The sequence below is a fragment of the Puccinia triticina genome, chromosome 1A, assembly GCF_026914185.1.
Source record: "Puccinia triticina chromosome 1A, complete sequence".
NCBI classification, from domain to species: Eukaryota; Fungi; Basidiomycota; class Pucciniomycetes; order Pucciniales; family Pucciniaceae; genus Puccinia; species Puccinia triticina.
Genome location: NC_070558.1, coordinates 2,254,170 through 2,323,291, shown reverse-complemented (window position 1 = coordinate 2,323,291; position 69,122 = coordinate 2,254,170). Strand labels below are relative to the sequence as shown.

The 69,122-nt window shown below is 45.6% G+C and overlaps 2 protein-coding genes across 2 annotated transcripts; both read right to left on the bottom strand.

The window, feature by feature from the left end:
* Positions 1-36,652: 36,652 nt before the first annotated feature.
* PtA15_1A291 (uncharacterized protein) lies at positions 36,653-38,227 on the bottom strand (the record flags this gene model as incomplete). The annotated part of the gene is made up of 6 exons (XM_053165303.1): positions 36,653-36,812; positions 36,894-37,183; positions 37,266-37,465; positions 37,546-37,855; positions 37,929-37,997; positions 38,069-38,227. 6 exons carry the CDS (start codon positions 38,225-38,227, stop codon positions 36,653-36,655), a joined length of 1,188 nt encoding a protein of 395 aa, XP_053016508.1.
* Positions 38,228-66,199: 27,972 nt separating this feature from the next.
* Positions 66,200-66,554, bottom strand: PtA15_1A290 (uncharacterized protein; the record flags this gene model as incomplete). Its single annotated transcript, XM_053165302.1, has 3 exons — positions 66,200-66,261; positions 66,350-66,372; positions 66,457-66,554. 3 exons carry the CDS (start codon positions 66,552-66,554, stop codon positions 66,200-66,202), a joined length of 183 nt encoding a protein of 60 aa, XP_053016507.1.
* Positions 66,555-69,122: the final 2,568 nt, after the last annotated feature.

Genomic DNA, 69,122 nt, shown 5'->3' with positions numbered 1-69,122 from the left:
CCGCCACTATCAAAAGTGCGTCTGCCACTATCGAAAGTGTGTCTGTCACTATCAAAAGTGTGTCCGCCACTATCAAAAGTGCGTCTGTCACTATTAATGGTTTAACATCAAGCGGACCGACGCTCACACCAAAAAAAAAAAGGCAGCATTCCGCCCCCCCCACTTTGCAATAAACTACAGGTCACGATTGTCCTGGATCGCTTGGCTCCTTTAGCAATTGGTGCCGAGCAGGAGCCAAGCAATGACCTTAAATTGTCTACAAGCCATGCTTTTTTATACTGTGGCCCAAATCCTCATCTCATCAATGCTTTTTTATTTTTCCCTCCTATTTCCGGTTGTGAAGCCTCCGGATCAGGAAGTTGCTCCTTGCCTTCTGCTTAAGGTCAGACCCTCGGCCTGATCTCTTCCTCTCACCGCTATTGGTCCTTGCTTCATTCGTTGTTATGCCGACTTTGGCACCTTGTGTAATCATATGCCGCTCTTGGCCATATCGCTGTTTGCTGCAAATGACTAATTCCCTCATATATCACCAATTCCAGGATACTGAGACCGGGTCCCGGTATATCAAGTTCCTTCGTGTATCGCCATTTTGAGGACGGTTGCGAAAACCGGGAAGATGAGACTGTGTGCGTGGTCCCTTAATCATGAGGAGTGTAATAATCTACTCCCTACATTTTTTCCTTTTCCCCCTTTTGCCAGCGGCCCACATTGACTTTGTCTTTTATGGGACTGTTGAGCTATTCATTGCCCACAGCAAACCACTCCCCACGGCCAAATATTATTTCTCAAACATCCATAAAACACCCGATACTCATGCCACAACGTATTCTCTTCATCCACGTTGACCAGATGGCTTTCCCAACAGTCAGCGCTTCCATACCGCTTTCCCAACTACGACACATCCCTACCCAAGATGAATTCATTACCTATATCTATTCCCCAGCAGGACCTATATCTTCAACGCCGTCTTCACACATATGTGATCCTCTCTACAAAATTCTCCTTCACCGATCCACCAAGAATCCTATTTTTGGGAGCTCCTGGATTTCTTTCAATGGCACCCTCAACCTAACATCTATTACCAAAACTTCAATTTTTGTCGAAATAATTGCGGAGTTTGATTGCTGGGCTATTACTCCTGATGCCCTCTACTCAACCTATGTCCGCCCAAGCATTGCTGGTTGCTTGTGCATTGACAATATAGGAAACAAGATCGGAGCTTTTTTGCCGGCTACTGGCCCTGTGAGACAACAAAATAATTACCTACAGGCGTAATCTTATTTGCTGATACTCTTTCCACGATGCAGCATGGCCCTCACTTCATATTACACTTTGGGCCCCGTGTCAACGCCGGCATTAAGAGTGGCCTACTCATTAGGAATGTGGTCCTTTTTTATGGATACATCGCTGGGGAAATCGGACGCTCCATACACATTGTTGTGAGATATTTCTAAGCCTTGGACTCCTTGCCAGAAGAAAGTCTGAATAAACTGGATTTCCCTGCCTTTCCTGAACACCGCTTATCCTTAGCAATTGGAATGCCTGTAATGTTGTCACGGAACTTGAATATTCCGCAAGGCTTGTGCAACGGCACTCGAATGATGGTGACGCACTTAACAAAGTGGACGATGGGCGCGAAGATTTTGACGGGGTCTCACAGAGGAAAAGAAGTTACATTAAAAAAGATAACACTACGATACGAGGGGGAGGCCCAGGCTAAGATCTCTGTCTACCGCAATCAGTTCCCCGTAGTAGCATGTTTCTCAATGACTATTAATAAGAGACAGGGCCAAACATTGAATAATGTAGTACTTTTATTGAAGTCTCAGGTTTTTGCTCATGGTCAATTGTATGTAGCCTTGTCACGAGTGACTTTTCCAGAAATGTTGGCTATTTTCCAAATTGGAACATCAAAAGATCTCCTCAATGTAGTTAATAGATATGTCTTAAATTAGACCTTTATTGTGGAATATTAAATTTTTCTCTCAATTGTATGCTGGGAATTTGGAATTGAGGTACCATCAACCTTTTTAGTGTGGTATTACTTAGTAGTGGACTCGGCTTCACCAAGGGTCATGAACCCGCGACTTGCTTCAACTTTTGTAGAACTGTTCCCGTAATGATATGCGATTCCGTTGGAACTTTTTACATAATGTGTGCAGTTGACATGGCAGTAATGGTCACGGGGCGGCGGAGCCGCCCTTAAACCCTAGTCAAAAGTGTGTACGGCACTCTGAGTAGTGCGTCCGCCATTATGAGATATGCCTCTGGCAGTATTGTAAGTGTCTTTGGCACCATGATATTTTTGACAGATGACCTCCTCAAAAATTTATGGCTCAGAAATGGGCCAAAAGAAGTCAAAAACACAAAAAATGTAATTTTTTGGTGTTTTTAATGTATTTTGGAAGTTTTTCCGTTGAATATCTCCAAATACTCAAATATTTGACAAATCAGTATTTGAAGGTCCCAAAAAACACTTTGAATACCACTGTGCTAGTCTTTGACTGAAGGTCTCAACATTCCAGTAACAGTCAGCCAACATCCTGCCACCGTTCCTCATGCAAGTGCCTGGTTGGGGACATTCCTCAACCCTTTCATGAGAGTGTTCCCCAAAAATTGTGGTGGTAGAATCTAGCGCGGGGCACCAAAGCGTCCAACGGAGTTTCCAAGAGCGCAGTGCTGCCGGGCACGCGGGCTCTGCAGGCAGCTGCAGGACCTTTGGTGAGTTGGATATAGGGGTGTAAACGGGTCGGGTTTGGGTCGGAAAATGGTGCCCAAACCCAACCCAACGTGAAACCCGGGTTGGGTTGGGTCGGAAAATGGTGCCCAAACCCGACCCAACGTGAAACCCGGGTTGGGTTGGGTCGGGACAAAAGTGCAGATACGCTGCCCAAACCCGACCCAATTTACAAGGTGTTGGGTCCGGGTTGGGTCCGGCTCAGGTCTTGGGTCAACCCGACATTTTTTGCTCAGCAGATCCCAGGAATGAGTGCCCAGTTTAAAAGCACAAGAAAAGAAAAGAAAAGCTTTGTGTATTGCTTTAAAATAGACAAAAAAGAAAAACATGGAAATCCTTAATCTATGAGTTCATCTGTTTCCAAAGGGTCCGGGTATAGGCCTTTGTGGCTGCGGACCCAGTCTTGCCCACATATGAGAGCCTCGAGTGTTTCTGGCTTCATCCTGGTTCGGTAGTCACTGAGCACTCTCCCGCTGGTTGAGAAGGCAGATTCCGAAGCAATCGAGGTCATCGGAACCATCAGTACAGTTTTTGCCAGCTTGGAAAGGTTCGGAAATCTTCCCTGGTGGGTGCTCCACCAGGCAAGAACTGAAAACTTTTGAGATTGAGTCGCGACCGGTGGTTCTTGAAGGTACAGATCAAGCTTGGCAGTGGTTGATACAGCGTGGATGGCTGTGATGTATTTCTTGAAGCGCACGTCAACATCGGAAGTGTGGACTCTGGATTGTGGAGCAACCTGGAGCAATAGCCTCAGGTACATAGCTTTCCTAATCGGGTCTTAGTCGGGTTCATGGGCCGACCCAAATGGAAAAAGCCCTGCCCAAACCCAACCCGGTTTTCTAATTGGGTCTCAACGGGTCGGGTCGGTTTCTCAAAGGGAGGCCAAAAGGCTGCCCAAACCCGACCCAGAACCCATTGGGTCACGGGTCTTTGCGGGTCGACCCGACCCATTTACACCCCTAGTTGGATACCACGACTGTGGCAAGTTACAGAGTGTGTAGCCCTCTGGGCTACAACACTGGGCAGGAGCAAATCATTCCTCAGACCAAACTTAAACCAAGTCCCTTACTGCTTCATGTGTGGGTCTGGAAAGCAAGCCCCTGACAGCCCTTGGCAGGATGGACTTGCAATCCCATCACCCCTTTTTGTGGGGGCTAAATTCTAAATTTAGGGGGCAGAAATTTTCAAACCTCTATAATTCCTTGCTTCCTTAACTTTATTTGCAAAAGAATTGCTTAGGTTGAAGACTAGCTTGTACCTGTCCAACCTAGAGAATTTGGTTAACTTCACAAAATTCCTTCCAGTCCAAAAAAAACCCTTTAAAAACACTCAAAATAAGTATTTTGCACAGTGAGGGTCTGTTCTCAACAACTCAGCTTCCACAGTTTGCTCTCCACCAGAACATAGAGGAGCTCATGGGAGATACAAGAATTTGTATGCTCTTCTGCAGCACATTCCAATGACATTGAGATAATCACATAGGAGCGGATTTGGTAGGTGAACTGTAGAAAAAATAAAGAAACTAACTTGAGAATTCATTCTTGGTGCGCAAGTTTGGGGAGCTAAGTGGCAAGTCCCTCCCAAACTTTAACCAACCTAGATAGAGTGGCATGGAAAAGATGAGAGAAAAGGCTTTCATCTTGCCTTTCTGATCACCAATTTTGGGGACCATCCTTCTGCACCTTCCTTCCAAAATGAGTGTCCCAAGTGCATCATTGTCAATTTTTTCTGGTTGCACGGGCCCACAAAATGCATGCATTTGTATGGGAAAAAACAAGACTCCAATTCCTTGGGTTGTTTGGTGGCAACAGGTTGCTTAAAAAATTGCAGAATGTAGCTGAGCTTCTTGGCTACTCATTTAAGTCCCTCCTTTGGAGGCAGGCACTTTGGACCCGCAAGATACTTCGTTAAATGTTTTTCAATTTTTCAATTTTTCAATTTTTCAATTTTTCAATTTTTCACTGTCAAATTCAAAAAACTTGTCAGGCCACACACATTCCTAAGTCCCTCCTTCAGAGGCGGGTTTGCACCCAGAAGGGACTTTGCTAATTAGTTCAAGTCCCTCCTGAGGGAGGCTTGCTTCGCGTGTTCACCCCCAAAGTCCAATTGTCCCACAACAGTCCCGCTCCCCATTGTCAGGATGTTGAGATGGGCTGTGGTGTACATACCCAATACCGGGAGAAGGAAACAAGAGCCCGGGGATCACCCAGGGCTATGCGAGCAATGTACAGTGGGTCATCTAATGTTTTTGGCACCACATTTTTGAATGCAGAAGCTCAGGCCACAGCCTTCAAGTCATGAGATTGGCTACAGGGGTGGAAAATAGGTTCCTAAGAATGATTATGAAATAAAAAAAAGTAAAAATAAAAAAATGAAAAATGTGGAATTTTTTTAATTTCTTGCAAATTTCTCAGAATGTTCATTACTGTTCAAACTAAGGAGGGAAAATTTGAGAGCACAGTATGGCATGCAACAAGAATGATAAAAAATGAAAATTTTTGAAACCATTGCCAATGATTTTTCTTGGATAAAATAAATTGAGTCAAATTAGTGGTGATTTGGGCTACAGTCCCTGAGTTCAAATGAAATTGGTTGGTAACCCATCCACCCAAAAAATCATTGAAAATGGTTTCAAAATTTTTCATTTTTTATCATTCTTGTTGCATGCCATACTTTGCTCTCAAATTTTCCCTCCTTGGTTTGAACAGTAATGAACATTCTGAGAAATTTGCAAGAAATTAAAAAAACGGACCTACTTTGCGCAGCAGCAAAAAACTCTTCGCGCACAGAATCGACCATCCCCGACGTTGATCCCGCTTTGCGCGCAAGCGGAGAAATACTTCGCGCACAGTGACTTCCCCCAAAAGAAGGAGGGGATTTTTCCCAAATTTTTTTCGATGGATCAAAAGAGGGGGTCTTAACTGCCCTCTCCAAAAAATATTAGATTTGTTGGAGGTGTCCTTGTCATGTAAAAAAAAAATCATAATATCAATCCAAAAAAAGGCACCCGCTACCCCGATAGCCCACCCCGGGGACTTTTCACCGCTAGGACTTCAGCGGTCGGGTACCCAGCCCCTTAAAAAGAAAGTTCGAGGGGCAGCAGCTCCGGGCCCGGCTATCCCCCAGCCGCCGTGCCGATGGCTAGCACAGGCCATCGAGCGGAGTTACACACTCCCCTGATGACCGGCCAGCACCTGTGTGCATGTGGCACAAATTGCCAGTCATCGAGGGGGTGTTCACTTGGACCCAGTCATTGAGGGAAGTATGTACTCCTCTCGATGACCGGCACGGACCCGGTCATCGACAGGAGTGAACACCCCCTCGATGACCGGAACGGACCCGGTCATTGAGAGGAGTACATACTTCCCTTGGTGACCGGGTCCGTTCCGGTTCACCTTGATCGAGAGGAGTGAACACCCCCTCGATGACCGGGCCCGTTCCGGTCATCGAGGGGAGTGTTCACTCCTCTCAACAACCGGAGCAACCAGGTCACCAAGAGGAGTACGTACTCCTCCGAGAATGCCCGGGACGTTCCGGTCATCGAGAGGAGTACACCCTTGATGACCCAATTGCTCCGGTCGTTGAGAGGAGTGAACATTCCCCTCAATGACCGGAACGGGCCCGGTCATCGAGAGGATTACATACTCCCCTCGATGACCCAATTGCTCCGGTCATCAAGAGGAGTGAACACTTCCCTCGATGACCGGAACGGACCCGGTCATCGAGGGAAGTATGTACTCCTCTCGATGACTGGCACGGACCCGGTCATGTAGCCGTGCGTCCTAGGGATTACGTTATAACCCCCGGACTTACTATTACAAGGCTTCTCATGTAGATGTATCGAAGACTATTCTTCTCCTTTAGTATTATGTATTTCACTTATATTAAATATGATCATGCCTATTATGTATCTCACTGCAGCATAAATATCTCATCCTATTTCATGCTGCTTATGCTATTTCACTCGTAGTTATCATTGGTTGTACATAAAAGTCCTGTTGCTTTGATCTGGTATCTCTTTCTCATCAAATACGATACTCAGATCTTTGTCACTACCTTTTTGCGTTCATCACCGCGCTCTGTCCAATCACCTGTAAGAGCCCCGTTACAGTGGTAGCGAGAGCTATTTTTTTACGATTAGATACTTGAAAGAGGCCTTATGCTCTTGTCTGCTTGAGATAAACCTCGTTCTGATACTTGTGTTTGATTTATTGGTGGTTTTCTTTGGTTAGAAGAAAAAACGCTTTCCGAAGTCATCCGTTGGCAATTCGAGAAGTACAAATTGAACACTTTCCAGTAAAACATACAAATGTAAGCTATATCTTCGTGAAGAATTTTCCGGTTGCTATTGGAATACTTTGTGTACCAAGTCTAGTAGCTCCTCTGGGGCGGGCAGAGTGTTTTGGGTGTTGAAAGCTGTGTGCTAATGTTGTGATTTTTTTTGATTATCTGTAGTATCCATCAACATTTCGTGTTTCGTTGGTGCGCTTTTTTTTTCGGTCCTGTTATTTTTGAAACGCTAAGTTTTTTGTAAGCTGGCTACTCTTTTGTGTTATCTGTGAACTTGATCTCAGTACTGACTGCGTGTTGCAAATAGAAAATATGTACTCCGGTCACTCTAATGTCATGGGACGCTCAGGTCGTCGTCAATCTCGAGCTATCCCTGGAGCTCCTCCGCCTGCTAATGGGGAGACGTATACAGATGATGAGATAGCGTTGTTTACGCCTGATCAGACTGCTTGGGTCATAAACAACCCCACCTATTGGAACGCTAATCTCTATGGAGGGACGGACGACGAGGGAGATGAGCGTGAACCGGCAACATCGGCCACCTTGGATTCCAATCCTTTTGGTGATCCTACCATTGTCCAACCTGAGTCGTCGGAAGAGACTCGGCCTGCGCAGTCGGATCCTGGGATGCAACGTCCTGATGCGACTCGTGGGGAAGCTGTGAACTCCACTCCGATTGCAAATCAACAACCTGTGGTCGATAAGAGTCCTGTTGACACTAAGGTCAAGATTACCGGCTTTGTGCCTCGTGTAACCAATCCAGCGATGGCGTCTGGTCCGATGGATTGTGATGATGCCGACACTGTGAAGGCATCTAGTGAGCATGTTGGTGGTCGGGCTCGAGAGGAGTATCCTTGAGTATCTCTTTTGGCGAATGGCACTCGTGGTTTTTCGACCCCTGCTCCTCAATCGGTTCCGGCTCCGAACATTGTCATGCCGGATGTGGCGTCCTATGGCCCTCTTCCTCAACAACCTTACATCACTGATACGACGAAGGCTATGAAGAATTGGAATCTTCAGAAGGTTCCCGAGTTTACGGGTACCGACGCTCAAGAAGCAAGAAATTGGCTAGACAAGTTAGCCTCTGAAATGATCCTCCGCTCCGTGCACGCCGGGATTTGGCACCGAATCGGATTTCTTTGTTTGAATGGAAAGGCTCGGGATGATTTGAATGTCGCTATGAGAGCGAGGACTGAACCAAAAAGTTGGGAGACCTTTGTGGAATGGTTGTGTCGCTTGAACCCGGACTTCTCCAATCGTACGGCGGTGGCTGCTGATTTTGCAGCATTGCGTCAAGGAGCAAATGAGACCGCGGCTTCTTTCTTCAGTCGTTTCAGGGATTGGCAAACCCAAGCATCAATTTATGGGTTTTTGTACGACGAACGTATTGGTTTCGTGGAGCGCTTGAGACCGGGCTTGCGTCGCATTGTTGAAGCTGAAATTGCTCGTCAAGAATTGCGCTCCTTCGAACAGTTGAATTTTGCGACCATTGCGATGATGGCAATGGATGAAGATCGGCGATACAGAAGACACACTGCGGACAACCTGGCCAGTACATCGACTTCTCGCCCCAATCACAACTCCGGTACCGGTTCCAGACGTGGCGCCGATTCTCAAGGAGGCTCTGCCGGGGGAAGAAAGCCGGATTCGGGCAAGAGGACCTGTTACAATTGTGGTGAACCAGGTCATGTCAGTGCTAAATGTGATCAGCCTAAATCTGAGAAGCAAAAAGATTATGAGGCCTCTGTGGCGAATGGTACTACCAAAGGAAAAGGCAAGGCCAAGGAAAAAAATGTGTAGTCGATGGTGCATTGTCTTGCCCATCGACGTCTGCTGATAATTGTAACCGTAGTCTTTCGTTTGAAATAAATCCTACCGTTCCTTTATCTTGTGAGCAAACTGTGAGTACACTCGGTGAGTTGATTGCCCCGAGTCTTGTTGAATTGGTTGGCTGTCCAAAAGTGGAAGCAACGTTAAGTCCTTTAGAGAAAGGGTTGAGGGTGAGTAAGATGAAGGTAAGTTCGGCGGGGGTGTCTGACTCTTTATTGGATGGACTTGGGAGTTACAAACCTGAGTCTTTGCTTACCGTTTGTGCAGAGAATGATTCTCTTATTGTTGATTTTTTTGCGCCCATCAGCGGCCGGATGTGTCAAGTCTTGTTTAATACCGGGGCTAGTTGTTCGTATGTGTCAGAAGCTTTGGTGACTGACAGGGGATTGTCGCGACTCCCTAGTGCGAATTTCGGCGTGAGCGGCGCTTTTGGCCAAACTGTGACTAGAAATGAATGTAGTGTCATTCACATTGAGTTAGCGTTAGTCCCTATGGATGCGAAATGTAAAGTTATTCCTTTGTCATCTTATGATTTGATTTTGGGACGCGATTGGATATCGGCCTTTGTCCTTTCTACAGATTGGACGAAGAATGAATGGGTACTGAGACACCCGAATGGTAAATCAGTAAATTTTTGTCCGACTTCTACTTGTTTAAATGTTATTGAGAAACATACGTTGAATACGCTTGAGACGATTGACATTGGTCAATGCTCAAGACACCAGTTTAAGTCTGAGATGAAAAAACAACATAATGAATTGTTTGTTTGTGTCCCTGTTCCAGTAGTACCTTTGGGTACAAGGGAGGAAGTTGCATCTACGTTTCCTGTCAATTTTCCGGGGAACGGTTTGTTTGCAGATCGGCTCAGAAAAAAGGTAAATGAATTTGCTGATTTGTTCAATCCTATTGAAGAGGCATCAAGGAAAAAACGTGTAATAGAGCATCTCGTTGATACGGGAGATGCAAAGCCGGTCTCTCAGCCGGTACGTCAATTATCGCCGTTACTATTGAAAGAATTGAAAGAGCGATTGGAAAAACTGCAAAGTCAGGGTTTTATTCAACCGTCCATCTTGTCTTGGTCTTCTCCAATCCTCTTTGCTAAAAACTCAAATGGTGCTTTGAGGTTTTGTGTGGATTATTGAGCATTGAACAGCGTGACTCGGAAGGATCGGCATCCGTTGCCACTGATCCAAGAATGTTTTGATTCCTTATTGGGTGCGAAGTATTTCACTAAAATCGACTTACAGCAAGGGTTTCACCAAATGCGAATTAGCCCGGCAGACGTTCCGAAGACAGCGTTTGGGACGAAGTACGGGCACTTCGAATGGCTTGTGATGCCGTTCGGTCTGGTGAATGCCCTGAGTACTTTTCAGAGGATGATGACTCAAATCCTCCGACCGTTCATTGATCACTTTGTGCAAGTTTATCTGGATGATATTCTTATTTATTCAAAAAATGAGGATGAACATCTGAAACACATTGATAAAGTGTTACAGGTACTACAAGATGAGGAATTAAAGTGTAGTGGGCATAAGTGTTTCTTTGGTCATAAAGAACTACAGTATGTGGGACATATCATTTTGCATAACCATGTTCGCCCAATGGAAGACAAGTTAGAGGCGATAAAAGACTGGCCTTGACCTTTGAATGTCTACGACGTACGTGCGTTTTTGGGATTGTGCGGTTACTATCGTAGGTACATCCAAAATTTCGCAAAAATTGCGGCTCCTCTAAATGATCTAACGGGAGGTAATGTTACAAAGAAACAAAAAGTTTTGTGGCTACCTGTACATCAGTTAGCTTTTGAGGTTTTGAAAAACGCGATGATTACAGCACCTGTTTTGTTGATGCCTGATACCTCAAAGCCGTTTATTGCTGAGACTGATGCATTGTATTTTGTGGTTGGAGCTGTACTTCTGCAAACGGACAAGGAAGAAAAATGGCATCCTGTTGCCTATGAATCGAAAAAATTGAATTCAGCACAATGTAATTATCCCGCTCAGGAGAGAGAATTATTTGCTATTATCCATGCCTGGAGGAAGTGGCACGTGTACTTGGATGGAGCTATGTGCACCACCATTTTTTATACTGACCACGCTTCTCTCCAATATTTGAAGTCGCAGAGTTTACCATCCAGACGCCTGACGAGATGGGTGGAAGAATTCGCGGAAATGGATATTGACGTGAGATATAAGAAAGGCGTTGAGAATGTTGTTCCTGATGCTCTTTCCCGGCGAAGTGACCTGATGGTCTTTAAACTGGTCAATGAGGATCTGCGCGATTAGGACTGGCCACTTATCATACCGACGTATTTGAAGTTGAGTAGGACTTTTCCAAAGACTGTACCAGACGGTTTAGTCAGAAGAGCGGTCGATATGTTAGAACGATTTGAAGTGGATGAAGAGGAAGAGACTTTAATTTACCTGGGCCGCCCGGGAAATGAGGAAAGGTCACCTTTTATTATATCTACTTACAGATATCATTTGTTGCGAAAAGTGCATGACGACGCGGGACATCGAGGTCGTGATGCCACCCTTAACTTATTGAGAGGTCGAGGGTGGTGGCCGACGCGTTATCATGATGTTCGAAGCTATGTGCAAACCTGTGAATCTTGTCAAATTAATGAACGGGCAAGACAATCGCAAGAAACTGGACAACAGATACCGTTACCTGTTGTGGGTCCCTTTGAACGATGGTCTGCGGATTTTATTTCGATGCCTGAGTCATCAAAAAACCAGTATAAATGGATTTTGACGGTGATTGATCACTGTACCGGATGGCCGATAGCGGTACCAATGAAGGAGGCGACGTCGACGAAAGTAGCTGAAGTAATATTGAACGAAGTTATCACGCCTTTCGGTTTACCTAAAGAATTTCTTACAGATAGAGGCTCGAATTTTCTGTCTGGAGGATTGTTGCGGTTCCTTTCGGCAGGAAATATCAAGAAGCTAAACACTTCGGGTTACCATCCTCGGACGAATGGCAAGAACGAGCGGTACAATGGGATTTTGGAGGCGACATTGTTCAGGCTGAATACGACGGGGGATCCGGCGCGTTGGGATGACGTTTTCCCAGCGGCACTGTACTCTACTCGGATTCACATCAATGACTCCAGTAAATTCTCCCCTTTTGAATTGGTGTATGGAGTGCGACCCCGATTACCTTCCGATAATATCAAGATGGTCGCAAAACACCCAGTAACCGCTTCTGAAAAACAACTGCAAACTAGAATTACCCAGTTAAATCAGAATAGAATCAAAGCGTTAGAAGGTCAAAACAAGAAAGCTTCGAAAAATAAACAGTTATTCGACAAAAAGCTTGGAAAGGACTCACTCTGGATTCATGAACCTGGCGATTATGTGAAACTTCGAAACGAATCTCATACAAAGGGAAAACCTTGTTGGTTCGGCCCTTTTGCTATCAAAGCGGTCCTGGAAGGCAATGTTTACATTTTATCAGATCATAATGGAAACGATTATCACCGCCCAGTAAATGGAAATGACTTACGACCGGTATCAACACAATCAGTCATTCCAAACAAAATGTGGGCGACTCCCCCGGCCATTGCAAAGGCCGATGATTGACGCAAGGTGGCGGCGCAGAAGGACTTGGTTTCGGCGGCAAAAGCGGTGGCAAAGGTTCCGGTTGGCGGCACATGATTGTTGGTTTCCTCGAATTATGGATTTATCAGCTCCGGGTCGGCGCCTATGATTAAGGGGGGGATAGTTGTAGCTGTGTGTCCTAGGGATTACGTAACCCCCGGACTTACTATTACAAGGCTTCTCATGTAGATGTATCGAAGACTATTCTTCTCCTTTAGTATTATGTATTTCACTTATATTAAATATGATCATGCCTATTATGTATCTCACTGCAGCATAAATATCTCATCCTATTTCATGCTGCTTATGCTATTTCACTCGTAGTTATCATTGGTTGTACATAAAAGGCCTGTTGCTTTGATCTGGTATCTCTTTCTCATCGAATACGATACTCAGATCTTTGTCACTACCTTTTTGCGTTCATCACCGCGCTCTGTCCAATCACCTGTAAGAGCCCCGTTACAGTCATCGAGAGGAGTGAGCACCCCCCTCGATGACCGGAACGGACTCAGTCATTGGGGGAAGGATTTATTCCTCTTGATGACCGGAATGTTCCGGTCATCAAGGGAGGAGTATGTATGTACGTACTCCCCTTGACGGCCCAATTGCTCTGGTTGTCGAGAGGAGTGAACACTCCCCTCGTGACCGGAACGTCATCGAGGGAAGTTTGTACTCGTGTCGATGACCAAAACAGAGTGGCCATCGAGAGGAGTACATGATCCCCTCAATGACCGGTAGTCTGTGCTGGCCGGTCATTGGGGAGCGTGTAACTCCGCTTGATGGCCTGTGCCGGCCATCGGCACGGCACGGCGGCTCAGAGTTAGCCGGAGCTGCTGCCCCTCGAACTTTCTTTTTGAGGGGCTGCACACCCGACCGCTTGAGTTTTGGCAGGTCAAAATTCCCCGGGGTGGGTTATCGGGGCAGGGGGAGCTTATTTTTTGGATTAATATTATAAAAAAATTTACATGATGGAGGACACCTCCAAAAAATCCAAGATTTTTTGGAGGGGGCAAGCAAGACCCCCTCTTTTGATCCATCAAAAAAAAAATCCAGAAAAACTCCCTCCTTCTTTTGGGGGAAGTTGCTGTGCGCGAAGTATTTTTTGGCTTGCGCGCACAGCGGGCTTGACAATGTGGTAGACGGAAAAGTGAAAAATCAAAAGTTTTTTTTCTATACTACATAATTACTCACAATACGCCTCAAGATACCATCAAATAGACCTCAGAAATGGATTCTACGGCCAATTTAACCCTTAGTCACCACTGGAAGCGTCACTGGAACCCCGCTGGATTGAAAGTTACACCCTCTTGGACCCTCATGGACACGGCCAGCCCCAGTCATTAACCTGTCACACCCCTCAAGTCACCTTTCCCAGGTATACGCATACTCAGCCCCAGCCAAACACATACTCTTTTCTATCCCTCTTATCTCCACTGCATATGCAGGGGACCAACCCCATTTCTTCTGTATTTGACATGTCCCCGCTTCATTTATGCACCCCTTGCAGCTGCATGCAGTCTTCTGACCCCATTTCTGCACTCCTTGCATTAGTCTGACACCACTCATGCATCCCTTGCATGAAGTACCTCTGTATTTGACATTTCCCCGCTTTTTTTATGCACTCCTTGCATAGTATGACCTCATCTTTCATTTCTCACCCCACTTTTTGTCTGTATTTAGTATCTTCTGACACCACTTGTATGCAGCCCACCAGCTAAAATCCCTCATCCAGGGTCCCCCTTGTAGCTAAAATCCCTCACATTTGTCTATATAAGGAGCTCTCTCCCCCCCAGTTGTTTTTCCCTCAGCTCAGTATTCCCCAGTTATTTACATACCACCCTTCACACTTACCATCACCTTCACCCATCACTACAACCCTTATATTTGCAAATAACTACTGAACTCACTCTCAAATCTCACATACCTGTCATCGAACAACTTCATCTGGAACTAGACCAGACCTATCACTTGATTAAAACTTGCCAAGCTTAGCTTGGTGGGTCTTGTTATCTGATAGTATAGAAGGGCAGAGTTTTGCACCTCCATCATCCCCTTCTCCATTCAGCAAAAGGGTTTCACAACCACTTTTGAGTCTTACAACGTCGGGGGACGGTCCATTCTGTGCGCAAAGAGTTTTTTGCTGCTGCGCGAAGTAGGTCCGGAAAAAAAATCCACATTTTTCATTTTTTTATTTTTACTTTTTTATTATTTCATAATCATTCTTAGGAACCTATTTTCCACCCCTGTAGCCAATCTCATGACTTGAAGGCTGTGGCCTGAGCTTCTGCATTCAAAAATGTGGTGCCAAAAACATTAGATGACCCACTGTACAAAAATAAATATGGGTTATGTATTTACATAGTACAAAGCCCATACAGGCATGCGTGCGGAGCACGAAACTGGCGTGGAGCGGGAGCCTGAGGGCTCCTGAGGGCCGTATGCTGCCGTTGTGGTTTTCTATATGCGTGACAATGCCAAAAGCACACTGCAGAAGTATTATAGTATAGGGAGTGTGTAATAAAGTGCGGGGGAAGAAGGGAAGAAGGAGCAAGATGGGAGGAGAGGCCTTGACCCCCAACATTGGGGATGGAACAGGTTAGACAGTGGATGCAGAGTGTGTGGAAGAGGATGGAAGGTGGCTTGGTTGCATAGCAACACATGACATCATGCAGCGCAGTACATGCATGAAAGTGCTGTGTAGCTCAAGCGCCTCATGCAGCATATATCCCTCATTGTTTGTACACATAGTACAGCATATGCAGGTAGATAAGCTGTACAGGAAGTGTCTCCCGCAGCATGAATCCCTCATTGTTTGTACATGTAGCACAGCATATGCAGGCAGATAAGCTGTACAGGAAGTGTCTCCTGCAGCATAAATCCCTCATTGTTTGTAAGGCAGTGCAGCACACGCATGCAGATGCTGTGTAGCTGAGTGTCTCCTGCAGCATAAACCCCTTGTTGTTTGTGCATGCACCGCAGTACATGCATGAGAGGCTGTGTAGTCGAGATCCCCTGCAGCAATAATCCCTCATGAGGAGCTTCCCTGGAGCAAAAATTCCTCACCCTTCAATATATAAGGAGGCCGTTTCTCCCCTCATCAGACTTTTCCCCATCAGCCTAGAGAGGTTTGGTCACAAGTGGTTAGTTAGTTTAGTTATCATCAGCCTACAGAGGTTGGGTCACATATGGTAGTTTAGTCAGCAGTGCGGTTATTAGCGGTATTAGTGGTTAGTACAAGTAGCGTAAAAGTTTAGTAGCAGTATTAGTGTTTTGGCAGTAGTAGAACCAAGCATAACACAACAACAAGTTCGAGTTAAACAGCATATTAGTAACATGTAGTACAAGTATAACAAAGTAAGTATATTGCCTGCGAGCAAAGAAGTTATAACAGATTTGCTAGCCTGTTGAATCAAGTGATCTAGGTCTGATAGAGATCACTATATGAAAGTAAGATCTATCTTGGAATCAGCCATATCTTTATAAATATTGATTACAAGACTCTTAGATATTTGCATACTATTATTAGAGGGGCAGGTCTTTCAAACCACCCGCAAGTTGTAATAGACTTTCAACCTATTAAGCAATTTATTTCCCCCTCAGCGGATATTTCACCAAATTATATTTAGTGTCCCACACAAGTCCTACACCGTATGCCTCCGTATGCCCAATTGCCGTATGTATGCCTCCGTAGGCCCAAATTTTGTTGTAGATTGGTAAATCCATGCCCATCTACGCCAATCCTCACTGTGGAATCTATGTACTTGGATTCCCGGTGGGGCCCATGTGGGTGTAGCTCAGTTGGGAAGACTGAGGCTCTAGGTGAGCACCTTTCATTTCTCTCTCTTTCTCTTTCCTTTCTCCTTCAGTTGACTGTTGTGTGTAGTAGCAGAGTACTGAGTACTTCCACTGAGCTAGATTCATTGCAATACTGAGAGTGGTTCTAGAAATTTCCCTTCAAGGCAACTAGCACTTCAACCACTACCAGATATCCTGAGTGGGATATCCAGTAAGAAATCCAGGATACCCTTTATCCCAAAGCACACACTGTAATAGATAGGAGTGTGCCAAAGCACACTCCGTAATAGATAGGAGTGTGCCAAAGCACACTCCGTAATAGATAGGAGTGTGCCAAAGCACACACCGTAATAGATAGGAGTGTGCCAAAGCACACTCCGTAATAGATAGGAGTGTGCCAAAGCACACACCGTAATAGATAGGAGTGTGCCAAAGCACACTCCGTAATAGATAGGAGTGTGCCAAAGCACACACCGTAATAGATAGGAGTGTGCCAAAGCACACTCCGTAATAGATAGGAGTGTGCCAAAGCACACTCCGTAATAAGAGTGTGCCAAAGCACACTCCGTAATAAGAGCATGCCAAAGCACACTCTGTAATAGGAGTTTGCCAAAGCACACTGCGTTATAGGAGTGTGCCAAAGCACACTCCATAATAGGAGTTTGCCAAAGCACACTGCGTTATAGGAGTGTGCCAAAGCACACTCCATAATAGGAGTATGCCAAAGCACACTCTGTAATAGGAGTGTGCCAAAGCACACTGCGTTATAGGAGTGTGCCAAAGCACACTGCGTTATAGGAGTGTGCCAAAGCACACTGCGTTATAGGAGTGTGCCAAAGCACACTCCGTTATAGGAGTGTGCCAAAGCACACTCCGTTATAGGAGTGTGCCAAAGCACACTCCGTTATAGGAGTGTGCCAAAGCACACTCCGTTATAGGAGTGTGCCAAAGCACACTCCGTTATAGGAGTGTGCCAAAGCACACTCCGTTATAGGAGTGTGCCAAAGCACACTCCGTTATAGGAGTGTGCCAAAGCACACTCCGTTATAGGAGTGTGCCAAAGCACACTCCGTTATAGGAGTGTGCCAAAGCACACTCCGTTATAGGAGTGTGCCAAAGCACACTCCGTTATAGGAGTGTGCCAAAGCACACTCCGTTATAGGAGTGTGCCAAAGCACACTCCGTTATAGGAGTGTGCCAAAGCACACTCCGTTATAGGAGTGTGCCAAAGCACACTCCGTTATAGGAGTGTGCCAAAGCACACTCCGTTATAGGAGTGTGCCAAAGCACACTCCGTTATAGGAGTGTGCCAAAGCACACTCCGTTATAGGAGTGTGCCAAAGCACACTCCGTTATAGGAGTGTGCCAAAGCACACTCCGTTATAGGAGTTTTCCAAAGCACACTCCGTTATAGGAGTGTGCCAAAGCACACTACGTAATAGGAGTGTGCTTTGGGATACAAGGTATCCTGTATTTCTTACTGGATATCCCACTCAGGATATCTGGTGGTGGTTGAAGTGAAGCCCAGTTTGAACCCATAACTAATGCACAATTCTAGGCCGGGGGGAGGCCTCTAGCCTAGCTCACGTGTGGGCAGGGGCTAGGCTATAAGACCCACTTCACAATCTCCTCGGGTGCACAGACCTGCACATCCGGTAACAGAGCATGACTGTGACCCCCAAGCCCCATAAGGGATTGGGATTTGTTTTCCCCCCTTGAGCCCGACTTCATCAAAAAAAGTCTTCACGCTACCCATTTCAATATTTTCTTCTTTCACTAATCACACAGAAGACCTCCTTGGGACTCAAGCAATGAGGCTGTGCCCCAAAAGAGAGGTTAGGGTCATGTCCCAGGGCCCGGGGAATTGGGATGGGCCTTAAAAATGCCCTGAACCCTGGGGCATATAGTGTTATTTTGCGGAAGGAGGATTTCTTTGGGGGTGGTGTCTTTTTTTTTTTGGATTTTGTGTTGTTTTTGTCGGTACAATGGCCATATGTAGTATGTATAGGTTTATTTTAATGAAACAAGTTGAGAAGCACAAGCAAGAACCCCAAGGAAACGGGTGTAGGCACTGATAAAAGATGAAAGGATTTTACAAGGGGCCATTGAAAGCCTGGTACCATCCCTTGAGACACAACAGGTGCTCAATGTTCCTTGGTTTGAGGGCGGATCGCTGCCAGGAGACAATTCGTCGGCCTTTGGAGAATACACGCTGTAAGACTCAAAGGTGATTGTGAAACCCTTTTGCTGAATGGAGAATGTTGCGACAAACTGGAGCAGCAAAGACGAGCGGAGTGAGTGTGTTGGAAGGATATATTTCAACATAGGAATGAAGTGAGAAAACAAATGAGAAAGAGAGGAGAATCTGACCTGGAGCAGCAAAGACAAGCGGGGTGAGTGTGTTGTAAGTATGGGGAAAAGACTTTGACCAACACTGCTGCTCCAGGTTATATAGTGTTCGGAGAGAAGAGGAAAACAGATTTCACAGAGTGTGATATGTACATGACATGAAATATTGAAGCATACTACAAGATGAGCCACCTCAACACCCCCCCTTGCTGAAAACCTGAGATGGAATGGAAAGACAAACAAAGAGAGAGATATGAGAGAGTATTAGGATTTAAACTATGCCGAACATGGTCCTGTGTTTTTCGAGTAAGACGCGCGGGAGCGGCTTTGTGAGCATATTGGCAAGCATGTCGTGTGTGGAGACGTGAAAGATTCCAATTTTGCGATCTTTGACACATTCCCGAACAAAATGATAACGGGCGTCAATGTGCTTGGTCCGTGAGTGATGTTCCGGATTGTTCGCAAGTGCTTCCGCCCCTTTGTTATCGACATGTAGAGGGAGTCCAGCGTGAGGACGGAGATGAATTTCTGTGAGAATGTTACGCAGCCACAGTCCTTCTTTGCACGAATCTGAGAGCGCTTTGTATTCTGATTCAGTGCTTGATAGCGACACGGTTGCCTGTTTCCTTGATTTCCACGAGATTGCCCCGTCACCCACCCAGTAGGTGTAAGCCAACGTTGAGCGCCTGTCTTCGCGATCTTCTTCCCAGTCGGCATCTGAGAAACCACTGCATGTTAACGTACCGCCGAGACGAAGACGGAGATTTTTGGTTGTGTTCAAGTAGTTTAGGATGCGGATCGCGGCGAACCAGTGAGCTGCCAAGGGATTCTTGAGAAATTTTGAAAGCTTGTTGACAGCAAACGAAACATCTGGCCGAGTTCATTGGGCTACCCACAACAGAGAGCCGATGATTTGGTTGTACGGTCCGGGAGAGGGGGCGTCGTCCGCTTGCCGGCGGCGGAGATCTTTGAAGAAGGTGTCCGTTGGAGTCAGAGTAGAAATCGAGGGGGGTGTCAGAAAGCGGTCCACAACATCTTCTATGTAGTGAGTTTGCAACATGTATAGAAGAAGATTCTCGATGTCCCGTGCGATTTTGATGGAGAGAAAATGGTGGAGATTCTTGTCTGCGCCGATTTTGAAACGTGTGCCGAGAGATGAGATAAGTTCAGACACATAGGAGTTTTCGCCAACAATAGCAAGGTCATCAACATGGACTGTAACAGCGCAGATAAGGTCCTTTTGTTTGAGCCAAAAGTACAAGGTGGGATCATACTTGGATTGTTGTAGACCGAGGTCAAGGAGACCGCCGTGCAGTTCGTGGTTCCATTGCCGGGGTGATTGTTTCAGCCCGTATAGGGAGCGTGTAACCTCGCAGACATAGTCTGGGTGAGATGAATCCTCGAAACCGGCAGGCTGTTCCATGTAGATGGGAGATTTGAGTTGACCGTTGAGGATTAAGGCGGTTTTGAAATCGACCTGTCGACCTGTCCACTTCCTGATGGCGAGAAGACTGCAGATTAGACGCAGAGTTTCCATGCACAAGGTGGGGGAAAAAACTTCATCATAGTCTTCACCGCGGATTTGAGAATACCCCATCGCAACAAGTCGAGCTTTAAGTTTCTGAATGGTCTTGTTGGGTCGGTGTTTAACCTTAAAAACCCACTTCGACTTGATTATTTTCCGTTTCTCTGGCCGAGGAACAAGACGCCAAGTGTCCATGCCAATGAGGGAGGAAAATTTGTCTGCCGCAGCCTTGAGCCAGCGGTCTTTGTCCGGGGAGCGTTGGAGTTGTTTCCAAGTTTTAGGAGTGTCGACTTCGGGAATGGCGGCGGATTTTGACCATTGGCCGTAGCGATCAGGGGCTTTACGCGATCTGTTTGAGCGTCGAGCCGGAGGTGGGGTAGGAATCTGAGGTGGGGAAGGTGGTCGGGGGACAGACGGAGGAAGGGAATCACCAGTAGATACGGGAGCGACGGGAGTCGGATCCATGATGTCAGCGGGAGCCTCAGCGGGAGGAGGAGACACTGGGATGGGTAGAAGAGAAGGGGGAGAGGATGGTCGCATAAAGGGCGACGGGAGAGACATTGGAGATGGCGCTGACTTACCCTCTGAGGGGAGGTTTTCAGGAGAGCTGGGAAGCGAGATGGTTGACAGATGTCGGAGCTGGTTGAGAGGGGCATGCATCAAAGCAGTCAGCTTTCTGTTGAAACAATTCTGAAGTGGAATATCGAGGGGAGGGGAATCCAGAATTGAGGGACAAGAATCGACGGCAGGGGCGGAGGGAGATGTGGAGGAAACAGGAGCAGGGGAAGAAGATGGCAAGGAACAAGAACAAGGCCAGGGAAGCTCAACAATGATTTCTGGTGGCGGACCGACAACGCGATGATCGTACGGGAAAACTGTGTCGTGAAAAAGTACGTCACGTGTCTTGAGAACACGTTTGCTTTGAAGATCCCAAACGCGGTAGCCATTACTGTCCGAGAGGTACGATAGGAAAAGGGATGCTCGGCGTTTGGGATTGAGTTTCTTCCGGTCAGCTTCCGGAACCTTGTACCACGCTAGGCAGCCGAAAGGGTGGAGGTCTTGGAGGGGAACGGAATCAATTCCAAGGATTGAATTAGGAGAGTGGAAACCAGAGGGAGTGGAGAGAGGAAATGAATTGTATGAAAATAGGATGTGGCGGAGAGCGTTGGCCCAGAATGATTTGGGGAGTTTTGCGTTAAGGAGAACGCAGCGAATAAGGTTTCCAAATGTCCTGTTTGCACGTTCGGCTATGCCGTTTAGTTCCGGGGAGTGAGGAGGCCCGGGTTCGTGGTGAATTCCTGAATCCAGGAGGAATGTTTCAAATGCTTTAGAAAGATACTCGCCACCGTTGTCCGAGCGAAGAGAGATTATTTTGTGACGGCCGTCTTTCTCAAAAGACGATTTGAAGAGTTTGAAACAACGGAAAACTTCGCTTTTGCATTTCAAAGGCATGATGGAAACAGCTTTGGAGCAGTCGTCAATAAAAGTAACAAAATACTTGTAGCCTTCTCTAGACAGAACCTCGAAAGAGCCTACATCTGAATGAATGAGGGCGCCTGGGGAAGAGGATTGATAAGAGGAACGGGAGAAGAAAGGAGAACGGTGCATTTTCAACTGGATACAAATTGGACATTGTTGAACCTGCAATTTGTTCATGAGAGACGGTTTGACGCCGTTGAGATGGAGGAGCCTTTTTAGGGCTTTAAGACCTAAATGTGATAGCCGGATATGGTAACCAAGTAGGGAATTGTCAGCCTGGTGAGAGTTGTCCAGAGAAGCAGACCGGGACGTCACCTTGGCAGACGGTAGATAGAATAGGTTTCCCTTGCGATATCCTTGGCTGACGAGAGAACCGGAGATTTCGAAGTCCTTAGCGTCGTAGATGTCACACGACGTCGGAGTAATAACAATGCGGAGGGAAGAGTCGCACATAGCAGCCACCGAGAGGAGGGGCTCATGGAGATCTGGAACGACAAGGGTTTTGACTGTTTTGGAAACAGCAAGTGTAAGAGAGGAATCGCCTTTGTGTGTGGCGTGAACCACGGAGTGATCTGCCAGGCGAATGGGGACCAACGATGGTTTGATACGAATGACCTGATTGGAATCCGGAGTCATGCTCATTGAGCATCTGGAGTCAATGTTGAAATCGGTGGAGACCTTTGACGCTATGTGTTTGTCAGATTGGGTGAAGACGTTACCGGCATATTCGGAGCCGGAGTAGTCAGATTCGTCTGCTGAGCTTCCACCGAGCTCCACAACCGTGGTGAGACCCGCCTTGGCTGGGGGTTGAGATGATTGACGGTTATGGCTGGGAGCTTGACGACTGGAACCCTCGCGTTGGTTCGAGTCTTTTTCAGAGTCCAAGCGACGATGAGCCTTGTTGTCCTGTCGTCGTGACTGTTGATGCTCTTTAAGAACACGAGCCGCGGTGTTGCATGCGGATAGTTCGTGTCCCTTGACTCGACAGAAGGAGCATTACAGGGATTTGTTGAAAGGGAGGCGGCTTCTGCCACCGGTCGACATCTTAGCTTTTGAGGAGGAAACTGAGACTTCTTCTTCCGTGCGGGATTTTCGACGGAGAGATTTGGCCTTGAGGGCTGAGACGATGCGTGACGAAGTAACGGAATCTTCATTCATCATTGATGACACACAGTGAAGCCAGTCGCTTGGAAGGGACCCCAGGAGGGTGGCGGCATGTATATCGTCGACGGTGAGGGGTTTGGCAGCAGTGATGAGTGAGTTGAGACGTTCCGCGCACGTAGCCATTTCCTTGATGTGGCCATCAACATCGTCATTGGTGAGACGGAGGAGAACCAGCTTTCGAAGCCAATAGATGCGGCCTCCTCCAGTGGAGTTGAGGTGAGCCTCTTGTAAGGCATCCCACATTCCCTTTGCGTCGGTGGGGAAGGAGCGGATGAGACAAAAGTTGTCTTGATGGACGGTTCGAACAATGAAGGAACAGACGTCAGAGTTGTCCTTAGCCCATGGCGCGGTTCAGTCCTCGGGTTTCACTTCCTCAAGAAGATATCCGAGGCTGATGGATGTGAGATGAACAAGGACGGCGAATTTCCAGTTAAGGTAGTTGGAATTCGGTGCCGGAGCTTGGAGTTGTGGGATACCGGTGACTTTAAGTGAGGTCGGTTCCGAGGGGGCAGCAAGATCTGCCATGATGTGAAATTGACGAGCTGTTTTGATTTGAAGACAAAGGCGGGTCGAAGTTGATCCTATTGGTTTTGAACACACGTGAAGTTGGTGCTTTGTTTGTCAGAGGGTTGCGCTGGTTAAGTGCAACTGGGACTCATAACCTGTTGCGACAAACTGGAGCAGCAAAGACAAGCGGAGTGAGTGTGTTGGAAGGATGGGGAAAAGACTTTGACCAACACTGCTGCTCCAGGTTATATAGTGTTCGGAGAGAAGAGGAAAACAGATTTCACAGAGTGTGATATGTACCTGACATGAAAGATTGAAGCATACTACAAGATGAGCCACCTCAACAGAGAAGGGGATGATGGAGGTGCAAACTCTGCCCTTCTATACTATCAGATAACAAGAACCACCAAGCTAAGCTTGGCAAGTTTTAATCAAGTGATAGGTCTGGTCTAGTTCCAGATAAAGTTGTTCAATGACAGGTATGTGAGATTTGAGAGTGAGTTCAGTAGTTATTCGGAAATATAAGGGTTGTAGTGATGGGTGAAGGTGATGGTAAGTGTGAAGGGTGGTATGTAAATAACTGGGGAATACTGAGCTGCGGGAAAAACAACTGGGGGAGAGAGCTCCTTATATAGACAAATGTGAGTGATTTTAGCTACAAGGGGGACCCTGGATGAGGGATTTTAGCTGGTGGGCTGCATACAAGTGGTGTCAGAAGATACTAAATACAGACAAAAAGTGGGGTGAGAAATGAAAGATGAGGTCATACTATGCAAGGAGTGCATAAACAAAGTGGAGAAATGTCAAATACAGAGGTACTTCATGCAAGGGGTGCATGAGTGGTGTCAGACTAATGCAAGGAGTGCAGAAATGGGGTCAGAAGACTGCATGCAGCTGCAAGGGGTGCATAAATGAAGTGGGGACATGTCAAATACAGAAGAAATGGGGTTGGTCCCCTGCATATGCAGTGGAGATAAGAGGGATAGAAAAGAGTATGTGTTTGGCTGGGGCTGAGTATGCGTATACCTGGGAAAGGTGACTTGAGGGGTGTGACAGGTTAATGACTGAGGCTGGCCGTGTCCATGAGGGTCCAAGAGGGTGTAACATCCAATCCTGCGGGGTTCCAGTGGTGACTAGGGGTAAAATTGGCCGTAGAATCCATTTATGAGGTCTATTTGGTGGTATCTTGAGGCCTAGGGTGAGTAAATATATGTATGAGAAAAAACTTTTGATTTTTCACTTTTCCGTCTACCACAACACTTGGAAGCCATGCTTGTTGCCCGGATTGACAGGTATTTACAAGCCATTTTCAACAGGATAGGATAAGTCTTGTTTCGACCGGCCCAATAGGCGAGGATCGTAGTGCCTTGCGGTTTGGGATCCTCCTTCAAGTAGCAACTGATTTCAGAATCAATCCCCTCAATCAGTGCGGGTTGATCATAAAAGGCAGTTGCAAAGAAGTTGGAGCCTGATCCGGAGGCTGTGCATTTTGTTTGGGTTGCTAGCAGACTTGGCCTTCCCGTCTTGTTGATGCTCCCACTAATTTTCAACTTAGAATGTTATCTTTCAGCGGCGTTGCAGCTATGGGTGATAAGTCCAATACAAATATCTGCAGGATATTCACCACGAGCTTGCTTAGAGAGTAACACTTTCAGAATCAAACCATGGGGATAGTGAAAAAGGCTAGGATTTATATTGGAACTGTTCTCCCGATGGTTGAGTTTGGTCGGATAATCGGGAAGATAGAAGGAAAGTTTTTTTTTTCTTTTGTTATATTTAGTTGATTGATTTTGTTTCTTTATGTTGGAGGTTCAGTGGAGCTATAGCAAGAAATTCTATTTGTTGATTGGTTGTGTACGGCTTTCAGGGTTTCCAGGAAAAGGAAAGGAGTATGTAAGTCTGAGAAGAGCTTGCCGGCTGACTACTATGTTTGATGGTTTGGTATTATTTGTCAAAGGTTACTCGTCTGAATGCCGGCTTCTGATAACTGAGGAATGTGGAGATGTTATTGGCTCGCCGGTTGACTACTGGGGTTAACGGTGTCGGAAGAGAATATTCGTCAAGGCCAGCTACGGGTGTATGATAAAGATTTTTAGAACAATTCAACCTGCTCTAGCGAGAGGCTTATAACCTGTTGGAGGTAGAGCTCAAGGAATTGATGATTTCATTACATACACATGGAATGACTCTAAATAGTATCTACAAGAGTATGTGACAGGCCACGTAGTCAAGGTCACTGTACATGTCATCTAGATGTACCAACAAGGCTGAGCTCCTTTTTGCAGGCACATCAGTGGTATTGAGTGGCTGCGACTTGTTTGATGTCTCCCCCGGTGGAGGCCTCTTCTTTTGTGGTATACCCCTTTGTCACCTGCAAGCAACGGTGGGCTGCTACGCTACACTACGCTACAGGGCCACTTAGCGTTAGCGTAGCGGCAAAAAGCGCCCGCCCATTTTGATTAGCGTTAGCGCGCTGTTAGCGCCGCTACGCTGCGCTACGTTTCAGCGGCGCTAACAGCGCGCCAATTTTTTGTTAGTGTTAGCGCGCCGCTACAGTCACTTATACGCTACGCTACGCTGCGCTACAGCGCTTTTAGCGGAAAAAAAGGCCTTTTTTTCAGCTAAAAGCACTGTGGCGCACCGTAGCGCGCGCTCTTTTGCGCCCTGCGTGTGTAGCGTTAGTGCAATTGCGCGCATCTGCGCTAACGCTACGCTAACAGCTAAATTAGCTGCGCACCCTTTGCGCGTAGCGTTAGCGCAGAGAAGGCGCAATTCCGCTAACGCTACGCTAAAATTTAGCGGAATTCCGCTACACTACGCCACGCTAACGCTACGGTTAGCGTAGCTGGCCCACCGTTGCTGCGAGGAGGTAACTGAGGTGCTAAGTAGACTGGCAAAGAAGAAGTCCTCAGGGCCTGATTGCATTCCCAATGAAATCCTCTCCATATGCACGGCAGAGCTGGCTGACACTCTTGCTACCCTTTTCAACAGATGCATACGCAAGGACCAGTTTCCCGCTGCCTGGTGCATTGCCACCACAGTCATTATCAGGAAGTTTGCAAAACCGGATTACACAAACCCAGGGGCGTACCGGCCAATAGCCCTGCTCAACACAATCAGCAAAGTCTTTGAGTCAACCCTTGCTGACCGACTTAATTTCTGGGCAGAATCGCAGAACATTTTCCCCGACGGACACTCAGGAGGATGCCAAGGTAAAGGGTGCAAAGACGCTCTGCTGGCGCTAACTATGTGGGTAAATCGGAAATGAAGGAAGGTAAAGACAGTCATGGCTCTGTTCTTAGATGGGAAGTCGGCCTACCCGTTGGTCAACCCCTGCCGCCTGGTTCATTCCCTCCATCGGAAGGGATGCCCCACCTATTTGTGGAAGATCATAGGCCGTTTCCTGGAAGGTTGACACACAAGACTTTGCCTCGCGGATTACAAATCAGCTGAGTTTGAAGTTGATAAGGGGCTCCCGCAGGGCTCACCCTTATCAGTCATCCTGTACATCATCTACAACTCTGATCTGTTGCTAAGGCAATTTGACTTTGATAGGGATGAGGTGTCTTTAGGCTTCATCAATGATGTTGTTGACCTCTTGGCGGGAAGGACCGTAGAAGAGGCCAGGGTGCAATTGAATCAGACAGGGGAGGAGTCGCTCTTGTGGGGCAGGAGCCATGGGGCTATCTTCGATAGCCAGAAGGCACAATTTGTGATCTTCACACATTCAAAAGCGGCTAAGTCCCCTTTCCTCTTTAATGACCAGGAATTGGCCCCGCAGCGGGACGTCAAATGTCTGGGCCTTTGGCTCAATGAGAAACTGACGTTTGGGAAGCAACACGCACAGGTTAGGAAAAAGGCCGATGACACTCTAGGCCAGCTCCTTAGGATTGGCAGCTTGGCCTGGGGAATACGGAAGCAGGAGCGCGGGCTTCTGATCTCGGCCGTTCTTGTGCCCAGGGTTCTTTATGGGGGCAGGTCTGGTTCACCTCCCTGAACAGGCAGAAAGTTTCAAACATGATCTCATAGAATGCTCGGCAGCGCGTTTTGCGTTAGGGGCTCTGAAGTCCATGCCGGTCAAATACCTCAACAAGTATCGGCCCTTCAGATGCATCAAAACAACCGCTATAAACCGGATTACAAAATTTTACCTGACTAAGCTGACTAGGGTGACTCACAGGGCTACGGCAATAGAGCAGCAGATTCAAACTGAACTGTTGTGGACGGCCAGGACTTTCCCTAGCCCGGTCCACGCCTCCCTCAACCGGGAGGTACTGGCTGGCCTCGCGGAGAAAAGGCTTGAGGTGTTGAATTTTGTCAACGTTAGCAGGCCCCCATGGCGACCCAAAAGACATATGGAGCTTGTCGTTGACAGGGCCAGCAAGCAGGAGGCAAAACAATCAGTGGTATCATTCCTCGGAACAGTAAGCCCCACTTCTGACCTGGTTATCTTCACTGACGGCTCTGCTCACCCAGAGGAAGGGCTAGGAGCGGCAGCGGTCTCAATAGATGGAAGTCTGTCTGAACTTGCATTCTTAGGTCCGCCGGGCACGGCCTCCAACTTTGAGTGCGAATTGGGAGGCATCTGGCTTGGACTGGAGATAGGCAGCACGGCAAAGCTCCTAGTAACCGGGGCCTGAATAATCATCTTGACAGACAGCCAAGCGGCCATTGACAGGTTGAGGAACCCAAGGGCTCCAAAATCAGGCCAATACATTCTTTCTCAAATCCAGGATACAGCTGACTCTATCCCAATCTCAACACAGATTATGGTCTGATGGTGCCCGGGCCACATTGTGATCAAGGGCAAAGAGCTGGCCAACAGAAAAGCGGCGGAGGCTAGAGGAGCTTCCCTCCTTGACGAGTTGATCAGGGCAGCATGTCAGCTGAGAAGACCAATTTGCTCCGGAAGGAGAAACTATGGAAAGGGTCCCCGCCAATGACCTTTCCTGTCCAGGCGGCATTCCATCAACTTTGCTCAGGGCACGTCCATTTGAATGCTTTCCAATTCAAGTGCAGTCGAGCTCCATACCCAATTTGCTTGGAGTGTGGGGTCCCCAAAACAGTGGATCACTACCTTGTCTCTTGTTCCAGGTACACCGGGGCTAGGGCAGTAGCCAGGACAATCCTCCGCAACAAGAGGATCAACACGGTCACAACCAGAACTCTCCTCCACAACCCCTTGGCCTTTCTGGCCACAAAAATCCTTCATCAAAATCTCGGCCAGACTCCCTCAATTCCAATGGGAAAGCAAATTTGGGGATACCCTTTCATGAGATCCCCCTTCCAGCTCTTTGGACCCAACTTCTCCCCACGGGTTCTTCCCTTTTTCACCCATCTTTTTCCTCCTTTTTCTTTCTTCTCTTCCAAATAAATAAATAGCAAAAAAAAATCTCAAAAGCAAACTCCCAGAAAGCCCGTTAAAGTTCTCCCCTCTATTTTCAATTATAAGGCTGTGTGGTTCTGCTACATAGTTAAATTTGTAAGCTAGTTGAATATGCATAGTGCGCAATGTTAAATCAAATCTGCACTTAAATAATAATAATAAAAAAAGAAGCCCCTTAACCCGTTCAAGGCCTGTTGTTATTTCATTTATTTTCATTGTCTGGGTGCAAGTTGCACGTACAACTGGGGGTTTTATGGTAGTTTCACAATCCGAGATGCGGGCGAGAAAGGGCCCGATGGATGCAAGAGAGTTTGCAGCTTTGCATCCATGATCTGAGATGTGTGCGAGACAGGGCCCGATGGGCGTGAGAGTGGGGAGCCCAATTCGAGAATCCAACCAGATATTCCGGGTATTTACCGGATATCACGTGACTGCTACCGGATATTCCGCGCTGGAAATCCAACAATGTTTGAAGTGTAGGATTCATTTGTATGGGACTGGTCTCAACTAGGAATGAACTCAGGTATGCTGCATGTCAACTGACAGAACTTTCTTGAGTTTTTTTCATAGTGTTGGAGAGTTGCGGGGTTTCAAAAGCAGCATAGCATGAGCTGAGACAATTTCCGTGAAGTCTCTGTGCTTTCTCTGGAAGGTCACAAAGTCATAAAGAGTCAATTTACTTTTTAGGTTAATCTTGAGTAAAAGTGGACTTGACTTACTGAGCTCTTGCTCATCGGAAAGCCCTCTAACCTTTCCGTTCTGAGTGCTTGCTGGATTTTTGGAGTCATTGACATGCTCATTTCCATCAGAATTGTCGGGAACGTCAACTATTGTGCGGCTTTGTTTTTTTCCAGAAGGTTCAGAAGGTTCTTGATTTCTGGCCGGGATTGAGATAGAAGAAGATGTGGATCTGGTTGACTTGTGGCACTTCCTGCTTCTTCCCATGGTGGAGGCTGATGGTGATTTGGTGAAGAGGGGACTGACGGTGACGGATCTCTATTCTCCGGCGACCGGGTTGAGTAAGGTACACAGGTGGGTTTGGGCTGGGCCCAGACCCAGGAAAGGGTTATCAATATGCTTGTATCTATAAGCATGTGTCCAGATATATGTATACATATCTTGACCGGCAAAATTGGGCCGGTGCTGGCAAGTACTTGGTCCAAGTACTTGCCAAATTTTCCCCTCAAAAGTAGACACCCGCACCCGGAACCTGTTTGTGGGTACCTGTTTTCAAAGACAGGTACCCGCAAACAGGTGCCGGGTACCCGCATACAAGTACCCGCTAACATCTCTAATGCAACCTAATTGGTGGGGAGTCAAATTCTCACATCTACTATTTATAACTGGTCTGACTGGTCATCAAGAGGTGGTGAGTCCCCTTGATGACCGGTCTAACCACTCATCAAAAGGAGATGTCAGTCCCCTTGATGACCGGGACAGGCCGGTCATTGAGAGCAGTGATTCCTCCCCGGTCATTGAGAGGCGTTGAGTTCCCTCAATGACCGGTCAGACCGGTCATTGAGAGGGGGTGTGAGTCCCCTCGATGACCGGCACAGACCGGTCACTGTGAGTCTCCAGAATGACCGGCACAAACCAGTTGTTGAGAGCTGTGAGTCCTCTCAATGACCGGTCTGACTAGTCATTGCAAGGTGGTGAGTTCCAGATGTGGGTCCCCTTGATGACCGGCAAAGAACGGTCATTGAGAGATGTGAGTCCCCTTGATGACTGGCAAAGACCAGTCATTGAGAGAAGATGTGAGTTCCCTCAATGACCGGCAAAGACCAGTCATTGAGAGAAGATGTGACTTCCCTCAATGACTGGCAAAGACTGGTCATTGAGAGGAGATGTGAGTCCCCTCAATGACCGGTACAGACCAGTCACCAACAGCTGTTAGTCCTCCCAATCACCAGTCTTTGCCAGTCATCAAGAGGTGGTGAGTCCCCTCGATGACCGGTCTGACCGGTCATCAAGAACAGATGTGAGTCCCAATGACTGGTCCAGATATGTAGGTCATAGACATACTGATTCCCCTCTTTAGGCGCTTGAGCTGACCTGTAACCACTCGGACAAGTGTATACAGGCCAGCATTGTGTGTGCCCAGGCGCAGCGCCCTGGGAACCAAAGTGGAGGTGTTCAGGGTGCAAAGCATGAGGACCCAGGCTGTGTGCAGCTGGGTTGTATACTTAAAGGGTGTGGGGGAAGATGTTTGTCCCCCCAGGGGATCTGGTTTTGTCCCACCCCCTCCCTGGAGCCCACTAATCACTTGATTACATTTTTGACCAACCTTTTTTTGCCTGTTGCTCCGGCACGGGCTGGAGGGTCAATCTGAGGTGCCCTCCGGGGTGTTTGGGGATTAATTTAAACTTTTGTGGGATTTTTGCTAATGAGCAGAGGCAAAAAATTTGATCTTGCCTTCCGTGTTTCTGTGATTTTAATAAACCTGGATCATTTCATTACAGGTTGTGATTAATTTATCCTTAGAAAATTAAATGGTTCTATAAAACATTGCACAAGTTCCTGTGACAATTCCACATCACTTCTGACACACTTCCCATTGATAGAGATGGCCAAACAAACCCGCGGGCGGGTACCTGCTATCTGCTGGCGGGTACCCGCGTGGGCCGTCGGGTACCCGCCAACGGGTGCGGATGTGGATGCGGATATCTAGGATTCCAAGGGAAATGTGGCAGGTACCCGGGTATTTACAGCCACACCCGCCCACACCCGCCCATGGGTGTATGTCTTGTTGGCCCGCGGCCGCGCAGCACAGTATCTCCGGCCCCGACCGGGCCCCCTGTCTCCCTTTTCATGTCCGTCGAGGCCCTCCCCTCTGCTGTACTGTCTCCCCCATCCCGTACCGACTACGCAACAATGACACGAACCCGTCAAAGGCACCAAAGTTGGCAAGAATCTGAAGAACACACTGATTGCCCCCTTGTGGATTCAAACAACGAACAGGAAGATGTTGACTCAGCGACCCCCAGTAACACACATTCGGGAACTGAAACAACTGACGAGCAGCGTCTAGGTACTTTGTTTTGGTATTTTTTCTTTTGGTTTACTTTGCTGATCAAACTTGATATTTTGAATCTGTAGAGCACGCAAAGAAACTCGCATCCAACCAAGTTAGTTCTGCGTATGCATCCTACGAGTCACCCACCCTGTCCGATCAGCTTGATAAATTCCAATGTTGGATGATTGCATGGAAGTGTAAAACGTGGGTATAATTTTTCCATTAGTTTCAAGAAATAGAGTCACGGGATGCTAATCCTATTCCAAATGTTTCTAGATGTGCTAAAGATATTAATCGCCCAGCATATGACTCGTTGTGCAGTAATCTTCTTACGCACGCAGGCCGATGCCTGAGGAAGCATCAGAAACCCTCAAATAACCAGACTCTTGCATCAGTTGGTATATCGGGAACAGGCAAGATTGACCGGCAGGAGGCGAGTCACCCCATTCATTACATTATCTGTGTTTTTTAAGACTCATCTGACTCTCTGGAATTGCCTACTCCCTCCAGGTCTTACAGCGGTGTGCTCTTTGGTGTGCCGAGGGAGCAAATCCGTTCTCGGCTTTGGAAGAACCCAGCTTCAAGAGGCTTATTCATCTGACAATCCTGAAACATCTTCCAACTCAAAAGAAGGTCTCGAAAGCAATTCATATTCTCTACTCGTGTGTGCAGGAGAACCTTCGTGAGGAATTGCGAGTGAGTTAGCTTTTTTTTTACTTCTATCTTTTTTGACTTGCAGCACGTCAAACCCCTGACTTCCATTCAGGTCCATGAGGGGGCCCTTTACTTGGGGGTTGATGCTTGGCAGACCTCAAATGGATTTGACATCGTTGGAGCAGTGGTCTACCAACTTTTGGACAACGGCGCGGGCACAGTTGAGTTGGATGCAATGCCTCTGGACTTTGTCCAGCTTCAAGAAAGGCATACTGGAGAATACTTGGCGCGTATGGTTGAGTACATAGTTGAGAAGTTTGAATTGAAAAACCGGGTACAGTCATATTCCTGCCTGTCTCTTTTCTGGTTGCATCTTGAACTAATCAATTTCATCAATCTATTCCTCTCTCCAGATCTGTGGTATTGTTTCCGACAACGCGGCAAACAATGGGACGATGATTGCCGAGTTAGAAAAGCTTGATTTGAAGCGGTTCAAAGGCAAGCCGCAGTGAATACGGTGCTTTGCACATATCCTCAATCTCATTGTCAAGGCGGTTCTTTGGCCATTTGCACGTAACAAAAAAGGCACCCCTGGAGATACTGAGGATGAGGGTTATGATGAGGAGGAAGACCTTAAGGATCTCATTGAAGGGTGAGCAATTTCACAATCTTACTTGCTCAGATGTCAAAACATCCGGTTAAAGCTTGTATACATATTTCTACAGGTTTGATGACGAGGAAGAGCAAAGCGAATCTGAAGATGAAGAGGTGCCCACCAATCTTCCTGAGGCATGCGATGTCGAACTAGCAGTAGAGGACGAGCTCACTCTGGCCGATATTGAAGATCTTGAAGACGAAAAAGATGATGATGTTTATACTTCTGACTCATGTCGTCGTTTGCTTGCAAAGGTCGGTTTTTTCCCCTGTGCCTTTGATCCTTTCCTTTAACCCTCAACATTCATATTTATTTTCATTCAGTTTCGTGCAATCGCCACCAAATTGAGGAAATCCCCGAACTCAAAAGCAAAATTTACTGAGCATTGTCAGGGAAACCAGTGCAAGAAGCCTCATAACGTCAAACAAGATGTCCCGACTCGTTGGAACTCGACATACTTGCAGCTTTTGAGCATTGTCAGATGCAAGAAGGCCATGTAAGTCTCTTTGCATATCAATGGATTGCGCGAGGGATGAAAAAAACTAATATGTATCTATATTTTGCAGTATTATGTGGCAGCGTGATAAAAGGTTTGGCACCGCCCGCAACTTCCATGTGAACCAGGAAGAATTTGACTTGGCTGCAGACCTGGTGCAGGTTCTGAAACCGTTTTACGACATCACTCTTCAAATATCAACACAAGGCTCTCCTCGAGTTGCCGAAGTCGTCATTATGATCGACCAAATCACCGCAAACCTTTTGGCCGTGATTACAAACAAGGATCATTCATACCCTGCTGCATTACAAAATGCATGCCGTGCTGGGCTTCAAATTACAAACAAGTACTACGCACTTACAGACTGCTCACCCATATACAGAATAGCAATGGGTGAGTTTTGACTTATTCTAATCAAATTAAATGTAAAGTAAATATTAATTTTTTGATACTTCCAGTGCTCCATCCGTCGTTCAAGGATGAATATTTTAAGCTGGCCAAATGGCCTAAGGAATGGATCAACGAGGCGATTGCTCTTACTCGCGAGATGTACAAGAAGTGGTATAAGCCTAGGGACTTGGATTCAGCCCCCAGACCACCAAGGAAAGGAACGCTGAAGGTAATCTTTTTACAAATATTTCTCACTCTGACCAATTGAAATAATCACAGCATCCTCCAGCCGCAAACTGGGGTTCTGGCAGGGCTTGGTGCAGCTGCTGTAGCAAGATCCACTGAGTCTCTGTCAGATCCGATTGACATATGGCTATCAGGCGGCCTCCATTTGGAAGACGGCGAGCCAATCAATGCCCTTAAGTGGTGGGCCAAGGAGAAACAGAGCGGTAATAATCACAATGGCCTCTTACAGATGGCCCTTGACATCATGAGCTGCCCAGTTAAGATCAGATTCTTATTTCATCTTTGTCGCAACACAAAAATAACTAAAACTTTTATTTTCATACAGCAACTACAGTCAATGTGGAACAGACTTTCAGCTTTGGCCGCGACTATGTCGCCACCAGGAGACACAACCTCCATGCAAAATCGGTAAGTAGAGGAATGGCATTGGCGTTCTATTCAAAAAGTGGTAAGATTTCGCCTCTGGCGCTCCACAACTACATGGAAAAGAAAAAAAGTAAGGCTATGACTGGCGCGAAGGAAATTGGTGCCTCTGAAGGCGATGTGTTGATGGTTGAGTGAAATTATATCACCCTGCCATCACCCTATTTGTATATAGTATGCAAATATAAGTTATCTTGCTGTCTCAGTGCTTTGTGAGTGGCGGGTACCCGGCGGGTACCCACCCATGGCCGCAGGTACCCGCCAGCGGGTTCGGTTACGGATGCGGATGTCAAGATTGGGTTGAAATAGGCCGCAGGTACCCGCACCCGCCACAGGTACCCGGGTTTAAAGTGCCATCTTTGCCCATTGACTTCTGAAGAAATTAAAAATCATGTGCTAATCCACATCTGACTCACATCCAACCCAGAACAACATAAAATTAGACTCTGGTACTCTCTAGAGAGTGTGCCAAAGTCTCCCCTCACCATGAAAAAGCTGAGGGGAGTAGGTGGTAGGTGACGTGAAGCTAACTCCATCCTGAACTCCAACCATAAAATTATGTAAAAGTGGTAGAACCCCCTGATGATGAAAAAGGGGCCAGTGTTATTCAAGGGGAGTAGTGTTGGAGTGCCGCTGGAATTTCAGCATATTTTACTGAATGTCACCTGACACCTATTCACATCAATTTTTTCATGGTGCCTGGTGCAAGGACCATTAGGGAATTATATTCCTTCATGAATAAGCAAACAGCCTTGCCCAAGCAATGACATATTCTTGAAAAATGTTTAAAGACAGGGACCCTCCTGGAAGGACGGATCCCCAGATTATTACAAGCCAACATGTAGTCTCAAGATCTCTACTGGGTCCAAGCAATCACAACACAGTGATTGGGGCTTTCTATTCTCTCTTAGATTCTTTCTCTTTTCCCTTTATCATTGTTTCCCTTAGCTTTATCTCTCCTCAAGTATCCTATACTCACCTATTCTCACTTGATGTCCTTCTATAATCAGCTCAAGTTTCTTATTCACTGGTGCGTCACTTCAGAGAGCTCTGCTGACAATTATGCACTTATGCAGTATGTACTGATGGAAATCAGACACAGAGGAACACAAAGATGATGGAATTGCATGCATATATTGAAAAAGAACTAATATGGTCTTTTGAATAATGCTTGGATGTTTTCTCATTTTTCTGGCTTAGTTAACTTCATTTTAAACTTCACAGCAATCTGTAGAAACCACATTTTAAGATAGTATGCTTATATTTCTCACTCAATATGCTTCAAAAGTAACACAGTCAATCTTGTATATATCTTATACTAGATTGCTATTGGAGTTTCTCTTCCTTAGTGAACTCAAACAATTTCTTTTCTCACTCATCAGTGTAAAAAGACTCAGTCTGTGAACTTCAGGTATTTCACCCTGTGTACCAATCAACAAAATCAAAGCCTTTTCCCCTCATTCTCAATATAAACCTTTCTGGAATACTCAAGCTCCCACCTCCCTCAAGAATCAAGGCCAGGACAACTCACACTCACATCCAGGACCCCATTTGCACTCTTGCCCCTTTTTCCCCCCAGTGAGAATTTATGTTTTTTGTTTTGGATTTTTGTCATTTTTTTGCAAAATTGGGCCTCTGACTCCCAAATTATTCTTTGGAATTTGGCTGCCAACTCCCAAGCAATCCCTGGACCAGTTTTTGGTCCTGAGGACCAGAGCCAGACATCAAAATCCAGTCCTCCCAACATCCACTACTTTTGGGAGTCAGAATTATAATTTTTGGGAGTTGATTGATTTTAAATGATGTACCCTTTCCATTCCTCAGACTCAGAGGAGGAAATATGCAGATCCAGACACTAATTACAATGAGGACACCAAAGGGTAAAACAATATATTTTGATACTTAAGTCTTGTTCATCATTTTTAATATTTCATTGACAACTGTTTCACCACGTGGCACTGGACATCCACTAGTCAAAATGGTATTTTTTCACGCAAGCAAATTTGGATTGAAATGAAATAATGAATAGAATTTGACATTTGAGAAAATGAATACAAGTTGCAAAATTCTGCTCTAGACTAAGCATACAACATCAGAAATGTGGAAAGTATTCAATTCATCTTCGGAATCAGTTGCGTCATGGCATTCGGGGAGCTACAAAACGTTTGGTCAGAGCTGGTCTTCGAGGATCTAATATTCTCAAACATGGATGTGTGCGGTGGAGGCGATACACTAGTTTTTCTCGCAATGGGAACTGTTGTAGATGACTGTCTGTTTTTCTCCAACGTTCATGATGAGGAAAAAACTCGTAAGTGACCTATCGGAACAAATCAGATGAATTCCAAAACATACCTTGATTCAGCCTTTGCTTGCATTTCCATCATCTCGGTATCGTAATCCACATCGACATGAATTTGGGTATGCTTTCCAAAACCTCTATTTTCAGCTTCCTCGGGAATGTGCTTTGTTTTGAATGGGTTTTTGAATAAGAAATTGAAGGTTTTCCACAAACATTGCTTGTATACGTTTCTTAGTTCGGCGGAGAAAGTGAAAAACACGATGTAAATTCCGCTGCCCATCAATGGCATAGCATCATAAAAAGTAGGCTTGAGCTTGTCAGCTTCGTATTCAATTCCGGTGGACTGGCGACCAGGGCAAAAAATGTAATTTATGAGCCAAGGTGTTCTATGCTGGAACTAGGGTAATTGGTAAAATTTGGCTTACGTTGGCTCTGATTTTTTTAACAGAAAAATGCGAATAGTTTCCGCGGACAATGGTGTCGATCATGTAATATATTGACAGTGGGACTGCCGCAGTTGTGTAAGTGATGCACAACCATGCCAGTCTTAAAACAGGAAGCTTTGTAGAATTCTTTGGTGAAGCGTTCCTACACTTCCATTGGAAAAGCTTGTAGCCGACATAGGCTATCAGATGAATACCGATCCGTTCAATTATGGTCTCAGTCTAGCGCCTACATAGAGAATGAAAATTATGAGGCACTGACCTGTATATCCGCAGGCGATAGTTCCAAATATAGGGGACCAGATGATGAAAAAGAAGAAGGTTGGCCACGACAAAACGTATGAGGCTTCACATCCCATCGTTCGAACAAGACCAAACCGAGTAGGCGAGTAGAGAAAATGAAAAGGTATCATGGCGATGGGGAACCCAAGGCTGAAAACGTAGTTCCGAATGTTGATCCGTCGACGATCCTCATGACTAATATTCCTAGAGGATGGAGACAACGCAAAAGCCAAGAATTTGGCAATGCATAGACACGAACATATGGAGCCTGTAGAATATATGAGGATAATCTGTGGTATAATTCGAAATGTTAGGAAATCGGAGCCAGACAAGGCCGAAATTGGAAGTTCTGATAAAACTTACCTGTGAGCTAATATCGCACCAAATGGGTGAGCGATCAATGGCGTCCTTCCTCCACACTGTGGAGTTAATCTAATAGAAATTGCAACTGTTAAAAACGATGATATTCAAATAATTGTCTCTATTCGTGACAATCAGCTTACAGCATGTACCAAGTCGGCTACAGTTACCCAAACACCCAACGAAGCAGCGGCAGACTGGCCATGAAATATGAACCACACAGTGGGAATGATGGCAAGGCCTGCCGAGAGATAGCATGAAGTGAAGAACAGGGTAGTACCCCAGTAAGTAGAATCGTACATTGTGATGCGATTGGAAGACGATTTAGCTCGGTTTGTTTCAAATCGTATCGGGGCGAAGAAAGCACATTCAAGGGCTTCTAATAAGCTCTTCACTCGTTGGACTGAGGAACTGGCGCTGGGACGAGGCAATCCCAGGGTGGTACACCCTGGAAAGTTTGGAATTTCCTCAACTTAAGTCCATATTGCAAAATGCACTAGACTGAGGTGCAGGAAGCTTGGTCTGAGGTGCACAGACTCAGTCCTGAGGCAAATGCTCAGCTGCCCCCGACTCATCCAAAGTCCCTCACATTGGAGGTCACGGGTACATGCTTGACCTCCCCACCCCTCCGGGTCAACAAGAGTAAGCGCCCTTGTTGACAAAGAGGAATCCTACCCGGTCAAAAGCTATATACAACGACTTCGACCGGGAGGAATCCCTCCCGGTCGATAACATTGCCGTGAGGAGTCCCTCCCGGTCGACTGCCATACACAGTAGTCCATCGGGAGGAGTCCCTCCCGGTCGACTGCCATACACAGCAGTCCACCGGGAGGAGTCCCTCCCGGTCGACTGCCATACACAGTAGTCCATCGGGAGGAGTCCCTCCCGGTCGACTGCCATACACAGCAGTCCACCGGGAGGAGTCCCTCCCGGTCGACTGCCATACACAGCAGTCCATCGGGAGGAGTCCCTCCCGGTCGTCCCTCCCGGTCGACTGCCATACACAGCAGTCGACCGGGAGGGACTCCTCCCAGTCGACTGCTCGATATGGCAGTCGACCGGGAGGGACTCCTCCCGGTGGACTGCTGTGTATGGCAGTCGACCGGGAGGGACTCCTCCCGGTGGACTGCTGTGTATGGCAGTCGACCGGGAGGGACTCCTCCCGGTGGACTGCTGTGTATGGCAGTCGACCGGGAGGAGTCCCGGTGGACTGCTGTGTATGGCAGTCGACCGGGAGGGACTCCTCCCGGTGGACTGCTGTGTATGGCAGTCGACCGGGAGGGACTCCTCCCGATGGACTACTGTGTATGGCAGTCGACCGGGAGGGACTCCTCCCGATGGACTGCTGTGTATGGCAGTCGACCGGGAGGGACTCCTCCCGGTGGACTGCTGTGTATGGCAGTCGACCGGGAGGAACTTCTCCCAGTAATGTTATTGAACAGCCTCCCGGTCAAAGTCGTTGTATAGCAGTAGACTGCGAGGAATTACTCCCAGTCGACTGTTGTATCATGTTATGGACTGGTCTCCCTCCCAGTCAACATGGGCCCCAAGTATGCCCTTGTTGACCACAAGGCATTCCTCCTAGTTGACATGGGCACTTATTCTTGTTGATGGGGAGGAATGGAGGACTTCCCGCCAATCTGGAAACCCAGATTTTCCCAGATTTTGCAGGGAAATCTAGGCAGATCTAGGATTTGGGACAATTGAGCCCAGATTTCCCCGCAAAATCTAGAAAAATCTGAGTTCCCAGATTGACAGGAAGTCCTCCAATTCTTCCCAAGGCTGGTCAACAAGGAGTAAACACCCTTGTTGATGATCAATGAGCACCAGTACTGTGCAGGTGTTGAGGCAGATGGCTCAGGGACCCTAGGCAGATGCAAAGATTGATGGTGACCAGACCCGCAGGGGTAGGTCGCCCAGGTCCAAGCACACAAATGAGGGAGCCCAGGCCTGGCCAAGAGGACTCAAGCGTGACTACAAGCTATTAGGCTTGAGACTAGGCTTGTGCTCACATTGCATAAACCCTCCCGGGGTATAAGCTGCTCAACGGTTCCTCTTGTCCCACGGTACTGTTCATCCCGCTCACTCTCTTCACAGTCTCTCCACGGCTCACCACCGCAAGCTATTTTCAGATTTTCAATTTCACTTTGTCACAAACAGTCAATAAATCACGAACAGCCAATAATCAATCAACATAGCAGAACTCATTCTCATATCACATTTCATCACCAGCACCTGGAACAGCATACTCGGACAAAGCATAACAGAAGTATTTGAACAACAAAGATAGAAGGCCATGGTAGAAGAGATGGTTAAAAGAGAAAATAAGAGGCTTAACAAAGCACCGGATAATCAGACCGCAATCCAAGTCCAAGGCCTGTATGCACTAGACGCGGAAGATCGTGCAGTAGTCGAAGGACCTGTGATCCAGGAGAACTTAAGTAGTTAGTTCTCCTATTTGAATAATTAGCAACCAAAGTAGCTGGTTAGCTGATAACTTGCTTCATTTAAGACCTTCAACAAGATCAAGTTGGCATTAGCAATAAAAATAAGGATACGAATCACAATTCGGATAGTGAAGATAGTTTCAAAGGTTAGCATACGCTCTCAAAGTTGCTGAGAAGCAAAATTGAATCAGATTATTCACTCAATGTTGATTGTATATTGTTTGTGGCAATGCAGAGATACCTACTCCTTTGAAGGATGCTCAAGAAGATGTAGCATCTGAATATAAGGCTATCTTGTCGAACGTGCCGGTCATAATTGAACCAGGTCAAGTCAACGTTACCAAAGCATCTGGCAAAGCCAACGACCCACCGCCCGTAACTAATGACCCGCCACCCATAATGGCAGCCCAAGTGGTTAAAACCCTTCAACAAGAAGTCTGGGATAAAGCAACTGAAGCTTTTGAAAAAGGAGATAAGAACGGGGCGGATTTCTTTTTGAAGATTTACGGACAGATGGGCTCTACTCTGAACGCTCCAGATAAGCCGGACATTCTCAGAGCTAGTTCAAGCAATGCGGTTAATCCAGCTTTGAACATTGCAAAACGATCCAACAATAAGATGTCAATAGTTTTCATTAAGGGCTCCCTTCCCAAACACTTTGATGTCGGATTTACCCCATATTTTGACCGTAACATACAAGAATTCAGAGGTCCAATTCCCTTAACTATTTTTGACAAGAACTGGCAATGGGATGCCATTCAATGGTATACAAACAGGAGATCTAAAGGGGATGAAAAGGATGGAAACTACATCGGATACAAATACCCTAACGAGTGGTCTCAGTTGTTTAGCAAATGGACGACGAATCATTGGAACTTCTACATTACCTTCAGAGACTTGTACGGTTACCCCAAATTTGCGGAGTGGATTTTTTTACACAAGGAGAACGTGGACAAAATTGTTGGCGAAGAAGGTTTCATGACAGCATTCTGATATGACATGATAGTGAGGCAGAATGCTTTCTCATATCAAGTGGCAACGGAGTCAGGAGCGATTTCAGCGGTTGATATTTCTATGTATTGCGATGACGTGAAGCGGGAGGCTTGGAGGATAACTTTAACGTTAGGCAAGAACAATGAGACGGATAATCCTTATGCAATTGGGGGTGAGAAGGATGGATACAATCCAAACACTGGTAAACCACGCTTCAAGAATCAAAAAGGAAGTGAAGATCAATGGAAGCACAAATCGGGCTTGAGTCGCGGAAAAGGTGGCTATCGTGGTAGGGGATCAGGACAATGGTCTCAAGAACGACGTAACTCAGATTATGGGGGTTATAACAATTTTCACCAGTCAGAAGAAGGCTACAATAAAAGGCCAAGAGATCATGGATACGGAGATTATGATTATCAAAGGAGCAACGACTCCAGATTCAATCATCATGGAGGCTATTCTCGTGAGCGTGGCGGCTACAGGAGAGATCAAGGTCCTTCTAGGTTGTTCAAAAAGAAAGATCATTTGTCCTTGGCCAAAGAGAAAGAATCTTAGTGGGCTTAGTTTTGCTTATTCTTCATTTCATTGCTGTAATCATATTACAAATGTATGAATAACAAATCTTGTGATATTACACAAGATGCTGTCTGTGATTTAGTATGTATGGCGTCATATAAATCCTGACTTCAATTTTCTTTGTCACACTTGTCCTTTTTACTTTGCTTACATTTGTAATAGCTGGTCAAAAGATATGTCTTTGGTCAAGGAATTACCGCAATTTAACCTTGACAATGATGTCACAAATCCAGTTGATTTGTCTGCCTTAACGACTTCCATTTGGTGTGAAATGAATTTATCGGTATGGGAAGACGCACTAGCAGAAAGCAACTTACTACCGGAATACAAAGACGTGCTAACAGGATTCAGGAATGGCTTTGATCAGGGTATTCCAGATCACAATTTGGGAAACTTGGATTGCTTTACCCCAGATAATCACACATCTTCTGGGAAAGCAAGGCCAAAAATTGAGGAGTCTATAGAGAAGGAACTGAAAGCTATGAGGATGTTTGGGCCTTTTTCACAGGATCAAATGATAGCGCATTTTGGGTTCTCCAGATCAAACCCCTTAGGTGCGGTGGTAAACAGCGACAGTGCAATTTGACCAATAAACAATTTGTCATTTCCAAAAAATGATCCTGTGATACCATTGGTGAACTCATCTGTAGATAAGTCAAATTTTGAAACAACATGGGATGATTTCAATCGTGTTTTGAAGTTCTTCGCAGAGGATGCTCGACCCCTGGAACTAGCCCTATTTGATTGGGAGAAAGCTTACAGGCAAATTCCCACGATGATGTCCCAATGAAAATACTTGACAGTGAGAGAATTCAATGGAAATTTTCTAGTAGGCACAAGGATCACTTTTGGAGGCGTAGCTGGATGTGGATCTTTTGGGCGGCCAGCGGATGCGTGGAAACTTATCATGAAGAATCATTTCGATTTGGTCACAATATTCAGATGGGTGGACAATAAATTATTCGTAAGAGTTGAAGGGACGCCGGTAGATATGGAAGAGATAGTAATGAAATCTACAGAAGTGGGTGTATTAACAAACAAGACAAAGTATTCACCTTTCAGCGCCAAACAAAAATTTATAGGGTTTGTATGGAACGGGGTAGACAAGACAGTACGCCTGCCAGAAGGGAAAATTGAAAAACGGTTAAGCCAAATTCAGCCGTATCTCATGAAGGGTTCCCGTTTCAACTATGAAGACGTGGAGGTCCTAGTAGGGCGCCTCAATCATGTATCCTATATCCTACCGCACTTACGCTGCCACCTGAACTCCTTGTACCAATGGCTCATGTCCTGGCAGTATCAAAAGGCTCTGCGCGAAGCCCCGGCAGACGTCATTACTGATTTAGGAGTGTGGAAGACGACCCTGGAAAACTTTGAACACACCCAAATAATTAACTACAGACCACCAATTGACATTGGCTGGGTGGGTGATGCATCAACATCTTTTGGGATAGGCATCTTGATTGGGAAGTATTGGGCACAATTCAAGCTCCACAACCCTGGAAGTAGATCAACACAAATATCTTACCTGGAGACGGTTGCAGTGCGACTTGGACTTCTGATGGCTCTGAAACTCAGAAACCAAAGGGGCAAATCTCTGATCATTTGGACCGACAATACGACTACGGAAAACAGGATTAATAACAAGAAGACTAGAGACATCAATGCAAACGGCAAATGGATGTTGATCCAGAAGATGTTAATTAAAGAAGGGGTCGAGTTGATTGCTAAAAGAGTGACCTCAAAAGATAATACAGCAGACGCCTTATCGAGGGGCATCTGCTCCGGCCAAGATGTGAAACATCAGTTGATCATTGAGCTTCCAGAGGATTTGGCAAAATTTTTGTCGCAAGTGATCTTTATAATTTGACAGCCATAGTTGAAAGCACTCTCCTTATTTTGTGTTTCACTGGTCACACCGTGAAGGGACCTTCACGGTCTTATCTTTTGATGATACGCGGCTGGGGAGGCCACTTGGCGTAGTTACAACTCATCAGCTGTAACTTTCTTGGCTTACGAGCGCGTGAAAGGATGCTATCACTCTTTGCCTGGCAATAACAAAATCAGCGGCATACATACGCCGGGCACAGACTCGGCGACAGGAAATGCCCTCGTCGTGGATTTTGCTACTGGAGTTACTTTGGGTAATTGGCAACCATCCTGCGGCAGGTTTTGCATTGGGGATTCTATCCAGAAGAGCTCGCTGAGCCTTCATCAGCCTCGCAGATTTTAAACAAGCAATGCAATCTCACCCGTCAATAAGGTATACTTCTTGCAGTGTTTGGGTGGAAAGTATAGGTCGAAGTGTGGGGGTTCGTGTAGGCTCAGGCTTCTCCCCAAGTTGAGGGTGTAGCCCAAACCCCTTCTCCACACCTGCCACGGCAGCCTCTCCTATGCTTTCCTCTCTGCTTCAGGAGGAGAGTCTTTGATACACTGGCGTTTGCCGAGAGGCTCCTCCCTACCGGGTTGAGACTCTCCACAGGCAGAGGCATCCCAGTAGACTCAAAGCTCTCCGCCGAGACCCAAACACTGACCCAAGTGAAAACCTACCCAATAGTAGGGACCACGGGGGTCTACGGGAAGGATTTCCTAGTGGCAACAATAAGTTGCAAAGTTCTTCCCGGAAACGTGTGCAGAGGTGGACAATTGGAGACGGCTTGGACTGTGCGCCACTGAGCTACAGTCTTAAACCATATAACTCACTATCTTCTTTTGATGCTGAGCTACCCCATGATATATCATGGAATGAACATGGATGAACTTAAAGTCTCACCCTGGATTGTGCATGTCAACTGACAGCAATTGCTTGATTTTTTTTCATAGTGCAATATACTCAACAAAAACGGTCGGAGGATGATTGCTTACCCTTGTAAAACATAAGTCAATTTCATTGCTGTTATTTTATTGTTGTCCTACCTGTATCTAATGATGATTGATCATCATCTCTTTGAATTTTTTCAGTTGTGGCAGCAGAATACATTGGCCGATTTACAACACTTCCCCATCAAATTTATCTAAACATGTAACGAGCTGCTCCAAGAAAGAACGGGAGGCAAGTCATAACCAAAAACTGACTTCCATGGGGATATCTGGGACAGGCAATATTGATCTGCAAGAAGTGAGCCAATTTTTTCCATTTCCCTTCCCCAGAATTGCAGCAAGTTGTCACTGAGTCTGAATTGATTTCCAGGTACCCCAGCTGTGTGCCGTTTGGTGTGCTGAAGCTGCCCGACCATTTTCAGCTCTTGGAGACAATTCTCATTGACACTTATTGCACCTGGTGGTCCACAAGAATCTACCGGCATGCAGAACTGTATCGGAGGACATAGCTCAATTATATACCGCCATGCAGGAGACAATAATAGAATCACTTTGGGTAAGTTTCCTTAATGTTCTATGTACTTGAATCCTCTCCTCATTAAATACCCCCTCTTTTCTTAATCTAGAACCATCAGGGTGAAATGTACTTGAGGCTAGACGTGTGGCAGTCCCCAAATGGTTTCAATATACTAGGTACAGTGATATATTGTCTAGTTGAAGAAGACACTGGTGGATATCACTTGGAGGCAATGCCTCTTGACTTTGTCAAGCTGCAACAAAGCCACACGGGTTTCTATCTGGCTGAAATAGTACAGCTTATCATTGAGAAATTTGATGTGAAGGATATGGTAAGATTTTTGATTGATCTGGTTTTTATTCATTTTTGTTTTGCCAATCAATCAGTTATTTTTACAATTAATAGATTTGTGGGATTGTGACCGACAACGCTTCAAACAACCAGACCATGATTGAAGCAATCAAATCATTTGAATGGCCTGGGATCAAAAGTGAATTTCAATGGATCCACTGTTTTGCTCACATCTTGAACTTGATTGCTCAGGTGATTTTGCAACCATTTGGAAGCCACAAAAGCAATTGTACTGCGGCGAGCTCACTTGATGATCGGGACCAAGAATCTGACAATAATGAGGAATATGAAGATCCAGAAGAACAAATAAAACTGTAAGTTTTAATCTCATTATGAGCTCTCTGCGACATTGGTACTGTGACTTATTTTTACACATTGTGGAACTCCGTCCGTGCAGTGGCTGGCGGCAGCTGTTGGAGGGTTGGTGAAAATTTGAGGAAAAGTGCCCTCCTGGTGTCTGGTCAGATAGAGCAGTGAGGATCTCTTAGCGATGAGGTTGGTGGGGAAGATTTCACGACGGCGTTGAGCGCTTGTCGGCGGTTTTGTTATTTTTAGGGAATAAGAAGAAACGGAGAAAGGAAGAAGAGAGATCGAGAGGATCAATAAGATTCAGGATGGCGCTTTGGAGGGCGCCGGATAATGAGCAATAAGATTCTGATGGATTCCTCCTGGGATCTGCTAGGTTCCATGCCCCCCTTCCTCTGAGTTCGTGGGCGAACTCAGACTCCAGGAGGCGCCGCGCACTGCGGACCCGTCATCACGCCCCGCACACGCACGCACACACAAAACACAACAAGAAACAATAAAACAAAACAAGACAACACAACCAAACCCTCCACACTGTAACCATCCAACGCGCGCAGATAAGAAAAGAAAAGAAAAGGAAAGAAAAGGGAAAAGAAGAAGAAAAGAAAGAAAAGACTGAACAAAGGGAATAGAAGCAGGAAGATAAAGAGACAGGAAAAAAAACAAGGCTATAAGTCAAGAGCACGCAATCCTGAGACGCCTCAAGATGCCGCCGCCGCTGCTGAAACTGAGTTGTGCAGCTCCCTCACAGCCTGAACCATACTGCGCACCACAACATTCACGCTTAGGTTTACTACTGATGAATCAGATCATGACTATGATGACAACTGTGAAGAAGGCAAGGACAATCATATGTTGGCCGCTGAGCTCATCAGTGAAGATGAGATTGAACTAGAGGACATCGATGTGATTGAGTTGAGCAACAAGGATGAGGACGATTTATACACTTCCAAATCTTGCAAGGAGACCTTAGCCAAGGTAAGCAACCATCTCTAACTCATTAATAATTTGATTGATCAATTACTGAAGATATGAAATGAAGTTCCAAGCCATTTCCAGGAAGTTGAATAAGTCTCCAAATTCAAAAACTCTCTTCAAAGAAATCTGTCAGGATTGTGAGTGTTCAAAACCACATAATGTTGGGCATGACATTTGGACCCGGTGGAATGCAACTCTGGAACAATTGAAAGATATACTGCGATGCTCAGCAGCAATGTGAGTCAATTTTTTTCCTACTTGCAACCTCAACTGTCAGTGCTGATTGATACTATTCAAATTCAAGCCTTGAGTTGAAGAAAGACAAACACCACGGTCCAGCGCGACAATATCACATCCACCGGGAAGATCTCAACTTAGCCCGTGAACTTGTTGAGGTTCTTCAACCTTTTTATGACTTTAATCTTCAGGTCTCAATGCGTGGAGCTGCTCGAATTGCCAACATTGTTGTCTTCATTGACCAGATTACTAGCCATCTTTCTTCCGCCATCTTGGATAAGCGCGACAATTACCCCCCGGCATTGAGAAATGCCTGCGGTGCTGGACTTCAGCTCACCAATAAGTACTATACTCTGACCGACTGCTCTCAATTATACAGGGTTTCTGAGGGTATGCTTTTGATAATTACTGCTGATCTCTTATTTTACTGATGGTGCTTCTACACACCAGGGGGGGAATGGTCACACTCTCCAGAGAGTGCCAGACTGTAATTTGGTCATTGGAGTTGTCTAATATCAGTCCAATGCCAGTACTAATTTCAACTTCAACTCATGTGTATCTCATGCTCAAGTCGCCCTGATGCCTGGGGGGACAGTTTGCTGAATTTATTTGTATCCCAGTCTGAACTCATGAGTGACTCCTTCTGATGTTATTTTTACCCTTAGCCCATCATAATTGTATTTGTTGGGGGTCTGATCAATCTCAATGTGACCATAGATGAGCCTGTCGCCAAGTAAGCCTCAAACATGTTACAAGGTCATCCCTTTCCCGCATTAAATCAAATTCCAATCTACTTTTCTTCAGTTCTTGATGCATTTGAGGGATTGTGGTGTTGAAGCCGTTTCAAGCCAAGCTCAAGCAAGACTCTATGACTCTCTGATACCCACATGATTATATTTGTCATCTGATTAGTCAACTTGTATTTTTCACTATGCAAGTCTTTGGAAATAACTCAAACTAAGTGCTGTGAATATTTTACCCAAAATAATAGCCAAGTCCCATTCTTGGCATATGGATAACAGTTTAGAAGAAACACTATTCTGTTTGCCATCTTGTAGTCACATTTTCTCAGAACCAAATTTGTACTGTTGTTGTTATTACTGATTGGGCCTTGCTCACTCAGACTAATTGTGGGTGTTGCAAGCACCTGCCAGATCTGAGTCCATAGGAAACCTAATGCTTGCAAGTTAACAGCAACCTGTCAATTATTGTGAAGTAAAAAAATCTTACTCTTTGTTTACCAAAAATCGGCCTAATTTTGTAGTTGAGATTTTGGACAATTAATGCACTCCCTGTTACAACTCCAAGTTCATGAGGGAGGCAAAAGTGGGCAGTAAACCAGACAAGAAATTTTTAAGATGGAAGCATGAATTGCCCCTTTGAAGGGATTCCTTTCAGGCAGGCCATTCACACTTTTTTGAAGGGTGTGGGTGTGGATGTGCCTCCAGAAAGGGGTGTGCCTTGATCAATGCTTGAAAGTGGGGGCAAACTGCGAACTTGTCCACCACAATGTTTGGCCAAACCTTGCGGTGGACCAGATGACAGCTGCCTCGACCTTCAGAGGGTAGAAGTATGCAGTTGGGCAATGAGGATACACATATAGCCTCATTGCCCAACTCGGCTATCACAGGAAAACTCCTTCAATGGCCGGGTTGCACCGGCCATTGAAGGGAGTGTGTCCCCCCAATGGCTGGTACAATCCTGCCATAAAGAGGAGTACACACTCCCTTTGGTAGTTGAGTCGTACCAGCCACTGAAGTGGGTGTGTACTCCCTTTGATGGCTGGTACAAGACAGCCATCAATGGGAGTGTGGACTCCTCTTGATGGCTGGTACAACTCAGCTGTCAAAGGGGATCACCCTTCAATGGCCGAGTTGTGCCAATCATCCAAGGGGGTGTGTACCCCCTTAGACGGTTGGTCTAACCCTGCCATCAGAGGGAGTACACGTCCCCTTCAATTGCCGGTACAACTTGGCCATTGAAGGGACTGTGTGCTCCCTTTGATGGCCGGGTTAGACCAACCATCAAAGGGGGTACGCACTTGCTTTGATAAGCGAGTTATATGTTGAGATAGTGTATTAGCATTTCCCTATGTAGTATGCTTTGAACCTATACACCCACAACTTAGCCTATATTATACATGTATATAGTCTAGTTGTTCTTCTTACTGTTATCCTTCCTCACTGAATGATTATTACAAGTTGACTGATCACTGTGCTCGGACCATGTCCTTGACACCTTGTCAACCTCTCTTAGTCTCGTGTCACCCAGTTACTCTCAACAGGTTATGAGACCCATGTGCTCCGCCTGTTGCACCTTTATATTTTTTTACACACTCACTTCCACCGGTATAACTCGTTCTTCCGGACTTTTTTTTTTCTTTCAAACTCAACCCCCGTCCTCCCCCCCGTTTGCGGCACTACTCGGCTTCCGACTCGTTGTTGCTCATGGACTTGTTGGGACTTGTTGTCGCTCGCGGACTCGTGGTTGCTCTTGGAACTCGTAATTGCCGTCTGAAGTCTTTGGAGATCATCAGGAGTTGTTCGAGCAACATTTCCGTTCATTCAAACTCGTCAAGGTCCTTCAGGATTTGTTGGTACTCATCGGGGCTCATTGGATCTTGTCTGGTCCATCTCAGGACTTGTTTGAACTCGTCAAGACCTTTTGGAACCCGTTGGAACCCTTCAAAACCTTTCAGGATTCATCGGTACTCACCTGAGTGCGCTCGAACTCGCCAGGGCCCTTCGGAGCTCGTCCAAATCATCAGGAATTCTCGTAGCTCGCCCGGACCGTCCATGATTGCCAGGAGCCATCTACGCCGGCCAGGAACTCCCTCTCGCCTCGATTAACTCCCTCTGGCCTTGATTGACTCTCTCTAGCCTCGATTGCCTCTCTCCGACCCCGATCAACTGTCTGCAGACTTGTTCAAGCTTCCAGAGCATCGGTGGCCTCTAACGACCCTCTGCGGCCTGCAGCGACTATCGGCGGCCTCCAGCAACCTCCGATAGCCTTCAGCAACCCTCGGCGGCCTCCAGCAACTTTTGATGGTCTCCAGCAATCCTCAGTGGCTTCAAGTGATCATTGGTAGCCCCTAGCAACTCATTTCTTTTACTATTTCCCTTCCTTAGCCTGTGTAACCGCCTCATGTGACTCTGGTTTACTGCTAAAGTGATTTTTTTTAACATTTCTTTCCCAAGGTGACCAGATTAATTTTTTTTGGCTGTTTCTTGATGATCAAACCCCACACCATCAATACACAGCAATACCGTTCTGGCAATGGCAACTCCGGTCTAGCCTTATAGGTAATTCCTACCCTCCACATGTTGGATATATTAGATGAAAAATGCTTTTCCCTGCTGCTTGTGTAGGATGGATCTCTACCTTGGTTCATAAAAATTGTTGCCTTTCTCAGTGTGGTTGAATGTACTGACAGCTGCTTGTCCTGACTAACCCCTTTGGCCTAACCAAGCCATTTAAGATCTGGGTATGTGAAGGTTGGACAAGTAGAACTTGTTCTGTATAGAGTTATCAGCAAGGGGGTGTGTTGAGATAGTGTATTAGCATTTCCCTATGTAGTATGCTTTTAACCTATACACCCACAACTTAGCCTATATTATACATGTATATAGTCTAGTTGTTCTTCTTACTGTTATCCTTCCTCACTGAATGATTATTACAAGTTGACTGATCACTGTGCTTGGACCATGTCCTTGACACCTTGTCAACCTCTCTTAGTCTCGTGTCACCCAGTTACTCTCAACATTATACCGGTCATTGAGGCGAGTACACATCTTCCTCAATGGCTGGTACTGTCAGACACTGAGACACTAAGTCCATGTGTCTACAATGTATAGTACATGTCTTATAACCTAATGGTTAAAGACTGCTTTAATAATTGACTCATGTACATGAAGTCAAGAGTTCAATTCCCTGTCATTACATTAACTATGTACCTTTTATTCATATGTACTATTATTATGTACTTATTAGATATTTCACATTCTTTTGAATATGTAATTAACCTTATTTCACACTGATTACATAGTTGTACATACAGAGAGAGATAATCTTATCTCTCTGTATTTATCCTGATTAAGCTCAATTTATGTACAAATGGGGAGATTACATACCCATTTGTGTAAATCCCCTTCTGAATTCCGTGATCACTCCTCCTTGGAGTTAAGGATCCTTCAGGACCTTGACTCAAAGGAGGGAGCTGATCCCTGCAATATAAAAAGGGAGGTCTCTCCCCTGTAGAGATTCTCCCACCAAGATTATTGCCATACAAACTCGTGTACCTTACTGAAAATACAGTGAGTGGGGTTTATACATAATCTACTAACCTTTTCTTCCCTTACAGCCTTATCTTCTCTTCGTGTATCCTTCCCCTAGGTACAGGTGTTATTATCACACCTGTAACCTAGAAGATAAGTGAGATTACTCCTTATACCGCAACGGCGCTTGGCTGATTTTCGCCGCGTCCCCTTACTTACGTAAAGGGTGCCAGTCCCTCCGCCTCTCGGCGTCGAGTTGGACTTTCTTCCACTGGCTTTTAGCTATAGTGTGACCCTAAACTTGCTTCCGCTACTTTACCGCCGCGGACCGCAACCAAAAATCCCATCAGCACCGAGTCACATAAGAGACCGGCGCTGACAATTGGGGGTCTGGCCGGGAATCTTTTCCTGTGTACCCAGCAAACCATATAATTCTTACATATAAAGAATCTCTTTACATTAAAAGTCCGCTCCGACTCCGGTCGCCGTTTCTAAGACAACCCTCCTCTCTTAGAAACTTTTATAGCTCTTTCCCCGATCACGGTCGGCTCATACTTAACACCTTGGCTGATGAAGAGTTCTTCTCGCTATCCTCACAGACTTGAGCCTCGCTTCCGGTCATCGCACGATAACCAGTACTCTTGACTGAAACGACTGAGCTCTCCGAACTCTTCACCTGATCCTGCATCATAAACAGTAAGAGATCATCTAACATTTTAGTGTTTTTTTTTCTTCGGTACCATCTAACAATAATCTTTCTATTGCGTTTCAATAGTGTCTACTTCTAAGCTTACGTACGCTGGAGCCGTCCGTTCAACCACTCCTACCTCCGATCCGGTCCCTGCGATCACTAGACAACCTGTCAAGAAGATCCCAACCGCAGCGTCAGAGAGCTCTCGAACGGTAGCGGCCCCCAAGAAACCAAAAATAGTTCGCAAACCAAAGAGCCCAGCTGTCGTCCCTTCTGAGTGGGACTTGGAGCCTGTCGATAACAACGCTCGTCCTCCTTCTCCCTTCCTTAAAACTCCCAATCTTCCCAGCGGTTCGGCTAACCCCGCCGGTCCTACGGTGACGAAACCAAAAGCGAAGAAGGCCGCCCCATCGGCTGATCCCTTCAAAAGCAACGAACCAGTCTCTAAGCTTATTGATCGAGACACTCCTGGCTCTCTCACTCAGATTAAAATAAAAAAGGTTTACAAACCTGCTCAAGGTTCCACGACTGTAGAGTCAAAGACGAAATCTAACCCCTCTCAACCCGCTCTAAGTGAATCTTCGAGTAAAAAATCCGTATTTGACGACGGTACCTTCGATCCGAAGACGAAAGAGAAGCTCGAGAATTACTTCGTCCCTCGGGGAAGAACTGTTGTATCGAACTACTCTACGACTTCGTCAATCATCCCGAGCTCCGAAGATACTCGTGAATCTCATCAACTTGCTGACAGTAGTGATTTAGATATCATCACTGGTCAGCATTTTCTTTCATTTTTATCCTAACTACCGAAGATGAGTTCTAACAACTCGTCTCGCTCGCGTACTAGGAGCAACCGCCCAGCTCTTCTCGAGGCCCAAGATCTTACCAGGGCCCCTAGGGGCCGACATGCTAAAAAATCTCAACCCCAGAATCCACCCGATGCTCCAGGGACTGAAAAGTCAACTGGACGGCCGGAATCTAGCAGAGGAGACGAAGGACGACGACATGATGATCCTGTGCCTCGAGGCAGCGAAGAGTCTCAACTCGACGATCGTTCATATCATCAGTCCGGAACAATTCCGAATACTGTACGGGAATTGGGACATCGAAGCGGAGTGGGAGGATTACCAATCCGGCCCGAAGCACCGGATGTATATGAGGAAGAGGGGCGAAGAACCGACTCCGACCCCAGGTCCCCAACCTATGGAAGAGTTGAGCCCGACTCCTCTAGCACCGTCGTTAGAGCCGATGACCCCTCAGATGCAAGAGAAGTCCTTGCTCCATTTCCCTCCGCTGTCCAGCCACCAACCGATGGTAACGGACACTCCTCCGTCGACAGCTTGGCCGCTTCCTCAGCATACGGCCAACTTGACTCAGAACATAAATTCCCTCCCGCCTCCGCCCCAGTATCCACAGGCGACGGTTCCTCAACCTCCTCCCCCAAGAGCTGCCGAGAGTTCAGATCAGAACCGCCGCAACCCTCCGTCGGGAGGAAATCGCAGGGGGAGAGGCCGGAGAAACTCCAGACAGAGCCGATCCGACCCCTGGATCCCTCCTCCAGCGCAATCGAGGAATCATCAACCTTACAACTCGACCAACGCCAGAGAGCGCCGGCGGATCTCTCATCAAATGTCCATACATTACGAGATGATCCGCCTCAACCGTACGACCCAAGCGCAATATCAAGCGCTGGAATCTCTGCGCAATCAGAACGCCGGATACGACAATCATCATCAACACCCCGAGGACAAGCAGATGCTCGAGGATTAACCTCAGGTGAGCTCATCCCAATCCTTAAGAACTTGTTTACAAGTATCGAAAAGGTAGTTGATTCTAACTGCTCTTTGTTATCAAAACAGGTTAACAGCGATGTAACTATTAGCTTGGGTAACTTATTGAATAGACAATCCGACTTGTATGAGCAGAAGTTTTGCTCTCTCATTTTTTCTTCCGATAACTCTATCGCTACTTTGCAACAAATTGTTAGAGCGGTACCTCAAGTAGAATATTTGTAGAAACAATCCCCGCTTGTTGTAGATACAAATAAAACTTGTAAAGATCTCTCTTCTAAGCTTGACATGGTAATCAAACAAACTGTCTCTATTACTGATATCAAAAACATTCGAGATACTTTGGTCAAACTTAATAAGAGAGAAGACCTCTCTAAAAAAGCGTTTGATAATCTCTTTGCACTTGTCTATGATAAGTTGGAAGACAATAAAAAACATTTGAATGAGTTTGTCAATAAGTTGAAACCCTTGAGTGAACAAACTCTTTTAAAAAATTCTCACAATAATTCTCTTGACTTTTTTCCTCCTTCAAACCTGACTGCTCAATCCAGCAGGGATAAAGGGAAAAATGTTGAGAAATGTCATTCTGTTGAATTGCCACCTGCTGTAGGAACTTCCAACAGTCATAAAAATCCAGAGCAAATTTGTTCTTGCCATGAAAAAATCTCTGAACTTAAGTTTGAGCATGAGCTCCTTAAAGAAGTCAATGACAAACTTGATTTCCTTGTAGAAATAGGAGAACAACCTATTAAAGACATTAATGAGAGAATTTTTTCAATGGAGAAGAAGAATGAGGAGCGCTTTTCTACTTTACTTGATAAATTGGAAGAGTTGAAAACTCTGAGCACTACTTTGGTTACTAAGTCCAGTGCTCCATCAAGTAATGTAAATGTTAATCCAAATAACACAAGCACCTTTTCTCCTGGCCAAATTCCACAAGTAGTACCCAAACAACAAGGAAAGGAGAATTTTTTCAATGTTAACCAGACCAAAACAGAAATGGACCCTGGTAGACTAAATGAATTGTTTGAAATTCCTATGACTACTCCTCACCAGCCCCAAATAACAACTAGACAAGATATTTCTCAAGAGTCCAGTAAATTTATACTACAAGGCTTGTCTAAAATCGAAGCCTGGCCTACCTTCTCTGGAGAAGGAGAATATAATCACGTAGACTTTATTGAATGGATTGATACAATTCAACAAGACTCTAGAATTGAGGACATTGTTATTACTTCTAAATTGAAAAACATGTTCACTGGTGTAGCCCATGCATGGTTTTCCAGTGTTAGATCTATGGTGGGAGATAAACCTTGGTCCTTCTGGAAAGATGCCATAAATCAGAAGTATGGGACTCCAGCATGGAGACACAGACTTCTTATTATTTACCAGAAAGACAAATTTGTTCCTGGTACTACACCAGCAGCAACTTGGGTCACAAGACAGTATAAAAGGATCATGGCTTGTGAACCTCAAACAAATCATGAAAGTCTTATGTTTAAGCTTTTGACCCAGATGGAAGGAGATGTTAGTTTTGCTGCTCAAAATGCAATGAAAGACAATCAGACTTTAACTTCTCTTATTAATGCTTTAGAAGATATTGCAGAATATACTAACATAGGCAAGAGAAAACCTGGCTATATGCAGAATGGCAAAACTTACTCTAATCCTAATGGATCAGACAAAAATAAGGATAATTCAACTAAGTCCAATACTGAAGTCAAATGTTATTCTTGTGATAAGACAGGGCATACTTCAAGGAATTGCCCTAAAAATTCCAAGAAAGTAGCTGCTATAGGTGATGAGGATGACACAGAAAAACCTGAAGCAGATTCAGAAAGTGATTCTGGAAACCAGAAGGCTGATCCAAATGTCCTCTGTGTAATTCCTAACACTTTGGATTATTTCATCACACCTATCAGTGGTAGCAATAAGATTGTTTCCATGACACGTCGTGGAAAAACATGTAAAGTCCTGTTAGACTCTGGAGCTTTCAAGTCAGTTGTAGGACAGAATTATTTATCTAAATTCTGCCCTGATTGGGAAAAATTTGTCATATCAAAATCTTATGACAAATTCCACAGTTGCTCAGACAAGCTTAACACATTGGGAATAGTTAAAGTGCATCTTAAGTTTGGCAACTATGTTTTCCCTACTGATTTTATTGTTATTGAAAATGCAGTTGTCAATTACTTCATAATAGGAAATGACTACTTAAGTCACTTTAAAATTTCTATTATGAATGACTCAGGCAGCTATTTCAAAATTGGTACAGATAACTTTAAACATCAATTTGTGAAAGATAAAAACAATGTAGTAGCTATGACTCAATCATCACAAGAAGCTTTCACTCAAGAAGTAATTGAGAGTTCTAAAATAAATGTAAATCTCTCTGAAATTCAGAGAAAACAATTATTTCAATTACTTTTTGACAATAAATCAGCTTTTGCCACGAATATAGAAGAACCATTTGGCGCAATTAAAGACCATGAGGTTAAGATTACTTTAAGTATTGATAGACCTTATCCCCCAGTACTTCGTAAAGCACCATATCCTGCTAGTCCTAGAAGCAGAGAAGCTTTAGAAGAACATATACAGGCTCTACTTAAGCTCAAAGTAATTAGAAAAGTGGGAGCAAATGAATTAGTTGATATAACTACACCAGTTATTATTGCCTGGCATAACAACAAGTCAAGACTAGTAGGAGACTTCAGAGCACTTAACACCTATACTAATCCTGACAGGTACCCTATGCCTAAAATTATGGAATCCTTAAGTAAACTGCATAATTCTAAATACATCACTTGCATGGATGTACTTAAAGGATTTCACCAAAATGTTATTCACCCAGACAGCAGACAATTTTTGAGAATAGTCTGCCATCTAGGTGTATTTGAATATTTGTGCATGCCTTTTGGTATTAAAAATGCACCATCACATTTTCAGAGAATGATGGATAGTGAATTTGCCAATGAATTGAATCAGCTTTGGCTCATTATCTACATAGATGATATTATTGTCTTCTCTGATAATTGGGATGAGCATTTGTGCAGATTAAAAATAGTCCTAAACAAAGTCACCAAAATGAATATGAAAATTTCACTTTCCAAGTGTCAATTTGGTTTTTCTGAGTTAAAAGCCTTGGGACACATTGTTAGTGGACTTTCTCTAGGAATTGACAAGCACAGAGTAGCTGCAGTTCTTTTGAAACCTATACCACAAAACTTAAAAGAAATGCAAATGTTTTTAGGTTTTGCAGGATATTACAGGTTACACATTAAAAATTTTGGAGCTATGGCTTCCAGCCTGTATAAACTGTGTAGCCCTAGTGTAGTTTTTGAAATGACTGCAGAACGCGTAGCCGCTTATGAAGCAATTAAATTTGCTTTAACAAATGCTCCTTTGCTCTTCCATCCAGATCCTAAGTTACGCTTCATATTGTACGTCGACGCGTGCATGGAAGGAATAGGAGCAGCATTGCACCAAATCCAAATAATTGATGATAAACCTATTGAAGGGGCCATTTGCTTTATTTTCAGACAACTCAAAGACTCAGAGAAAAAGTATGGAGCTTCTCAACTAGAGTGTCTTTGTTTAGTCTGGGCCCTTGATAAGCTTTATTATTATTTAGATGGTTGTGAATTTGATGTTATCACAGATTGTATTGCACTAAGATCTTTAGTCAATATGAAAACACCAAATAGACACATGCTAAGATGGCAAATTTCCATCCAAGAATGGCGTGGGTCTATGACTATAATTCACAGAGATGGTATTATCCATAAAAATGCTGATGGACTTTCTAGATGGGCTCTTCCAAACAATTCAGATAATCCAGCTTATGACGCAGAAGATGAAGAAACAGCTGTTCCAGTTACATCTATCCTGCCTTTTCCCATGAGGATGTCTGAGTGTCTTGCTAATTGGGCTCTACCTAATGACAAAAATAATCCTGCTTTTGAAGAAGAGATTATTGATGACACTCAACCAATAATGGCAGTCTCTGTCTCAGGTTTGGCCAGTTCATTTTGGAATTTAATTGAGAAGAGCTATGAGTCCAACAAAAACACAGTTATTCTTCTCCAGCTGCTTAAATCTAAACATTCAGATCAAGGTCTTGTAGAGAAACTTGAAGGAGTTTGGAAAAAGCATTTTTTAGAAGAAAGATTTGTACTCTTAGATGGGTTATTGTACCACAGAAGAGAACATAATTCTTCAGTAGTACTCATATCAGATGATCATAAGAATATTATTTTGAATGAATGTCATGACAGCATTACTGCTGGACACTTTTCCAAGGAAAGAACCATCAACAGAGTACAAGGTTTAGCCTGGTGGCCTGAATGGCGAAACCAAGTATCTAAGTACTGTGACTCCTGTGACAGATGCCAGAAAGAAAATAGGTCTACAGGTAAGAAACTTGGTCTTTTACAAACTATTGAAGAACCTAAAGGAAGATGGGAAGTCATTAACATGGACTTTGTTACAGCACTCCCCCCTGCAGGGTCAGAAAGCTATAATGCTGTCCTAGTAGTTTGTGACAGATTCTCCAAAAGAGCCAGATTCTTACCATGTTATAAGGATAGCAGTGCTATGGACATAGCTTTGATTTTCTGGAACAACATTGTTAGTGATGTTGGTTGTCCTAGAGTAATTATTAGTGACAGAGATCCGAAATTTACGTCAGACTTCTGGCAAAATTTATTTGAAATCCTTGGAACCAAATTGGCATTTTCAACTGCTTACCACCCTCAAACAGATGGTTTGGCTGAAAGGATGATCCAAACTTTAGAGGATATGATCAGGAGATATTGTGCCTATGGAGTAGACTTCAAGACCAGTGATGGATATACACATGACTGGGTATCTCTCTTGCCTGCTCTAGAATTTGCTTATAATTCAAGCAAACATTCCACAACAGGAATCACTCCTTTTGAACTCGAAAGAGGTTGGATCCCAAATATGCCTAAGGATTTCTTGCTCTCTAAAACCATTGCTTTACACCCTAGCTCTGAATGTTTCCAAAAAATGATGTTTCACTGTAAGGAAGCAGGGAAAAGATTGCAAGTTGTTTTTAGTTAGGTTCAAGAATAGCCAACCAGATGAAGATCTATGGCTAGAACCTGAGAATATCAGCAACAGCCAAGTCTTGCTTAGGCAATTCAGAGCTTCCAAGAGATCTAAAAATTCCTCTTGAAGAGTAATTTTTTGGTGGGGGCGAATGTCAGACACTGAGACACTAAGTCCATGTGTCTACAATGTATAGTACATGTCTTATAACCTAATGGTTAAAGACTGCTTTAATAATTGACTCATGTACATGAAGTCAAGAGTTCAATTCCCTGTCATTACATTAATTATGTACCTTTTATTCATATGTACTATTATTATGTACTTATTAGATATTTCACATTCTTTTGAATATGTAATTAACCTTATTTCACACTGATTACATAGTTGTACATACAGAGAGAGATAATCTTATCTCTCTGTATTTATCCTGATTAAGCTCAATTTATGTACAAATGGGGAGATTACATACCCATTTGTGTAAATCCCCTTCTGAATTCCGTGATCACTCCTCCTTGGAGTTAAGGATCCTTCAGGACCTTGACTCAAAGGAGGGAGCTGATCCCTGCAATATAAAAAGGGAGGTCTCTCCCCTGTAGAGATTCTCCCACCAAGATTATTGCCATACAAACCCGTGTACCTTACTGAAAATACAGTGAGTGGGGTTTATACATAATCTACTAACCTTTTCTTCCCTTACAGCCTTATCTTCTCTTCGTGTATCCTTCCCCTAGGTACAGGTGTTATTATCACACCTGTAACCTAGAAGATAAGTGAGATTACTCCTTATACCGCAACGGCGCTTGGCTGATTTTCGCCGCGTCCCCTTACTTACGTAAAGGGTGCCAGTCCCTCCGCCTCTCGGCGTCGAGTTGGACTTTCTTCCACTGGCTTTTAGCTATAGTGTGACCCTAAACTTGCTTCCGCTACTTTACCGCCGCGGACCGCAACCAAAAATCCCATCAGCACCGAGTCACATAAGAGACCGGCGCTGACAGGTACCATCCGGCCATTGGAGGGAATCTCCCTCCGATGGCCAAGATGTTTCACCATTGAAAGGAGTGTGTACTCCCTCCAATGGCCAGTACTACTCAGCCATCAGCGGGAGTCCAAGCTCCTTGTGAGGGCTGGCACAACTCAGCCATCAGAGGCAGACTCCCTTCAACAGGCGAGCTGTACCATCCATCAAAGTGAGTACACACCCTGTTTGATGGCTGGTGCAAATCCGCCAATGAAGCCCTCCAATGGCTGAGTTGTACCAGCCATTGAACGGAGTGTAGACTCATTTCAATGGACGGTAAAGCCCATCTGTCAAAGGGAATCTGCCTCTGATGGCCGCATTGTACCAGCCATAAAGAGGAGTTCACACTCCTTTCAATGCCTGGGTTGTACCGGCCATCAAAAGAAGTGCACACTCCCTTTGATGGCTGGTACAACTCGGCCATCAAAGGGAGTGTGAACTCCTCTTGATAGCTGAGTTGTACTGGCCATTGAGGGGAGACACTCCCTTGAATGGCCGGTACAACCTTGCCATCCAAGGGCTCCCTGCGACGGCATTTGCACCTGTGACATTTGTAGGCAATGTCACAAGGAGCCATGCTTGACATGTCCTCCCTCACGTTTGCCCAAATGTGAGGGTGGAAATGATGGGCAATGTCGTTCCTCACTGAGCTGGATATAATATACTTATATCCAGCTCTCTGGGAGGAGCCCTGTCGGCAAGCTGGATACAAAAGTATCCAGCTCACCAGGAGTCCTCTTGGCGAGCTGGGTATATATATATATCCAGCTTGGCAAGCAAGGTCTCCAGCTCGCTAGGAGTACCTCCCCCACCAAGCTGGATACCCATGTATCCAGCTCACGGGGGCAATTTCTCTTGGCGAGCTGGATTCATATATTGTATCCAGCTCACTGGGAGGAGTCATCCCGGCGAGCTGGTATTTCAGCTCACCAAGAGGCATCCTCCCGGCCTGCTGGGCTGAGAGGGCCTGTTAGGGGCAGTCCTGCATCTCGGCAAGCTTATTCAGCTCAGCAAGGGAGGTCCTCCCGGCGAACATGTCACATCATATCCAGCTTTTGAGTGGACTCCCCTCTTTGACCGGAGGCATTCCTCCGCTCAACAAGGTGTACATAAATCCAACAGCAGGGATTGATCCCTCCAGTCAGAGGTGTGTAAGCCTCCTCAACTGAAGGGATTCCTCCGGTCAAAGAGGTGTACATAAATCCAACAGGAGGGTTTGATTCGTACAGTCAGAGGTTTGTACAGCTCCTTGACCGCAGGGATTCCTCCAGTCAAAGAGGTATGTACACCTGCTTGACCAGAGGGATCCCTCTGGTCAAAGAGATGTACATAGCTGTTTGATGGGAATCCCTCTGGCCGAGGGGGTATGCCTCCACAGCCAGCCCAGAGGGATTCCTCCAGTCAAAGAGGTGGTACACCTTTTTGACTGGAGGAATCCCTACAATTGAGGAGGCAATCTGTGATTGGAGGCATTCCTCCAGTCAGAGCTGTGCAATTGGTAGAATTCCTCCAACCAGAGCCTCAGAGGTCAATTCGACTTGCAGCACAGCAGTCGTAATGTTGTATTAGGTGTAATCCAACATAACAAATGCAGGGCAAAAAATTAAGACAAACCACAGGTCGAAGTTGTATGGTGAATACTTGTACCAAATACTTGCCTGTTGTTTAACCCAAGATCCTGGCACCCGTAGATGAGTACTTGTTGTAAGCCTGGAATTACTCCCCTAAGGGTGCCGAGTACTTGCCAAGAAGTAATTTTTGCAATCTCACAACTAAGCATGAATTTCAGTGCTGCAACAGATGGCATTTTTGATGGTTACAGAGGAAAATGAGCCTGGAAGTATCTCAAGTGCCACAGCCTCATGCTGTGATGTTAACTCATCAGATTATACAAGCATGACTCCAGCAGAGATTGATCATGACATCAGTTGAACATAAAATCAAGCTAGCACATGACTGAGCTAAAACTGAGGCACAGCTCACATCTGGCAGCCTTCCTGAAAGAAGTTACCATCTGGCACTCTCTGGAGAGTGCAACCATCCCCCCCCTGGTGACAGTTCTGCATCCATTGTTCAAAGATGACTACTTCAAGCTCCCTAAGTGGCAACCAGAATGGATCAAAGAATTGATCAGGCTCACTCGTGATATGTGGGAAACCTATTACAAACCTGTATCTCACCAGCCATTGTCTTCACAACCACCAATCTCTTGTCCCAAGGTGAGTACATGGGATATGTATATCATACTCCATCCATTCCAATTTCAGCTAACCTGAATACCTTGCTGTAATACAGCCCCAAAAAAGAGTTCTTGCAGGTTTGATTGGTGCCTCAAAAGCTTGAGGAGGTAACACATCAAGCAATCCAATTCACATGTGGCTTGCTGGAAGGTTAGCTTTGACGGCTGATGGTCAGCCGGTGAATCCCCTCAAATGGTGGATGCAACAAAGGTGTGCAGGGAATCATCACAAGGGTCTGCTGCAGATGGCCCTTGATGTCTTAAGCTGTCCTGGTAAAGCTTCCCTCTCCTGGATTTCTGGTTTGCTTTGCCAAAAGCCTTACATCTACCACAGCAACAACCATCAATATCAAACAATTGTTCAGCTTTGGGACGGCTCAGTCCTTCGTCAGTCACAAAAGGTATGGCCGTGGCTTTTTACTCAAAGAATGGTGTAATCAAACCCGGAGTGTTGCATAAATGGAAGGCAAATAAGGTGAACAAGGCAAAGCAGCAAAAATCAAAAGAATCTATTAGAAAAAGTCAAGGCAAATTGGCAAGAAAATGAAGGAGTAAAATTTATATATATATATGATATTTCTTCTTAGCAATGCAACAGTCTTCAAAAGGCATCAGCACCCGCGGTTACTTGCAAAAAGTACCCGGGTACTTGCCCCTGCCCCCCTGCACGGGTGCGGGTATTGAGATTCTGGGATTTTTGAGCCGGGTACCTGCACCTGTTTTGGGTACCCGGGTATCAGCCGCCATCTCTAGGTCGCATGGTCCCTTCCCCTGCCATACCGCTTGCAAGTCGAAGGCCCCCTCCCAAACTTAGCTAAACAAGTCCCTCCTGGGCCAGGATTTGCACCCGCCTCCAAAGGAAGGACTTCTGAATCAATGGACATTTTTGGTGTGACAAGTTTTTCAGATTTTGCAGAGAAAATCCTAAGTGGCAATAACTTCTTCAAAACAATAGCTATTGTGGTATTTTCAAAACAATAGCTATTGTGGCACCATAAAGACCGTGATGAAGGTCTACACTTGGCCTACAACCTCACAAAAGTTTGGGGCTGTACCACCCAGCATCAGAAGTTTACATGTGAGACACTCCGCCAGGTACCCTGAGAAAGTGAAGTACACACAGTTCCTTTGATGCAAAAACAGTGACACATCTGTCTTTTTTTTCCATAGCTCTGACAGGTGTATGTACAGAGGATGAAAAGCAATTTTGCTTTTTTTTGATGACACTGACATCAAATGGATTGCAATCTGTGAGACAATGCTCCTAGGGACCCCTGTCTTAACCTCTTTCTAGCCGATTTCTTAACAATTAAGGTGGGGTAATATATAACAAAAAAAATGCTGATAGATGTGCAGGCTTCTTGCCTGTTCATGTACATTGAGCAAACCTGACATGCCCAAAAAAAAAAAAAAATTTTGTAAGTCCCTCCTTTGGAGGCAGAGGAGGGACTCAGTTAATTTCAGCCCCCTCTGACCAAACCCCTTGCCCCTGCGCAGGTGGTACCCTCACAGAACAACTGGCAATTCCTGCTGCGCCCACTCCCAATGCTTCTCCCTGGGGTCCTCCTCCCGGTGACATTGATCAAACTCCAGACAGATAAATCTGCTCTTGATGACCGGAACGGACCCGGTCATCAAGAGGAGTGAACACCCCCTCAATGACCAGAATGGACCCAGTCATTGAGAGGAGTGAACACCCCCTCAATGACCAGCAATTTCTGCCACATGCATACATGTGCTGGCCGGTCAAGGGCCATTCCGCCACTTTCAATTACCCCTCCCCTTGACAGGCTAGCCATATTAGACAGGCAAAAATGATTTTAAATCTGGCTAAGTAGACTGTTGTGAAGCATCTCCCATTCCCTGCTAAGGAAAACCCACTCCATTGCATCCCATGCATGTAACAAATCCATATTTCTCATTCAAATCAATTTCATGCAAAAAAATTGGATTGCACAAGTCTTTTTAATTAATCCAAATAATTCAAGCCCTGATGTTTCTGTGAGACTGCTTAATATATAGCAAAAACTATTAAAAAAAATCCAAGGACACTTTGGTTATGATTCATCTAATCAACAACCGGAGAAATTGGGTCACCGAGGGGAGTGTGTACTCCTCTCAATGGTCGGAACAGGGTGTCCATTGAGAGGACTAAATCCTTCCCTCAATGACCGAGTCCGGTCCGGTCATTCAGGGGAGTGTTCACTCCTCTCAACAACCGGAGCAACCAGGTCACCAAGAGGAGTACGTACTCCTCTCAAGAATGCCCAAGACGTTCCGGTCATTGAGAGCAGTACACACTCCCCTTGATGTCCCGAGTGCTCTGGTCATTGAGAGGAGTGAACACTCCCCTTGATGTCCCGATTACTCTGGTCGTCGAGAGGAGTGAACACTCCCCTTATGTCCCGATTGCTCCGGTCATCAAGAGGAGTGAACACTCCCCTCAATGACCGGAACGGACGTGGTCATTGAGGGAAGTATGTACTCCACTCAATGACCGGCACGGACCCGTTCATTGAGAGGAGTCAACACCCCCTCAATGACCGGCAATTTCTGCCACATGCATACATGTGCTGGCCGGTCATCGGGGGAGTGTGTAACTCCGCTCAATGGCCTATGCCGGCCATTGGCACGGCGGCTGGGGCATAGCTGGACCCAGAGCTGCTGCCCCTCGAACTTTCTTTTCAAGGGGCTGCATACCCGACTGCTTAAGTTTTGGCAGGTCAAAATTCCCCGGGGTGGGTTATCAGGGCAGGGGGAGCTTATTTCTTGGATTAATATTATAAAAAAATTTACATGATGGAGGATACCTTCAAAAAATCCAAGATTTTTTGGAGGGGGCAAGCAAGACCCCCATCAAAAAAAAACAATCCTGAAAAAATCCCTCCTTCTTTCGGGGGAAGTCGCTGTGTGTGAAGTATTTTTTGGCTTGCGTGCACAGCGGGCTCGACGTCAGGGGACAGTCCATTCTGTGCGCAAAGAGTTTTTCTCTGCTGCGCAAAGTAGGTCTGTAATTGTATTGGGCTGTATTGGCCACAAAAATTGATACAATTGATGAATACTGTTACATGTATCAGGGGGGTTCACAATTGAATTTTACCAAAATTTGGAGCTAAATTTAAGGCCTTTGAAATTTTCTTTTTAAAATTTTGATAAAATGCACAGCAGCAGGTGTTACTGATCAATCAGTCCAATGTATCAGTTTTTTTAAAATGTTCATGAACAGCATAAAATGTGTCCTTAAGTTTTTTAAATTTCAAATGTGAACCCCCCTATTGTATTGGTTTCACCGTTGTCCATGCCATATGTAATGTGCCACCGAGTGTTTGTGTTTTAAATCTTGGAGGAAATAATTCAAACTTTTGGGTTAATTGTGTTATCTGTGTTATTTGCAGAACATAATAATTACTACCCACGTATCCACCACCTCCCATTACGTTAGGAGTAACTGGCCGTTTAATTGCCATCTGGTTAGCGTGACCAGGTCTTTTTCCGACGCCGTGGATAATGCAATAATAAGCCATCCAAGGCCATTTTAGCACTCAAATTGACTCTTTACTTTGCGCACCACGTGCCCTGACGTTACTCTACTTATTGCTTGGATAATGCAATAACAAGCCATCCAAGGCCATTTCAGCACTCAAACTGACTCTTTACTGTGCACCACAGGATAAAATAACAATAATAATGGCGGTGCGATAATGTATCGCACCGCTCTTACGTGTAACTGTAACGATAATGGCTAAAAATCCGCTACGTTGCCGTTATCCGTAATGTAACTACCCTTCGTTGCCAACACGCAGTTGTCCGGGGCATTTGATTGCTCTACCTCTGTAGAGACCAACAATGTACAGCACACATGCGTAGGGTCCTATTAAGCCGACCATCTTAGCGGTGAAATTTCAAAAAAATAACATTTGGCGGGCGCGGGGTCACAGAGGAGAGGATTAGGGCACTGTATCCATCAAGACTCTTGTTCGGCTCGCGTAGAATTGATTCTAGCGTAAACGTTCTGTTGATGACGCACTGTGAAAAGAAAAAAAGGAGGACGAAAAAATCGGCATGGGGTGTTCTTAACAAGGGGAAAATCTAAAATAACCAGCGATAAACTTACTTTTAGGGACGTGATAGCCATACCTATTCAGTAAAGCAAAAGAAGGACCAGTAACAGTAAATCAGTCATTTTTTTTGGAGATTGGATTTAGCAAATCTGAAGCTTACCACCAAGTGTAAGCAGCGGCGGTTCCCAATCCTAAAGAGACTGAGAGGTCGAGTAGTATTCGCTTCCTGAGCTTTCCGGTGATTGGTGCGATGGCCATGACGAACTTTGGTGGGGTCTGAATGAACAAGCGAGAACGAAATTAAAGCGAAGACTGTGATTCCGAGGGTTCAAGGGGAGATTGCTACTGACGTTTGGCACAGGGTTAAGGTGTGAGGTTGTGGTGGAGGATGACTGGTGGTTGTTTGTGTGCTGGATCGGAGCATGGCGCTGGAACTCGCGGGGTACACCCGGGCATTTTAATCCACCCCGGGCCCCACCCGACGGGTGTACTCGCCGTCATGACTCCCGGACCCTAGGGATGAAACCGGGTCGGGTTCGGGTCGGAAAACAGTGCCCGAACCCGACCCGGATATAATTGCGGGTCGGGGCGGGTCGGGTCAGATTCAGGTTAGCACTGCCCGAGCTGGTGATGAAATCGGGTCCGGGTCGGGGCGGGTTGGGTCTCGGGTTAGAACTCGGGTCATTATTGTGTGGATGATTCTGCGGAGTTTTTTGCGGAAGAAGAAGGTAGATACAGCAATGTCAGAAAAGCTTGCCAAATTTTGTGGCTGAAATGACTTGTGCATTTCAGGCACAGGCCTGTACAGCTTCACTGTACAGGCAGACAAAACCCGTTGGGGCAGCTGGTTTCACTTGACATGGGTGCCAGGCCGGGCAAGGGGCGAGGGAGGCAGGGGCGGCAAAGGGCCGGATCGAAGTAAAATCGCTCCAGGAATCCAATGGTGGGGCCCTCAAGGCCCCAAAGTGGAAAACAAAGAAACTGGGTTTTTTTCTTCTGATGGCATTCCTGACGTACAGGAGCCATACGTCAGTGGTCCAAAAGCTGGCTGCAAGCTTTTCTGACATTGCTGTATCCGGGAGCAATAGTCAACAGGCATAGAATTCTGGTGATGATGGGCATTGGGGAAGGCATGGAGGATCTGTTGGAGGAGCTTGGCCTTAAACTTGCTGACGGCCATGTGCTCGAGGGTGGTGAGGCCTGTTGTGGCATAGTGTAATCCTAACTAAGTAGATTACCCCATACTACTATGTAATAGTATTCACACGCTATTACATAAGACTCGACTACACTTCCTACACCACGGGTGCACCAAAAGTTTTTGGGATGGTTGTCAAGACCAAATTGATTGGATAGTGGTTGTCAGAACCAAATTGGTCTGAATCTGGTTTGTGGACAAATTCTGTTGCCAAAAAGGTCCCAAAAACCGTGCTGTGAGAGAAGGAGCATCCAAATGGTTTCAAAAACCATTCCAAATGGTTCTGGAAATATTTTTCAAACCAAATTGGTTTCCAAAATATTTTTAAAACCACCTCAGGTGGTTCCAGAAATATTTCAAAAATATCTGAAAATGGTTAGTCCAACTCGTTCTTCAGGACGTTGTAAGACTCAAAAGTGGTAATGAAACCCTTTTGCTGAATGGTGAAGGGTATGATGGAGTTGCAAGCTCTGCCCTTCTGTTATCAGTCAACAAGACCCACCAAGCTCAGCTTGGCAAGTTTTATTAAGTGATAGGTCTGGTCTGTTCCAGATGAAATCTGTTTGACTGGCAACGTGTAAGTGTTTCAATTACTTTGTTATAAGGGTTGAAATGTTGTTATAAGGGTTGATTTATTGTTATAAGGGTTTTAGGATTTGAGTGTGGATGAGTGTTGGGTGACTTGTGAGTTCTGGGTGAGGAACTGGGGAGCAGGCCACTGGGGGTGGAGAGAGCTCCTTTTATAGACAAAAGGGGAGCCCCAAAGGGGCTTGTGGGTTAGGGTTTCAGCTAATTTAGACAACAGGGTGAGGGATTTTAGCTGGTGGGAGTAGATACAAATGATGTCATAACCCCTCAGGGGCGCATGAATGGTGTCAGAATATACAACAGAACATTCTAATGCATGCATGAGGTGACAGTAGACTGCATGAGCTGTCATACAGGGGGAATTAGTGTATACACAAAGTCTGAGGCTGCAGAAACAGTGTAAATGATGTCATACTATGTATATAAAGGAGTGTATGTAGTTAATATGTAATGAGTGTAGCCTGACAGGGAGATTTATGTTTGTATCCTGTGATATGTATAAGTGTACTACTGTGAAACTTGGGTTGGGGCAGGTGACAGCTGGGTTACTGGGCTGGCCGTGTGATAGGTGTCCATGAGGTGTAACTTCCATGCTAGCGGGGGTCCAGGGGTGCTTCCAGTGGTTACTAAGGGTGAAATTGGCCGTAGAATCCATTTCTGGGGTCCATTTGGTTGTATCTTGAGGCCTAGTATGAGTAATTATGTGGTATAGAAAAAACTTTTTATTTTTCCACTTTTCCGTCTACCACATCCTCCCCCAACTTATTGTCTGTCCCCAGACAATTTTGAAGTGAAAAGTGCTTTCTGTCAACTTTTGAACCTGTGACATGGTGAATTTACGTGATGATTTGCAGGATCCTTGGAGAATTGGCCATTTTGACGTCTTCTGGGCCATGTGGCTTGAGAGGCTGCGCAGGGTGAAAATTGGCCAAAAATTTGATTTTTGTTAATTTTAGGGTTTTTCTTGACAAAAACTTTTTGTTGGTTCTGGGAGTTAAAGTGCTGCGCGCAGTCCGCAGTCCGCAGTCCGCACTTGCGCA